The sequence below is a fragment of the Podarcis liolepis genome (genome assembly GCF_965112155.1).
Source record: "Podarcis liolepis genome assembly, chromosome: 16".
Classification (NCBI taxonomy): Eukaryota; Metazoa; Chordata; class Lepidosauria; order Squamata; family Lacertidae; genus Podarcis; species Podarcis liolepis.
In genome coordinates this window covers 15,318,558-15,390,646 of record NC_139567.1, presented here as the reverse complement: position 1 = coordinate 15,390,646, position 72,089 = coordinate 15,318,558, and the positions used below count along the sequence as shown (strand labels likewise).

Here is a 72,089-nt window from a genome sequence, read left to right as displayed (position 1 = left end):
TTCACACCATCCCTGGCTGGGGTTGATTGGAGTTCTAGTTCAACATATTGAGGGCATCACATTGGCTGACACTGGTGCAGTGGCCTAGATGGAAAACTTATATGCTTTGCACACAGAAATCCCAGGTTTAATCCCAGGTTTAATGTTAAAGAAGTAATTTGGGTAGTAGGGCTGGCTGAGAAAGACTTCTGGTTCTGAATACCAGCCAGACTAGACAATAGGATGAGGACAGGGATGGGGACCTGCTGAAGTTGTTGGACCATAACCCTCATCAGCCTCAGGCAGCTCAGCCAACGTTCATAAAGGATGAGAGCTGGAGTTCTGCATCATTTGGAGGACCACGGGCTCCCCATCCCTTGGCAAGAAGGACCACTGGCCAGTAAGGCAGCTTCAGCAGGGGGCCCGTTGCTCAGTGGAACTGAACTACTCTATGACTAATAAGCAATATAAATGAAAAAAAGTGATCTCCTGACTTCATTACTATGCATTTACCCAGTATGCATTGTGTGTATGGTTCCAATCAACTTATCTTTTCCTTAATTTTTTTCCTGGGTTCTGTCACAACAATGTTCTCATGAGGAACATATATAATGCAATTAAAATATTCCTCAATTAACCTTCATTTGATACTAAATTGCTCGCCATCAGAAGTAAATTTGTGACAGAAACACAGGTGTGCAGTCTGAGAAAGGCTCCGCTCCTTAACAACCCAGGAATCCATATAAGTGCTGAGTTATATGGTAGGCATGCCATTTGCTTTATGCTTGGGAATATAATTTGTGTGAGGGGTGTGGGGGTTTGGTTTTATTATGCGCAATTTACATTGTGCATTTTGTAAAGAAGATATTGCTCAGTTCTGCTGCATTCATAGTTTATTAGGAGGTAGGACTGTGTTGGGGAAATCAGACTATGTATCCTTGTTTTGCAGAGAATACGTGAGGTTATATAAACTGGGATTCCTATTATTTTTTGCTGGTTTACAGGCAGGTTGGTTTTATTTTCTATTGTCGCTGTTATTGTTGTTGCTTGTGTCCTGTTGGCAGAGTAGCAAACCTGAAAAATAAGAAATAGAATAGCTTCCTTAGCTGCAATAGTCAAACACCAGGAGCTACCAGCAAGATGTAGCAGATGAACTGAACTAGAAAAAGGGAGACATGGGTTCAAGTCTGACCTTCCTCCTCCTCATGAAGAATCTCTCTCTATCCACTCCCAATCCTCCCTCGCAGACTCATTGTGAGGGTAAACTGGGTATAGTCTGAAGGTATGTGCATCCAGCATCTTTCTGAAGCGAAGCAGGTCTGCACCTGGTCATTATCTGGATGGGTGACTGCCTAGGAGCCAACCACTTTGTGTGCTGCTTTGTCGTTCATAATGGCAGAATATAAATGGAAAGAACAAACAAAATGTGTGCAGGTGAAGGATCTAGTTTGAAGACAGAGTGTAGGGATCCCCATGCTTTAAGGAGTTGCCACACATATTGCAGATGAAACCCCCGAAAAAACAACACCCCCCACCCCAGGAATCACAATGAGTCCAAAAAATCCTATCAAGTGACATGCTTGTGTATGGATGGTTCCACTCCCTCAGTAGCATCACCAAGAGGTATGGGATAGCTAGTGCAAATGAATCTTAGGCACAGATTTATAATATATATAAAGTAAAACTGAATTTGTTGAAGAAAGATTTAGTTTCCCTGGCATTCAATGCTAAACGGATTTTACTTTGTTTTATTTTAAAAGACACACAATTTGTGTGCTGTGGTTGTCTTAAGAATAGAGATGGGAAGGCCTGGAAAACTACTGGAAAAATTGGGATAAACCCAGTCCCCCCCTTTTTTTCTGGAGAAATTGAAAAAAAAAGAAGTGTTCGGAATATTCAAACTATATCAAACTGGTCCCCCCAACCAAAATTTTTCTGAACAAAAAACGACTTATGGGAAAAAATGGGGAAAACCCCCTGCCCCTCAAATTTCCGGGTTTTTCCCCAGGCCGTCCCATCTCTACTTAAGAACACTATTCTGCATTTGATGTTTAAGTTCTGTAGATCAAATAAACAGAAACTGGAAAAAAGATTCAAAAAAGATATCAAGTAAGCAACTCACTCACCAAAGCATCCCCCTCAACCTCCTTTCCCCGTTCTTTCTTGCTGAGATGCAATTTCAGTTGGTTCAAAGATTTCTTCGGTCCCACTCGTTAGACATCTCTCCCCCCCCCCCGCCAAATATTTCCCTTTTTATAATTGTTCCTTTTTGTTGTCTATGATGCTTGGGTCACACAGTTATGCTTTCTGACTGGATTGCAGTTTCTTTTTAAAGTGCCAGCGTGTACCATCCGAATCATGTTAACCAAGCAATAAATTTGCATAATGTAGATCCACAGTGCCTCATCAAATTCTCTCTTAAATGCTGTTATTGTCCACAAGCCGCTATAAATTCTCAATATTGCATCCATGTTAAATACTAAAGCCACAATGGTGTATATTGTATGCTAATTGCCTGCAGCGCTGTGACTGAAGGAAAGAATTAACACCCCCCCCTTTCACTCTTGTTTATGAATGTGATAATCACAATGTAAAAATATAAGAATGGCCTGTGTTGGTATTCAGAGGCAATCTGCCCCTGATACTGGAGGCAATATAGCCATTTGATAGCCTTATCTTCCATGAGTTTGTCACCCCTGTTTCAAAGCTTGCCAAGTTGGCAGCTGAAGTGTAGGTGGCTTCAGGCATGACCCAAGACTGAGATTCAGCTCAAAAGGATTTATTGGAACATCAGGAACCAGAAGAACTAGAATGACAAACAGGGGCACTTGGTCCAGAATATATACCTTAAGCTGGCCCAGGCAAAACACAAACACCGCCTGTGATAGGTCGCCTTAATGTTGCAATTAGCAAATCACAACACTGGCTCTATCTCAGCAGGGATTGGCTGCCTGCCAGCTACTAACAATGTCAATGGAGGGTTTTAGAATCCTCTCAGTCTTTTGTTATGCAGATGAAGCCCCTGAGCTCCAGGAGGCCTGCAGACCTGGCTTCAGTCTACAATGCCTGCAAACATAACAGCAGCCATCACTACATCTCTTGGTAGTGAATTACATAGTTGAACAATGCCCTGTGGGACAAAGTTCTTCCTTCTGTGTGTTCTGACTCTCTCAACATTCAGTTTCATTGGATGACCCCAATGTCTGGCCTTGTAGAGATCCCTTTTTGCCCCTGACAAGCCCACTCACCTCAGGATTCAGTATCTGGCTGAATCTGATCCACACTGGTGGCAACAGATTCCATGTCATGACATTTATCAGATGAAAATAGGGACATCCTATTTCATAACAGCAACAACAGTAATATTTTTATTTATTTATACCCTGCCCAACTGACTGTGTTGCTCCAGCCACTCTGGGCAGCTTCCAACATATATAAAAACATAATAAAACATTAAACATTAAGAAACTTTCATATATAGCTTCACATGCCTTCTAACTCCATAAAGGTAAAGGGACCCCTGACCATTAGGTCCAGTCGTGACCGACTCTGGGGTTGTGGCACTCATCTCACTTTATTGGCCAAGGGAGCCAGCATACAGCTTCCAGGTCATGTGGCCAGCATGACTAAGCCGCTTCTGGCGAACCAGAGCAGCGCACGGAAACGCTGTTTACCTTCCTGCCGGAGCAGTACCTATTTATCTACTTGCACTTCATGCTTTCGAACTGCTAGGTTGGCAGGAGCAGAGACTGAGCAACGGGAGCTCCCTCCACCGCGGGAATTCGAACCGCCGACCTTCTGATCGGCAAGTCCTAGGCTCTGTGGTTTAACCCAGAGCGCTACCCACGCCCTTGTCTAACTCCATACCCTCCAATATTTCTTCAATGAAAAAAGGGATGTCCTAAGGAGAAATGACCAAACTGCGGAAGGCAGTGGAAGACAGAAGTGCCTGGCGTGCTCTGGTCCATGGGGTCACGAAGAGTCGGACACGACTAAACAACAAGGAGAAATGGGACATTCTGGGATCAAATCAAAAAACATGACAGCTTCTGTATATCCAGGACTGTCCTTGGAAAGTAGGGACACTTGGAGGGGCCGCTCTTGCTGTAACTGATTGATTTTTATATTTTTTCCTAGCAACATTATTCCTGCTTTTCTACTTAGAAACTTGGAACTTTTCCTTGAAGCCCCCCCTCTAATATGCAGTAGAAACACAGGTCATGTTGACACCTTATTACCTCCCACACATTCTTATCTAAGACTCGGAGTAGAAAGAATAAGTGTTATGCCTGGTTAATATATCAGTGGGAAGTCTGATGATGTTATCACCATTTTGTGGATATGCAAATTATTTTAATGGGGTTTTATCTTTTCAGGGTTGTCATAAATTTGGATGCAGACAAAAATCCAGCTCTCATAACACACACACACACACGGCAGAGATTATTTTGATTGCTTGAAATGCATTTTGAGTGAAAAACTGTAGCCCTTTCCAGATGTTCAGTGGGCAAGTATTGTGAATGTATCCTGCATCCAAGTAGCCTCTTGAAATTCTCTGTTTGTGAGTAGATAAATTGGATAATTCAGTTTGTTGAATTTCTCCAGGGGCATCCAACACTAGTCATACCTTTCCACTGAAAAATAATAACTTGGCTAAATTAAATCCATTAATGTAAATGGATCTACTCTAAGTAGACATTACTTGCCTGTAATTCACAACTTATTTTTCCTACATTTTTGATGCTATTGTTGCTGCTGCTGCAAGTGAGAAAATTCTGCAAAGTTCATTTCTTTTTCCATGATGGAGGTGAAGAAAAGGAAAGTCTCAGAAAAAAAATGTCCTCCCTTTCCAATACAGCTTTTCCCAAATGCAGACTAGGACCGCAGAGGGCTGGCAGGTGGAAGTGAGGGTAGTGATTTGCATCAGATTCAGCTGAATCCCCAATTCTGAACCAAAGTGTGCCACTCCAGATAGATTTGGGGCTCCTCCAATTTGAAGCAGGGTCTCTCCAAAGTGTGTTGAACTGAAGCAGGAACCTGTGAAGCAATCCAAAGCACTTTGGAGATTCAGTAATTGAAAACACACGGTAGGCAGCATGTCTGCAAAACTGGAGAAATATTTCTATCCAAACTTGCCATATACCCACCATGATGAGGAAATACTAGTCTGGGATATGCCAGACATTCAAATACTTCGGCCTCTGTTCTACATACACACAAATTCACATTCACTGCTGTTGAAAGACCTCTCTGCCTCTCTCTTTCTCTGGGTGTGTGTTTTGGCACCAGCTGAGTACAGCAACCTCGGGTTAAGAACTTTGCTTCAGGATGAGAACAGAAATTGCGTGGCGGCAGTGTGGCAGCAGCAGGAGGCCCCATTAGCTAAAGTGGTGCTTCAGGTTAAGAACAGTTTCAGGTTAAGTACGGACCTCCGGAATGAATTAAGTACTTAACTCAAGGTACCACTGTAACTATTCCAAGCAGGAACTCCTAGTCATTGATAGATTTATTCTCCATAAATGTGTGTGATCTATATTGCTACCCAAGCTAGAGGCTATCAACACACCTTACAGCAATGAATCCCACAAATTAATTATGTGGTATATGGGGCTAATGTTAAATTACTTTTGTGCATGCACCTACAAAACAGCCTGACAGGCCTTGAACATCAACCATGCACATCAAACAACCTCACTTTGCATTCATAGTCAGAGTAGGACTTGGGAAAATGATGCTTGGGTTCAAACAGTGGCAGAGGAAGCTGCTCGGGCGCCTGGGGTGGCACGCCCAGTGGCGGGGCGAGCTGCCCATAGGGGTGGGGTGAGGGCAGGGTGAATCGCCCATAGGGGTGGGGCGCACTGTGGGGCCTCTGGAGTCTGCCTGCCTCCTTCTACTCAGCCGCCCTACAGCTGGGGGGGGGGGAGGCAGTGGGCGGACCATTTGGGCAGTGCAGAGCTTGCATGCGCCCAAACCACCATGTCTCTCCCAGGAGAGACATGTGGCTTGGGCGTGCTGCAGGCCCCCACGATGAGTGCTGCCCAGCATATTGTCACCCCCCTCGGTGGGGGCGGTCTGCACCCCCTTCCTGCACCCCAGGGTTGAAATACACCCAACCATTATGAAAGGAAGAAATTTGCATGCCAAATCATGTAATTACAAATTTCAGTAACATTCCTGGTTCTTATATCCCATTCCAACCAAGGCTGTCTCAAAAAACACTGCAGATGTTAGGCTGAATCGTCATTGGACAAGCCCTGTTCATTTTAAGCACCTGATTTGTCCTGGTAGTAAGAGTTTTGACTGCTTGCAATCAACTCTAAATCTTATCTGGCTTCATAGAAGTAAATTCCTGGATCCCTCTTGGAATTGACTGCCCTACTTCCATTTATGAAACTGCAAAGATTTGACCTAATTGAATTGCATTCTTTCCCTCACCTTTGGGGATAGGTTTCTACTGCACATCTCAGACGCTCACGAGTAAAATGTGAAGAACAGCAGTAGCCAATCTAATCACATGGATAAAAAAATGTGGGGAACAGAGAATTTGTGCCTGCAAAATATTACTCAATTAACTTTGCACTTTTAATTTCTCTTAAATGAGCTAACCACTGGTCATGGTGGTCAGAGAGGTCATGAAATCAGATCCACAGGGCAAGCTTTAAGAGTGATACGGGGCACTGCAATAATAGTCTCATTATAACTGTATACCCCAGAGCTGTTTTCTTGCTGATACAAAATTTTGCTCTTGTATTGGGAAGAAAATAGAGAGGGAGAGAAATCTCAATGCCCAGTGCATCTATACTGATTCCTGTTGCAATCCCTGGGATCCATCAGTGATGACCTCTTAAAGGCTGTGTTTCAGCTGTTGGTCAACCACTCCTTTGTTAGCCAACCATCCCCTTGCTGGTTTGATTACTATTTAATAGTCTAGGGCAGGGCCAGGGGCAGGGAACCTTTTTCATCCTGGAGACCACACTGCTTTCTAGGCAACCTTCTGAGGGCCATGTGCTAATGGTGGGTACCTAGAGGCAAAAGGAGTGGAGCAATGAATGTGATTTTTACCTTTGTGCAGTAGGCCTGTTTCTATACACACACACCCCTATCCTCCATGCAGACAAGCAAGAGGTGTTATCAGAGTTCAAAGGCACATTTCGTCCAGGCAAAAACTGAAACAGGGTTAGGGAGGGGTTTGGCAGTTCTGAAAAGAGTTCTGAGGGGCAGTTAGAGAGACCTGGAGGTTCCCCGCCTCTGGGGTCTGAGGTTCCTCACCTCTGTCTTAGGGTGACTGGCTGATATTTCATCCATGGGAGCAAATAGATGGAGATCTCTCTGTGTTTTTGAATAGTATGTTGTTTGCTATCCAGTCAGTGGTGTAGCACAGGGGAGGCTGCCTCAGGTTCAAAATTGTTAGGGGGAACAAAATTTCTTTTCTTTTATTCTTACTGAATGTTTTTATTCAGTTTTACAAAAGTAAGCATCAAAATCATGCCACACACCAATAAACACAACAACTACAACACCACTATCTCACCTATGTATGTAACAAAGCACATTGCACAAAATTTCAACACCCAGTGCTGCCTCAATACAGTTGTGTGTGCTTCCATCGCTGGGCTCCATTGAAAATGGCTTCTCCATGTAAACCAGGAAGTGACCTCTCCAGACAACGGAACGACTCTTCGTCTTTTTATCTCTATGGCTGCGATCTCGTGGGTGACACAGACGCCATTAGGCAGTTGAATGTGCATCCGTATGACGTCCATTTTCCAACCCCAACCCCCCTCCACATGGCCCTGGGTACAGGCATCCCACACTATGCCACTGTATCCAGTTCAGGAAATGCTGTGCACCAGAGCTTCAAGGTTGCTGTTGCTTCAGCAATGACTTGGTTTAGACTGAGCTAGAGGCACCACCTCTTTATGGTTGTCATCCAGGCTGTTGCTTACATGAGCTTTCCTTTCCTCCTAAGTAGACACATCTGTAGCCAATTGGGTACTTCTCCAGTGGCCCAAGAGCTCCTGCTTGGTGTGTCATCCCCTCTGATCCTAGAGGTAAGGAATGTGCGTCTAGTGCTGGCTGGGAACCCAGGCAAGTATGTGAAGACTTTAAGTCCTGTAGCTAAAAGGTATGAAGGGTTCCTGCAAAGCTCTCTAGGGTATGTGTTGTCCTGCTCCCCCTGCTCCTCTTCTGAGGAAACTTGAGGTTCCAGGCCTGGATAGGACTGAACCCTGACACATACTCTATCAGTGTTTTGGGGCAGTGACTTTGGGTGCTTTCCAAATGTCACTCTTTTGGGGATAGGGTCCAATCACATACTGACAAATTCAGGTTGCACAGTTAAAGCTGATTTGGTGTTCTTGTGTAACAAGCCTGCTTCCCCTCAAAATCAGACTCTTTTTTTGCAAGGAAAATAATGGAGAAATGCATTGGAAAGGGTGGGATGACAGTTGCTTAAGATTTTGAAATGCAATCCCACAAACAGATCCAGATGAATGTTCAATAAGCAGCTGGTGTGGAAACTTTGTGCAAACAAATCAGTATGAAAGAGCAACAAACAGGTTGACTCAAAGTGACCACTCTCATTTATCTCCTTATTTAGTCTAGGTTTTAGAGGATGGGAATGAAGTAATGAAAGAGCAAGTATATTTATTTGATTTGGAACAAATCTTATTTTGTTTTGCTGATTCGTTTCCTGTTTCGAGCCTTTGAGGCAAAGCTCAAGATCAATCGGATCAATCAATGCATGAGCCAGGGTAATAAATACTTCCCCCTTTCCCCCACAAATATTTACAGCCAAAGTTTGCTCAATCATTCCAAATTCAAAACACCTGAAGGAAACTTATGCAAAACCTTCAGTGGTTTTTTTAAAATGTGGGATAATGTTATAATTAACACTTTTGCCCTTATTCCATAAATAGCAATAACAACAAATAATATCAGCTTCAGAAACATATTCCTCTGTAGTATTGTGCCTTTTCCCTAAAATTATCCTTGTGCAACATCTTTAGAATTGGCTGGAGGGGTCCCCATCTGGGAAGTACAGTTCGTTAAGAGTGCTGAGAGTTGTTAGACCAAGTATTCCCTGGGAAGACCTCCCTGAATTGTTTAACCATTCTGGACATTCAAGCTCTGTTAGGGGAATAGAGGTCTCCTAACAACTCTCAACACCCTTAACAAACTACACATCCCAGAATTCTTTGGAGAAAGCCATGACTATTTAAAGTGGCGTGATACTGCTTTAAATGTATAGTGCAGATGGTATCAGAAAGAATACAACCTGCTGAACACAAAACAGATGATTAAATTTAGATCTTAGAATCATTTGGTAACTTCCTAATGTCTTGTTCTGCCTGTTTGTTTCTGCTTTAAGCCTTGGATGTTTTCTGCATGCTTAGAATCACATTTAATCACACCTTTGTGATCTCCAAGCAGTATAAACAGTAGCTCTTGTGGATGTGTTTCCGCTCCTAAACAGCGCAGCACATTATGGGTTTTGTAATCTTAAGCTAGCACAAATAGCAAAACACTCAATAAGAAGCACTCAATAGATACTGTGCAGTCCATCTGGATTTGGGTGAGCCTCCTCTAATTTTGGAACACAATTGAAAAGCTAATGTAAGCTAAAACTGTGCTGCCAAGTTGTATTTTCGATAGAATTTAGCAGCAACTGTTGATATGCTCATAGCAGATGGAACTTAGATTCTCCACATTTATGTTGGTCCATGCAAAATGAGAATAAGCCCTCAGTTCTGGTTTGTTTTGTTTTCTGTACCAGGCAGTATCAAAGAAGACAATATAGCAAATCATTATAATGTACCTAAGCAATTGTGTAGTGCTCTACAGAGATTAAAAGTGATCCCTTACCCTTTCAATAATGAGTTCATGCCCTGAAGGACGAAGTCTTGTTGTCCTTATCCCTGGCCTCTTTAGCTACAACTGTTATTATCAGCTGTAAATGTTTCCATGAAGCATTAGGTGCTTTGGTCAACTGCAATAAAATAATTCTGCATAAGCAATGATAATGAGTTGTTCCCAGAGCATTTCCATGTCTGAAAAGTCTTACTTTCAGAAAAATGTTTCCAAATGCTCCTGTCAAACTGAGAGTCATGTGGTTATGTAAGTAGAGTGTTAAACATAGAACAGGGATACTACCCTGAACTCCTTGGATAAATAAGGGATAAAAATGTGATACAAAACAAGTACATCTGGGGTTACTTGTGTCAATTCTGACTTTCAAGTACATGATACATCCTCATTATATCTTTAGTCTTGGATTTACTCATTTTATTAATTTATTATGGGTACTTTATATACTGCCATTTACTGTAATAGTATTGTCAAGTTCAAGTTCCACGTTGGATCTTATGGAGGAAGAGGTGAGGCTGGCCAGAAGTTTCAGGACCACGGATAGTTCCAAGTGAGCAGTTTGCTCTGACAAAGGTTGGGAGCAGACTGTGGTCCAAACTTCTCCAGGGCCAATCGTTTGGGCTGTGGTCCAGACTTCAAGGGTCAACCCTCTGGCTTGAAGACAGGCAGTCCTCCTCTGTTCCATAGCTACCTCCTGGACTGGTGAAATGTGGTGGGAGGCATTTGTTTGCTCAGACTCAGGGGAAAGTGCCTGTGAAGGCTCCAATCCATCAACTGAGGCACAGTGGCCTCCTGACGTCCATCCCTATGCCTGATCCATTTTTTTACACACACACAATTTAGCTAAAGTAGCTATATAATAACTACTCTAATCCTGTAAACTAACTCCCCCCCTTTCATGTCAATCTCCTCAAAGCTCATTGTTTTACCATTTGCTGTGAGATCCATTTTAATTTCTAGTCTATTGTGAACACTGCAAATCTCATGATGCAGTACAGATGTAAGAAGCTCAGAATTTTAAGTTTTTGTGTTCTCATGCTTCTCTTTGAGCAGCACAGCAACTGATTTGACATGCAGGAAATTATCATACGAGCAAGACCTGAGTGTAGTCTGTACTCAGTGAACTCTGTTATAATTTATACTCCTTGCTTCTTTTCCAGTGCTTCGGAGGCCAGAACAAAAACTGAGTTAGGGATCACAGAAGTGATACAAACAGTAATCTCATCGGACGAGAAAATCTGGAGCTCACTCAGCTATCTACAGTGGTACCTCAATTTAAGAACAGTCCAGTTTAAGAACGATTTGGTTTACAAACTCTACAAAACTGGAAATGGTGTCTTGGTTTGAGAACGTTACCTTGGTCTAAGAATGAAATCCGAATGGTGGAAGGGCACTGGTGGCGGGAGGCCTCATTAGGGAAAGCGCGCCTCGGTTTAAGAATGGTTTCGGTTTAAGAACGGACTTCCGGAACGGATTAAGTTTGTAAACCGAGGTACCACTGTATTTAGGAAAGGGTGTGCATTGACGAACTTTTATCCATTCTTGGTGCCACCACTTAGTATTGCCCACACTTAACACACAGGACTACACACCACACTGAAATTACACTGTGCCTTTAACCTCCTGTTGTAACAAAGAAGTGGCATCTGAGTTTACTTTTTTCCTCCTTCCTCCCATTCCCGTTTCCTTTTGTGTCATGTCTTTTAGCTTGCAAACCTGCCTTATCACTGACATTTGAGAGCTACTCTGGGAGCATCTTTATTTCTGAGGAGTGGGTTAAATGCTTATAATGTAATAGAGCACCAAAGGCACATCTCTGTTGGAGCTTCCTACAGTCTTAGCTCAGCACAGAAGTGCACAAGGGAAAAATAATTTCATTTCCCAATTAGTTTTCACTTTAGGCATTTAATTCATTTAGTTTTCCAGTTGTTTCAATTGCATCCATTTCATTTTTTGTTTCCCCCCATTGATTTTCATGGGAGCCCTAGTTAATGTTCTGCTACCAGTAACTTGGTCTTTCTCATCCAAATAGCATGACATTGCTGTGAATTCTCTTATCCCTATAGGGGATCGGATTTCAGATAGACAAAGGATCCTTTTAACTGCCCTCCCCCTGCCCCACATCACATAACATTGTGACCTGTTGCAGTGACTTTCATATTTTTATCCCATATAAACAAATGTATAACAGATTGGAGAAAAAAGAAAGAAAGAAATGATTTTCATTTAGAATGCATTTATTTATTTTCATGAACGAAACAAATGAAATCCATAGGGCTCATTCATTTCATTCTCCTTTCATTTTCAAAATCAATTCATACCATTAATTCAGTAGTGTTACAGCCAAAGTAGAAGTGCAGGAAGTCACTTTATGATCTTAACTCCTCATTCATACTTGTTGGCACAGAACAGAAAGAGAGTTGGGCTGGGCTGGGCAATGTTTGACTACCCAGATATGGCTGGATTAAACTCCCATCATTCTTGGCTATTGGCCATGCTGGCTGGGATGATGGGAACTGGAGTCAAACAAGATCAGGTGGGCAGGTTGCATACCTCTTCTACAGATAGAGTAAAACTATTCCAATAGAAGACTATCTACTGTAGTATTATTTTGGTCCATATCCAAAGGGAATATGCTTGTTTTTTGTTTACTTACTTACTATTATTATTTATGCCACCTTCCTTTCAACATGGAACCAAAGTTGGCATTCATAGTTTTCATAGTTTTCAGGCTGTCAATTCCATCCAGGAATTTACCAAACCCAGACCTGTGTAGCTTCAAAACGTTGCAGCCCATGTTCCTTCATACCAGCCTTCCTCTGTGGGATAACCACCCCCATTTAACCAATACTCTTAAGTCTAATTAATGCATGAAAGGGTTAAGACCATAGAGTAAGCTGTCCTGCCAGGCTTAATTCACTTCAGTATGGACGAGTTAATCAAATGATTGCTCCCCTCCAGTAAACCTGAGCAGCTCAGTGTGTGAAGAGGCTTAGCTGGTTGCTGCTCTTAAAAGCCACTATAATTTAGGAACTTTCACCACTGTTTTACTGCCCGTGTAACATTTTTCTGAATGCTGTATGGAAAAGCACATGAATCTGATCTTTGGAGAATTTGTAAACCATTTTTAACTTGCCAAATGTGTGGTCTTTTTTATGCTAGGTGGAAGTAGGTAACCTTTGAATAAACTTGGAAGGATATATATTATAGGTCTAACAGCCTACATTTCCATGCTTTGCTGAATATTTTGTGATTCTAAATCTCTGCTGGGGTTCTCTCACCAAAGAGTACTTGCCCCAAACCTCGATCTTGGCATCCAGGGAATTCTCCTTTTTATACTCATTTTTTCCTTGCACCAACATCCTCAACCTGGTGCCCTCCAGATGTTTAGGACCACAGCTCCCATCATCCCTAGTTAGTATGGCCAATGTAGGGCATCTGATTAGAAAAGGCTTCTTTAGCTTGGGACCCTGGTTCAGCCCTGGTTTTTCACTTTGGCTTCTCAATGCAGGACCTGGAAGTTCTCAGAGGCTGTGGCAGAGAAAGGAGAGAAAACAGATGGAAGGAAGAGCTTTCCAAGTTTTGAGAATATTTTCTGACTTTCAGATATTCTGTTAGATTAATCAAATCTGGTGTGTGGGGTGTGGAGAAGACAGGGTGGGGGGATAAGAGTTCTACTGAACCTGTGCCTTTCCGTGTGATTAAACAGAACAGACCCGCTACTGTGGAGTGTTTTTGCCATGCAAAATGACACACAAATAATAGCAACTTAAGGGAGCTGACATCTCCAAGCCTCTTACGAGCCTAATTCCGTATATATCTTAATTCAACATAATGCTTCCATGAACAGGGACAGAGCTAATTCTTGCTGAACTTAATTTACATCAGTGTCTAGTCTGGGAGAGCATTATGTGTTCCAGCTTCAATTTGCATGACTGGCAAATGGGCCCCCCCCCATCTCAATGGGAAGCCTGGGCAACCTGATCAGGCGCCAGCTTTTGTTAGCAGCTATTTAGAAGAAATAGGAAGGAGAGGTGGAGGAGGTGACTGCTGGGAATCATTCATATATATATATATATATATATATATATATATATATATGCAGGTTTTGGTGTCTTCGGGTGTCTTCCCGTGTAAGAGTTGGGGTGTCTAGGCGACGTTTCGACGAGGTCTCACTCGTCATCTTCAGGCTGGTGCTTTCGGCTTCTTGTTACTGGAACAGAGCGGGATCTCAGTGTTTGAGTTCCTATAAATACTGTAGAGGGGTGTGTTTATAGGAACTCAAACACTGAGATCCCGCTCTGTTCCAGTAACAAGAAGCCGAAAGCACCAGCCTGAAGATGACGAGTGAGACCTCGTCGAAACGTCGCCTAGACACCCCAACTCTTACACGGGAAGACACCCGAAGACACCAAAACCTGCATTCCTGTACCCGTGAAAATCTACGAAAGCATATATATATATATATATATATATGGGGGTATGTACTCCTGCCTAACTAGGTTCTGTGTCAAGGATTCCGAAAGGAGCGGCAGTTGTATATTTCACATCGACAGGTGCTATTATTATGACATGATGTATGTCGTGCCTTTTGCAAGCCTCAAGGCGTTGTTAGCAAATTACAAGCCATTAGAGCCAGGCAGAGCTCAGCAATTTTCCTTCTCAGGGGGATGTGCAAATATTCACTTTGGTTCAGGTCCAGCTGAGTTTGCCTCCTCTTCTACTTTGGCTTTGATTTCCTTCTTTGAGCTGAAAACAACAACAGCAAACTAGTTGTAACTCAAGAAAATCCATCAGTTTCCATTGAGCTCTGCGTCTTTTGTTCAAAAGCGGAGGCTTGGATTTCACAAAGCCATAATGAAATCTGCATGTTCACTTGAAACTTGCTGGAAAGGAAACAGGAGGTTTGGCCTAGAAGCTGATAGCTATCAACTGCCTAAAGATCACCAGAATCATTTTCAGTGACAGGCTGTGTTCACAATTCTGTTTATTGTGTACTCTCTGTGTTTCCACTTTTCAGGTTTTAATCTGTGTTCGCACTATGGCAGTGGCGTAGCATGGGGGAGGGTGGCTGTGACCCCGGGTGCATTTTTTTGGAGGAGGCACAACCAAGAGCCCTCATGACATACTCCCTCATTGGAGCCTGGCTCCGTTGTGCAAGAGAGCTCAAGAGGTTTGCACCCTGGGGGGGGGGGGTTCAACTCTTACTGTATCTTTCTCAACATGGCTATTTAATGATGTCAGTTTGTTTTGGTACTTGAAGTATATTGGGAGACTGACTGTGTGATTCTCCCTATGCATCCTCCCCATGCCCTTTGCTCCCTACCCCGTCCTTGGAATTTGTTCCTGCCTAATACCTCCAGGGATTGGCGCTGCGGGTGGCGCTGTGGCTTAAACCACAGAGCCTAGGACTTGCTGATCAGATGGTCAGCGGTTTGAATCCCTGCGATGGGGTGAGCTCCCTTTGCTCGGTCACTGCTCCTGCCAACCTAGCCATTTGAAAGCACGTCCAAGTGCGAGTAGATAAATAGGTACCACTCCAGCTGGTTCGCCAGAAGCGGCTTAGTCATGCTGGCCACATGACCCGGAAGCTGTACGCCGGCTCCCTCGGCCAATAAAGCGAGATGAGTGCCGCAACCCCAGAGTCGGTCACGACTGGACCTAATGGTCAGGGGTCCCTTTACCTTTACCTTTAAGACATCCAGGATAACTCTGTTGGAAAGGAAACACTTTGGCAAACTTGGAAGATAAAACAAAAATGAGATTATTATTACTACTACTATTATTATTAATCCAGAATGCGGCAGATAGAGTGGTGACTGGGAGTGGCTATATAACATTGGTCCTAAAAGACCTACATTGGCTCCCAGTACATTTCCGAGCACAAGTGTTGGTGCTGACCTCCCGGATGTTTGACGGTCTATTGATCCCTGTGCCACCACTGTGCTCGCTTCCCCACTCCCACCAACCCGTTTCTCTTGGGTACACACTGAGTCCAGACAGTTGTTAAAATTAAACCAATTAAACAAGTTTATTTTATAAGCATTAACAAGTTTATGGTTTCAGATAATTTTTCTTGTCAGTTTCTTAACCTTAGTTTCTTTACTGGCCTATACCTTCCTAATACCGTCTGTCTGATTATCTCAACTGTCTGACTGACTCCTCTTAACAGATTCTCTCACTCTCTCACATCAGACTAACTCAACTCACAGACTTATCCTCCTTCCCTCTTCTTTAACTCCAGACTGACTTCTTAACAACTCTAACCCTAACTCTAACTCCTCCCCTTGGGTTCCTATAGGTTAGTCATTTTACAATTAGTTAACCCTTTCTTTATGAACCCAGTATGATGTCACACACCAAGAAGGGCAAACGCCACACCCTCCCATCAGATGCCAATGAAATAAACAACTATCCGACTTTTAGAAGACATCTGAAGGCAGCCCTGTTTAGGGAAGTTTTTAATGTTTGATGTTTTATTGTGTTTTTAATATTCTGTTGAAAGCTGCCCAGAGTGGCTGGGGAGGCCCAGCCAGATAGGTGAGGTAATATATAAGTAATAAATGATGATGACTATTTAATTGGACATCCCTATTTTTATCAGAGAAATGTTGAAGGGTTAATTCTCTGGAGCCTCAGATCCTGAGACTTCTGAATTCAGGCAATTCCAAGCTAAACTGGCATGAGCCTTGTCAAGATTGCTCACTGATCTCCCTTCTCCAGTCTCCCCTTTTCCTGTTGTTTCAGATTTGGGGAACTGCCTCTAAATGTGGGTTCCTCCCCGCCCCCGCCCCATGGCACTACACCCTGCTGTATGTAAACTTCTTTGTGCTCCTTAAGTCACGTGAATCTAAGTGGGATGGCAGGTTCCCTGGCTGCAGCCTCCTTTCCCTTCCCTAAATCCTGGCTGCAGAGGACAGCCAAAGAAAAGCGAAGGAGGAAAACCTGACAGCATCCCAAAGTTTGCATCTGTCAGATCATGTCGCAGCAATTCCTTCTCATTTTAAAACCAATTGTTTCGAAAAGTGGTTTGGTTGTTAGAGAATAAATGTGTTAGCATCTGGCGTGTGCATGTACTAGGGAACAAAATTCTTGCCTACCTTTTAAAATGCTAATAAACTCCCCACTTAGTGTAGCTGGGTCTTTTCTTCCTCCACAGTCTTTTAAATGTTTGGAACATTTGTTCCAAAGAAAAGTACATGAAGAGAGACCTTGGGATTTTCTTTTCTGGTTTGTGTGTGCGCTTATTCGTGTGCATATATATGTATGATAGAGGAGATCATTCCTTTCTAGGTACTGGATTCTTATCATTCCCCAAGACTCACAATGGGAACAATATTCTGAACTACCTTTCTGACAAACAATCACATTGAATTATTCATTGGGTGTGTTTTTTACATCCTTTTAACAGCCTCCGCAGAAATGATGCAAGTTGACTCCTGACACAATAAGCAGCAGCCATCTGTTCACACAAGCATCTCCCCTCCCCACAAGTTTGTTAGCAAAATCATTCAACTAGCACTTCTGACCCCCCTCCCCCCCGCCTTGATGTGATGCTGAGGAAGAGCAAGCATGCAGCAACTGGGACTCAGATGCAAATTCTGAGATTCAGTTGCTGGTGCCCAATGAATGGGGATGCACAGGGTGGGGAGAACTTGTTCAAACAGCTGGTCTGTACTTTGCTTTCCAGAGCAGGAATGGAAGGATCTGTCAATTTTAGTTCTCTTAGTTTCTCAGTTTTCCGATCTTAGATTCAGTCCACGTTCTGCAACATTTTGTATTTTGTCTTCAGTGTTTTAGTGCAAACACATTTTCATATGCTGCTTTGACTAATATATACATTTTTTATCTGTTAATTTCACCAATATATTCAGTTTTATGCACACTTTCCCCGAATATATGCACTTCCGTACACATGGTTTGGTAGGTGAACTGTATAGCAAAAGTTGGATGAGTGTGAATGTCAAAGAATAGCTGTGTTTTGGTTCTCATATTGTTTCAGAAAATGTGAATCTGATAGATCTGGCTTCAAATGAGATGTGAATTAAATCCCCTGCAGCCCTACTCAGGATACAAACTCTCTTGTCAATGTCAACAGCCAAAAGGATGTGGAAAAAAGCAGAATTTCTCTGAACTTTGGTAGAAAGATCATGGAGTTGGAGAGAGGGCTTTATAGACCATTTAGTCAAGTTAAGTTCAGCTCCACCCCACCCCCCGATGTTGTTGAACTATAACTCCCATAATCTCAGCAGGCCAATTGCCAGTGTTGATGGGAGTTGTAGTCCAATAACATCTGGGTACCCAGGATTGAAGAACACCATGCCAGTTTGCATTTCTTGGTACAGAAAGTATTGATCTGATGTGTAGAGAGCTTTCTTATTCTACTTAATCCAAGAGGGTTCTGGAAGCTTCTCTGTGTGAAAGAAACAAGCAGAAGGTTCATGATGTTTGGGTTATTCCTTCAGAGAAGCTGAGTACAGCTGGTTTAAACTGGTTCTCTTATCTCTTTCTGTCAAGGTCATGCTGACTATAATAATAAGCCAGAAGGAGCCTGGGTTTCACCTTTCTATCTCTTTTCCTTCTGGTGTGGTGTTCTGTACATAGTATGCTATAGGTTTTAGTCTTATTATAAGTTATTGTAAGTTTAAGTCTGCTGCAACTGGATTTCTTATGGACAGTGCCAATCCTGAATGTATTGGATCTGTAACCATTATGCTCATTTGCCTTCAGTAGCAGTAAAGCTCTGCTGGATGAAATACAGTGGCCTCTGGTCTATTTCTGGGAATCCCGCAAGTGTTTACTCTGCTAATTATACACTGGAATCTGCTCTGGATCAATATTGAGTAGAATTTCAATGACACACTAATCAAGTCCAACCAGAGATAGTGCATCCCCAACAGATGTCTGTGCCACCTCTCTATGAACACCTCCAGCAAGAGAAAAGTCACCACCACCCGCCTATGGTAGTTGGCAGTGCTTATTTTCTGGCGGTGCACAACGATACACTGTACCTCCACCTTTGGGGGGTGGGGTGGCAAGATGGCAGGAAAGCTCTCAGACTCCATCAGAACATTGCTCTTCCTTCCCCGAACCCAGGAAATATTTGCCCAGCTTAGGGAAGGAGGCACGATGCTCTGACAGGGTCCTGGAGACCTGCTGCCTCCTTCTAAAAGCCGGGCGGAAGAGGCCTCTTCACCTGGGCGGCAGTGCCCTGGTAGGTGAGTGGGCAGGTGAGGAAGCATCAAGCGGCTAACCCACCATCACCATCCAGCCTTGGTATCAGGCCATGCTCCTCCTCCATGCGCTGACCCCTCCCCCTGTTTGCTGGTGAGTACCTGCACTTTTTTTTTTACCTAGGAAAAGAGCACCGGTGGCTGGTTTCATTGTCAAACTGTGTGCCACCCATCGAGGCATCTTGCCTAATATCCATCCAAAATTTGCTTTCTTGCAACTTATGCCCAGGTGAATATATGTCCCATTAAACTTTAATTAGTTTAATGGTTAGCACATGTCCAGTGCGCTTCCGATGCCACAATGTCCCATTACAGCAGAGCTTTTCGCACAGCGGCTCAAGAAGGGCTGGAGAGTCAGCATCTTTTCAATAAAGGAATCTTGGAGCAAGCGGTTTGGAACTCAAATAAAAGGTTTATTTACACAAAAACAAAAAACCCTGGTGAAGAATCACACATTTCAGCAAACACGCCCCAAAAGAAAAGGGAAGGGGAAGGAGGGGCAAACACAGGAGTGAGTTGACTATTTATACAAACTCACATTCCTGGAAGGTTAACGACCTCCAGCTGCTCAGTGACTAGAGCGTCTTGATTAGAGCTTCTTAACCCTTTAATACCAACACCCCCTCTCGCTCGTAACACTGAGCTGTACCAACCTTAATTCAAATTTAAACCTGAACAGAAACATTTATGAGATTGCGGACTCAAAGCTTTTGTAAAACCGTCTGCGAGATTTTCTTGGCTTGGACAATACTTTAGTTCAATTAAACCTTGTTTTACACTTTGGCATACATTTTGATAACGGATATCCAAGTGTTTTGTGTGTGCCTTGAATTGACCTGATTTAGCTAGTTTAATACAAGGTTGATTGTCTTCCCACACTCTGATAGGTAGGGAACATTCTCCAAACAATTCTTGTACCAGTTGCTTATAAAATTCCAGTTCTCTACATACATCTGATAATGCATTGAACTCAGATTCAGTTGAACTTAAAGCTATAAGTGATTGTTTTCTTGATCTCCAACCAATTAGTGCATTTCCAAATTTTATCGCCATTCCTGACACTGATTTTCTATCTGGTCCAGCATCAGCCCAACTGCTGTCGGCCCAACATTCAAGTTGTGTGCTGCCCTCTGCTGATAGTTTTAAGCGAAACCTTTTGGTAGTTTGGAGATACCTTAAAACTCTTTTTACTCCTTGCCAAGCATGCATTGATGGTTTTTCAGCTTGTCTACACAGCATGTTGACAGCATATGTTATATCGGGCCGAGTCCACTGTGCAATGTGGAGTAGACTGCCTATCGCTGACTGGTAAACCCCGGGATTACAGAACTCTGCCTGTTGCTCAGTTTGAGCATCCTTTGTGTAACTTAACTCCATTGGGGTTTTAACACCAGCACAGTTGTCCATTTTAAACCTTTCCAGCAACTGCTGGATCTTAGCTTCTTGGCTGAGCCAATAGTTCCCATCTTCATCTTGCTGAATTTTAACTCCTAGATAAACAGATACATTGCCTAGTGATTTTATCTGAAACCTTTCTCCAAGCTTTGTGGCAAATTGTTGTGCAAGTTTATCGTCCTTTCCACTGTATAATAAATCGTCAACAAATATCAAGACTGCTTCTTGTTCACATCCCGAGCCTTTTAGATAAAGACACGCATCTGCTGCGCTCTGTCTGAACCCCATGCTCTCTAGAGCATCGTTTAAGCAGGAATTCCAATTACGGGCGGACTGTTTCAACCCATAAATGGATTTGTGTAGGCGCCAGACCTGGTTTGGCTTGTCTCCTTCAAAACCTGGTGGTGGCGTCATATAGACTTCCTCCTGTAAGTCTGCATTTAAATAAGCCACATTGATATCAAAATGAAACAGCTTATTTCCCTTCTTAGCTGAAGAGGCTAAAAGCATTCTTAATGACTCCGATCTTGAAGTAGGGGCATAAATTTGAGAATAGTGAACACCTTTGCGCTGCGAAAACCCTTTTGCAACTAATCGGGCTTTATATTGCAACTCCTCAGTAGTTGTGGGCTTTAAACGATATACCCATTGACAACCTACAGCTTGTTGCCCTTTTGGAAGCTTTGTACTTGTAAACACACCGAGAGACTTCATTGAAGCCATCTCTTTTTCCATTGCTTCCTGCCACTTTACGGCTTCTGAGCTTGGAAGCTGTTGTACCTCTACATAGCTATCTGGCTCACACTGTGCCATATTTACGTATACACTTGTCACCTTAAACCGCTCTGGCGGCTTGCCCTTTGTGGCACGTTTTGACCTGCGCAATTGCTCCTCTTGTGCCCCCTCTGACCGTTGGCTGTCAGAATCTGTCTCAGACTTTTTGTCTGGACGTGCCTCTAGGGATAAAGACCTCCGTTTAGATACCTCCCTTGGGCTTGGTGTTGCAGGCGACCTGCTTCGCTTTTGCTGTCTGCTAGGCCTACTGACTGGCGATGTTGGAACACTCTTAGATTCTGGCTTTTCTACCTTAGGAGAAGAACCTTGTGCCTGGTCAGAATCTGCATCTGAACCATGTGCATCGTCCCCTTCTGGCTCATCACCCTCTGGACTTTCTTTCTCAGCATAAATGCCTAAATCATCTCTCAAAATGTCAGGGTTAGCATGTAAGTGAGTCCATCCGGATTGCTCACAAAATTCAGCGCTCCTACTGAGGACCACTCTTGTAGTATCCCCATCTGGGTTCACGAACCTCCAAGATTTGGCGTGTGGTTCGTACCCACAAAAGATGAGTTTCCTAGCCCTTGGACTTCCCTTTTTCCTTAACGCTTTTGGGATAAGTACATAGGCTTGAGATCCAAACACCCGAAAGTAATTAACTTTGGGCTTCTTCCCATATAAAGCAAAATATGGCGTAGTACCAATTACCGAATTATATACTCGGTTCAGAACATGAGTAGCCGTCTTCCAGGCTTCCGCCCAGTAACTTTGAGGAAGTTTAGCATCAAACAACATAGAGTTTGCCAACTCTTGCAGAACCCTGTTTTTGCGTTCGGCCACGCCTCCCTCTTGGGGGGAATAAGGTGTAGACAGACGATGCTTAATTCCCTTTTTCTTAAAGAAATTCTGCAACACAGACCCGGTAAATTCTGACCCTCTGTCTGTCTGAAAAGCAAGAACTCTAGTACCGAATTCAAGTTCTACTGCATGAACCCAATTTTTAACTGTTTCTGCAGTATCTGCTTTTGTTTTGAGAGGAAAAAACCATGTAACCTTTGTTTTGTCATCTGAGAGACACAGTGCATACCTCGAACCTCCCATGCTAGCAACAGGCATTGGGCCACATAGGTCCATATGCACAAGTTGGAATACTTTGTCAGATTTCCTATTTGAACTGGGATAGCTGCATCTATGAACCTTCGCCCTTTTGCATGCAGTACAATCCAAATACTTAGTACATTTGTTCAATTTGCACCCTTCTGATAATTCAGGTTGTCTTTTAACATACTGAAAATTAATATGTCCCAAACGGCGATGCAATAAATGAACACAAGAATTATGGGTAGGCGAGTTCACACAACCAGCATGAACCTGTTCAACTTCATCTGGACTTGTCTCAAAATAATATAACCCATCTCTGCATTCCACCTGCAAAAGAGAAACGTTATTCTTTGAAATAGTGCAAACCCCATTTTCAAACACAGTTTTAAACCCATTTCTATCAAGCTCTGACACAGACAAAATACACCCCTTCATTCCCTTTAGCACGTAGGCATCAATTTCTGTTTGCAAACACTTCAAAAACACTGTGCCTACAGTCTCTAAGGAACGTTTAGTTGAATCTGCCATTGTCACAACTTTAAGGGTTTGCAAATGTCTGCAATTCTGCAAACGGACACTAGATGGCGCCACCAGGTGGTGAGATGCACCACTGTCGATCAACCAGCGTAGATTGCTGCCTTGGCCACGCCCTTGAATCAACACCATTGCTGAAGCCATGTGCTGTGTGCTGTGGGAGTAGCCACGACCTCCTCCTCTTCTTCGACGTCCCCTGGAACTCCTTGTCTGGTAACTAGGGGTAACGGCCTTGGTGCTGTCTTGACCAGGTTCACGTGTACAATTCCTGATTAAATGGAAAGAGGAACCACAGCGAAAAACAGTGTCTAGCTGCAAAAGCATTTACTGTGTTCTCAAACTCAGCATCCCCACTCTTAGGCACAGCATAACTCCCCTTTGAAGACAAACCTCTTTCTCTTTGCCTTTTATCCTGTTCATCTGCAAGTCGAGAAGAAATGTATTCAAGGGTTAATTCAGATGAAGGCATAGCTTCCAAAGTTAAAGCTAGAGTCTCATAGCTTTTATCAAGAGAAGACAACAATATGTATGACTGCTGCTCCATAGAGAAAGGAATGCCCAGCTGTCTTAGTTGATTAAAGGCAGACACCATTTTGGCAATATGTTCTTTCACACACGCTCCCGGTTGGAGACGTAAATCAAACAAACATCTTGTAGCATGGATCTTGGCCCCCGCAGTGTTTCTGGAATTTAGCCGCTGCAGAACCGTCCAGACCTCATGCGTGTTCTTTAACTCAGAAACATAAGGCATTTGCTCTGGTCCCACTGCCAAAACTAGTAGACCTTGGGCTTTCCTGTCGCGTTTCTGTGAAGCTGCCGCTGCTGCTTTGTCTTCTGCAGACGCGTCTGCAGCTGCCTGTAAAGGCGGTGCTTCAGTACAAGTCCACAACTCTTTTGCTTGCAACCAAACCCTTACTCTAGCCTTCCAATCTTGCCAATTTTCCCCATTGAGTCGGGTAAATGGGACAGTAAAACTTTCCTGGGACTCTGCCATCCTCCCTGGGGCTTAGGAACGATACTCACAGACCTGTAGACCGTCTCCCAGCTGCTGAGGTGGCTCCTCGAGGAATAAGACGTCTTCCAGCGAGTACAAACTGCGCAGTGCCTCTTTAAAACTTTTCCTAGGCACGTTGCAGGACTCAAGCTGCTTTGAAGGCTTTCGTTGTCGGCAACCGCTTCTGTCTTCGCTCCAGTCCTTGCATAAATCACTCTGAACTGCACTCCTTATCTCCTTCTTGATGTACAAACAACCATAACCTGTCCCATTAAACTTTAATTAGTTTAATGGTTAGCACATGTCCAGTGCGCTTCCGATGCCACAATGTCCCATTACAGCAGAGCTTTTCGCACAGCGGCTCAAGAAGGGCTGGAGAGTCAGCATCTTTTCAATAAAGGAATCTTGGAGCAAGCGGTTTGGAACTCAAATAAAAGGTTTATTTACACAAAAACAAAAAACCCTGGTGAAGAATCACACATTTCAGCAAACACGCCCCAAAAGAAAAGGGAAGGGGAAGGAGGGGCAAACACAGGAGTGAGTTGACTATTTATACAAACTCACATTCCTGGAAGGTTAACGACCTCCAGCTGCTCAGTGACTAGAGCGTCTTGATTAGAGCTTCTTAACCCTTTAATACCAACAATATATATTGAATATAAACTTCATTATGAGATGTGACTAACCATAATTATAAGGAATGTGCAGCAAGCACAAGATTTGGTTCAGACCCCAATATGATGCTTTGGGAGACAGCCTGCCTCAGGCCACCATGCACTGAAAGCAGCGTCCTGCCACTTGAACAGCCATGACTTTCCCAAATAATTCTGGGAACTGTAGTTTGTTAAGGGTGTTGATATGTGTTAAAGTAAAGGTAAAGGGACCCCTGACCATTTGATCCAGTCGTGGCCGACCCTGGGGTTGCGGTGCTCATCTCGCTTTATTGGCCAAGGGAGCCGGTGTACAGCTTCCAGTTCATGTGGCCAGCATGACTAAGCTGCTTCTGGCGAACCAGAGCAGTGCATGGAAGTGCTGTTTACCTTCCCACCGGAGTGGTACCTATTTATCTACTTGCACTTTGATGTGCTTTCGAACTGCTAGGTTGGCAGGAGCAGGCACCGAGCAACGGGAACTCACCCCGTTGTGGGGATTCGAACCGCCGACCTTCTGATTGGCAAGCCCTAGGCTCTGTGGTTTAACCCACAGCGCCACCCGCGTCCCGTTGATATGTGTTAGAATACTCCTGTTTCTCCCACAGAGCTACAAGTCCCAGAGTTCCCTGGGAAGAAGGACTGGGAGAGAAAGGGAGAAAGAGGGTCTCCTAAGGCCTTTCAACTCTTCATTTGTTTTAAACAAAAACCACGAGCTAAAGCCTGGGCAGCCCACCTAACTTTTAAGTTGTCTTCATTTGTAGCTAACCATCTCCTCTCCTTGCACTGAAGTTGGAATAGCTTTCCCCAACTCTAATAAGTATGTTAGTAGCATCATCTGTTGCTATGGAAATGGTGTGCTAAAATAGCCTCTTTGTTGTTACATGTGCCACATTAAATGCATTTTCACAGAGTGATGGGGTCCTTCTCCTTTAGCAGCCACCCCAACCTCCAGCAGGATAGCTATCAAAACAGGCTCAACTGGGGAGCGAGAAATCACCATCCCTTCTTGCAGATGCTTGCTTGAACCAGATACCACATCGAGGATGGAGAGAACTAGATAGGATTTTAGTGGTAGATAAAACCTGTTTTTGTTTTGCTGTGCCTTTCAGAGCTAGTAGTATCGCACTTGTTACTTTTCAGCTATGAGAGGCATTTTGAAACACACCAATTTGTAATTTTAATATGTGTATTGTGCATTTTGATACAGTGGTACCTCGGGTTAAGTACTTAATTCATTCCGGAGGTCCGTTCTTAACCTGAAACTGTTCTTAACCTGAAGCACCACTTTAGCTAATAGGGCCTCCCGCTGCCGCTACGCGATTTCTGTTCTCATCCTGAAGCAAAGTTCTTAACCTGAGGTACTATTTCTGGGTTAGTGGCGTCTGTAACCTGAAGCGTATGTAACCCAAGGTACCACTGTATTACTTACTGTATATTTGGCAAGATATTGTAACCTACCCAGCAGCCTTTTGGTGAAAGGCAGGACATAAATGCTGTACATCCATATATACTGTTGAAGCCTTTCTTCTGTACTCATTTTTTTTAAAGAAGTCTAAATGGAGTGCAGAACACTGTACATTATCCATAAATGAATCAGATTTTGTTCAGTAGTATGTGGCAACTAGAGGTATTTGGCATTGCCAGAATCCGGCTTTAATTGGCACAAGTCTTATGGCTTCCATTGAGCAGCCATTTTAGAAAGATTTCCACAAATCAATTCCAAGTTATGAGGTGGGCACCACTCAAGTCCATTGTGCGATGCTTCCTTGCGCACAGACACACCCAAGTGCAGTGAGTGTGGTCATTTTTGCTTCTAATCTACCCTGCTAGGAAGTGGGCAGCAAAGTAGCACAGGGCAAATGCATGGCTAATAGGCAAGATGGCTATGCTGTACCTTCACTGTCAGAGGCAGTATGCCTTGCTGGAAATGTCAGGTATGGAGAGTGCTGTTGTGCTCAAGTCCTGCTTGTGTGCTTCCTATAGGCACCTGGCTGGTCACTGTGAGAAAAGAGTGCTGGACTAGATGACTCTTTGGTCTGTTCCAGCAGACTGTTCTTATGTTCTGGGGTATAGCTAGGGGTCTTTCCCATCACTTCTCTCCTGAGCCTTTGAATCTGAGGGGCTGGCGATAGGAGCTGGGGCTGTCTGCATGCAAGATATGTGCTAACCACTGAGCTATGAACTCCTTCCACCACTCATAAAGGTAGAGGGACCCCTGACCATTAGGCCCAGTCGTGACCGACTCTGGGGTTGCGGTGCTCATCTCACTTTATTGGCCGAGGGAGCCGGTGTACAGCTTCTGGGTCTTGTGGCCAGCATAACTAAGCCGCTTCTGGCGAACCAGAGCTGTGCACAGAAACGCCATTTACCTTCCCGCCGGAGCGGTACCTATTTATCTACTTGCACTTTGATGTGCTTTCGAACTGCTAGGTTGGCAGGAGCAGGGACCGAGCAACGGGAGCTCACCCCATCGCAGGGATTTGAACCGCTGACCTTCTGATCGGCAAGTCCTAGGCTTTGTGGTTTAACCCACAGCGCCACCTGCATCCCTTTCCACCACTCATGTTTTCTAGCAATTCTCTGCATTGGCACATAGGGGAAGGCTGAGTTAGAATCAGGAGGGGCTGATGCACGTGCTTGTTTTTGAATGTGGAGACTCTTGGCTTTCATTGCCTAGTTTTTGTTTCCCATTTCCCATCCAACAATGAGGAGGACCCTAAGGGGGAGAGTCACCTAGGATACATCTCCACACTCCCATTATGATCCCCGGGCTTCATTAGCTGAGCAGATAAAAGTGCATAGCTGAGCAGAGCTGGCTCACTTCAGGAGGCCCAGAGAACATACAGAATTCAGAAGGCTTCTGGGAAGCCTTTTATACTCTTGGGGTGGTAGCTCTGGGATATGCAAAAAACTTACAGTCGATACAAGCACGGTGAGCTAACAACGTGAACTTTGTGACCCAGGAAGGTTCTGGTTCAAATTTGTTCTATGGCATGTGAACCTATTCTTATAATTACAAACTGTAATGTGGGACATGGACTTAGAGTGATAACCATTATTTTTTTTAGGAGACCCTAAGGAGGGATTCAGGCAGGCAAAAATTCATATCAGATAATTGTGGCTGCCTGCAGGTCATTTTCCTTGCCACCTCTGCTTAAAGGCATTATGACATTCTGTAGCACCCTGCTTGTGGTTAACGCTTAGCTGGAATGAAATATTCAACGCAGCAATAGAGAATTTAAAATAATTATTTATTTGTCAGACAAATAAATGAGAGGCACAGTGGTATATGGTTACCAAGCTCTGGCCTGGCCTCCTGCCATTATGGCCAGCACTTATATTCCCTTAATCCAGCCCCCTTTGCTCCTCCTTGGGCTGCCTCTGTCCAATCAGCCTGGTTGGATTTCCTATTGGCTGATTGCTATAACCAATCACAAAAAGATACACCCATATCCTTCTGTCCTTATAAGGAACACAAACAGCTATATATTGTTACATCTATAAATGACAAATAAGTAGTAATATATCTTACATGTGTCTCAACAAGGAATCTTAATTACCAGCTCACCTCTTGCCCTCCCTGCCCTATTGCCTTCTAAAACAAATGGTTAATCTTAAATTTTTATCTTAAACATATGTCAAGGATCTTGAGTTTCACATCAACATTGAAAGATATCCTTCATTTGAAGGTTTCTAAACAAATGTCTGACAGCTAATATATCAGGACAGCATTTGATGGCGTCTTCTTGTCTGGCAAGAGGCTGGACTGGTGGCTGACTTAATTTCAAGATAAATACAACTCTTCTAGCATTTGTTAAATCCTTTGCATAATTACATTTAAGCCAACATATTTAATACACAACACAGATAGCCTCTTAAAAGGAATAAGGCCTTTTTAAAGTAGAGAGAGAAAGAAAGAAAAGGACTCAGTTTAAAACAGTTTCAGAAGAAGCCTCCCCCCCTTCAGCAAGCTGCTTTTCCCATTATCTGTTTAAGGAAGAAACAGCTTTAAAAAGACTTCCCAGCTAGATGCTTTAAAAAGACTTCCCAGCTAGATGCTTTAAAAAGACTTCCCAAAAAGCCTCTGGCCTTAGAAAATACAGCTCAAGGTTTAAAAGAGGCCCATGGTATCATTTTACTATTTGCCCATTCCTAATTATGTTTATCTCTGCTTTTTTATCTTCTGTAACATGTAGGGTCAATGTCCTGCTTTTAGTCTGTAATTTCAGCTTTTACGACTTTGAGAATTGCTTTCTGCTATCAATCAAAAGGGGCCCCTTGTCTAGGAAAACAGTGCCAGTGTTTTCTTAAGCAGCTAGCCTTCTTGCCTGGCATGAATACTTTTGAAAATCTACTTTTGAAAATCTAAGCCCTCTTTAATATACAAGTCCTGATCAAACATTAATAAAATGCAGGCTTATGCCTGATGCCTCATTCCCCCCTTTCAAGCTCAAGGACCTTCGTCCCAAGTGTCCTTGATAGCTTGACCTTCATCATATTCCTGAGGTAAAGCTCTGTATAGGGCCATGATATGAGGTAGAGTTTCATTTGAAACCATCTTGCTAATTGTACTTCTAAAACATGAAATGATACATGGCATCATACATAAAACCATTACCACTACTGTCAAGAAAAACAAGCAAGACAATAGTATCCCTTTGAGTCCTGTGACATTAGGTAACCAATTGGTGAGCCATCCCATATCCCATCCTTCCCATGTTTGTACTGGGACATGTGCTATATTCTCCATCTTTGTGGCCAACACACGGATTGCCTCACCATTATCTGAAATGTTAAAGCAACAGGCATTCCCTGTCAAGTTCAAGACTCCACATAGGCCTCCCTGCTTGGCAAGTACATAATCCATTCCCATTTTCAGCTGCAAAATGGCGGCTCTACTTTCATCCAATTGTTGTGCAATAAGTCTCAAACTCCGGGCCGTTGCATTGGTTACAAGTTCCACTACTGCTTGCAATCGAATTATTCTGTTTAGATTATAAATAGGATCCCGTGCCCCTTGTATGAGCTCACCAGGATTCCAGGAGGCAGGATCATAATAGGCTATAATGCGCTCTGGTGGCCAATCATCAGTACCGCTCCAACTTTGGGTACTTCCTCCTGCTATATGAGAAATATCAGCGTTTCTTCGTGTACGCTTGGGCAAATTAGTGGGCATAATCCACATTGGTGGCAATACCCATCCCAGGAAACAAGTCCCACTCCATTTGGAGGGGAGTTTCTTGTATGCCCATTCTCCACATATCCACCACAACCATCGTGTCTGAGGTCTTTGGTACGTGGAGTACAGAAGGCGAAATAGCAAAAGAGGTAGAGAGTTCACAGTGCAGTATGTTAGATTGCCTTTTTCTGTCACAGTTATGTTCCATACCACTTTCCATGCATGAATAAAAGGAGGTGCACAGGGCAAGGCATCCCGAGTTCGATAGGTAGTATCGTGTGCCCAGGTATTCTTAATATTATCCCAAGTATAGTGACAATGAGAAGAGCCTATCATGGTAGAATCAGCTGCATCTGATGATTTATGTACACAGAATTCCCCTTGTACAGGTATAACTCGTAATGGTTTAGTTGAGTTCCATCCGGGGAAATTCTGTACTTCTGTCTGGTGTGGTATTTCGCTTACCATACCAATGGCATCTAATGGTATCGGTAATAAGGGCATACCTCCCTCTGAATCATCTGGCCCGAGAGAGCAAACAAGGCAATTGGTCCTATTTGCAACATTGGCTACCATTTCAGCTAAACCTACCCACATATTGTGGTCATGGTGGAATCCATATTTAGTCAATTTGGCCAGATTCAAGGACCCTTCCCCTTCCCAAGGGATCAGGATTAATAATAGAATCATGTTGATGTCTAGCATATGCATTCCTTCCACAAAAGATTACCTTATAGTGATAGCAAATAAATATTAGTCCCAATATAATTCCCCCAGTGACAGAAATGGGGAACCACCAAGACCAAAACATATATCCCGAGGATCCCCAATGAGTAATATCTCTGATAATTGTTCCACAAGGGGGTGGGCAGTCAATTAATTGTATAAGAGAATCTTTCCTTTCACAATCGCTGGTTCAGATGCTCCTCAAGCTTCAGGCGTGCGCAGGTCAGCCAGCTTCCAGGTTGTGGCTGCAGCAGGCCGGTCGTCTAATGTTGCCCGTGACCTAGCCCGTTCCCGGTAGGGCTAGATACAGGGGTTTTTGGAGAGAGTCAGTTTAAGAGGATTAGAGGGGTCACCTTTGCACGTCCAACTGCCTTCGGACTTCTTCAAACGGGAGTGATGAATCCAGGGGGTCACCTCAGCTACCTTCACCGCTGTTGGAGTAGAGAGCAAGACGGTGTAAGGTCCACGCCACTTAGGTGCAAGTGGATCACGTTTCCACTCTTTCACCCATACGCTATCGCCAGCCTGGAACTGATGAATCGGCTCGGCAATGCTGCACGGCGTGCGCTCGAGGACCCACCTGTTAAGAGAAACAAAAACACGGGAGAGAGATTGCACTTGTCCCTGTGTCACATGGTCTCCTATTTGTTTAAGATCAGCTGGAATATCCTGAACAAAGGAGGGCGGTCTCCCATACAGGAGCTCAAAAGGTGACAACTTAAGTCTTTTTGTGGGTGCACACCGAACACGAAACAGTGTTATGGGTAACACATCTACCCATCCCAATCCCGTTTCCTGGGTTAATTTTGCCAATTGGGTTTTCAGAGTCCGATTCATTCTTTCAGTTTTCCCTGAACTCTGAGGCCTATAGGCTGCATGCAGTCTCCATTTCACTTGTAAGACTCGACATACTTCTTGTACTACTTGATCAATGAACGCTGGCCCATTGTCACTTCCAATGCATCTAGGTAATCCAAACCTCGGGATCAATTCAGTGAGGAGTCTCTTAGTTACCTCTCGTGCCTTTTCAGTTCGGGTGGGAAAAGCTTCAACCCATCCGGTAAGAGTATCTACAAACACAAGGAGATACTTGAATCCCTTAGAAGGGACCAGTTCTGTGAAGTCCACAATTAGGCTTTCCATGGGGACATATCCCACATGTTGGATTCCAGGGGGTTGTACCGGTCCCTGCCTGGGATTGTTTTTAGCACAAAGAACACATTTCTGTGAAATGCAAGTTGCTAATTGTGATAGGTTAATAATATACAACTTCCGACTGAGACTCTCTCTGGTTGCAGTACCGCCAAGGTGAGTAGATTCATGATAATTTCTTACAATTGTGCCTGCTAGATGATGAGGTACATAAATCCTATTGTCTGGCAGGATCATCCAACCGTCCTTCACAACTGCTCCTTCCTGTTCAGCCCACTTCCTCTCTTCTGGGGTATAGTGAGGTTTAACTTCTTCTGGAGCTACCTCTGGTATGAGGGCTGCTATAAATCCTCCCACAGGCTTTTGGGCTGCCTCTCGGGCTGCTTTGTCAGCAGCATGATTTCCTCTAGTTATTGGATCCCTTCCTCGTCCATGACGTTTGCAGTGCATTACAGCAATCTGTTCTGGAGCCCATACTGCTTCTAACAGGATTTCTACTTCAGGTCCATATTTCAAGGCCTTCCCGTGGGCTCCTATTAGACCTCTTTCTTTCCATAGAGCACCATGTGCATGCAGGGTTAAGAAGGCATATTTAGAATCAGTATAGATGTTTGCCTTACATCCGGCTGCCAATTGCAGAGCTCTAGTTAAACCTATAAGTTCAGCTTTTTGTGCCGAGGTGCCAGCAGGCAAAGCTTCAGCTTCCACAACTTCCTCATTGGTGACCACAGCATATCCTGCTCGTCTGGCACCTTCATGCAGGTAACTGCTACCATCAGTATAATATACAACATCTGGATTTTTCAATGGTTCATCTTTCAGATCGGGTCTACTGGAATAAACTTCATCCATTATTTGGAGACAATCATGTGATTCTTCATCATCTACCTCTGGTAGGGGCAGCAAAGTCGCTGGATTGAGCATATTCACTACTCGTAGATGAATCCTGGGATTTTCACACAATAGGCCTTGGTACCTAGCCATCCTTGGGTTCGTTAGCCAATAACTACCCTTATATTCCATGAGTGTCAGAACAGCATGAGGTACATTCACATACATTGTCTGGCCGAAGGTAAATTTATCAGCTTCTTTGACAAGGCTGGCAGTGGCCGCTACTGCCCTTAGGCATGGAGGCCATCCTTTTGCTACTGAGTCCAATTGTTTTGACAAATAAGCTACTGGACGGTTCCAACTTCCTAATCTCTGGGTCAGGACTGCCGCTGCAATCCCATTCTGTTCATGTACATACAGCTGAAAGGGTTTTTCCGAATTAGGCAGTCCAAGGGCTGGGGCCTCCATAAGTCGTTGTTTGATAACTAAAAAGGCTTGTTGCTGCTCAGGTCCCCATACGAATGGGTCCTTTTCTGCACCTCGAGTGCTTTCATGTAAGGGCTTGGCCAGACTGCTGAAATCAGGTATCCATAGTCTACAAAACCCTGCTGTTCCCAGGAATCCTCTGAGTTGTTTCCTTGTGGTAGGTTCCTTGATAAGGCAAATAGCTTCTTTCCTCTCTGGCCTCAATGCTCGTTGTTGGTGTGAGATGTCAAAGCCCAAATATTTGACCTTTTCTAAACATAACTGTGCCTTTTTCTGGGAAACTCGGTAGCCAGCTTGCCAGAGCAAGTGGAGCAGTTCCTCTGTACCTTCTTTACAGGTATCAAAATCCTTTGCTGCTAGTATAAGGTCATCTACATATTGCAGAACCACCTTTTCTCCAGGTATTGAGGGGTAACTTGTTAGATCCTTCGCCAAGGCAGTGCCAAATAAAGTTGGGGAATTTTTGAATCCCTGGGGCAATCTCGTCCAAGTTAGCTGGCCTTTTGTTCCTGTTAAAGGGTCTTCCCACTGGAAGGCAAATATAGGTTGGCTCTGTGGTGCCAGCCGGCAACAGAAGAATGCATCTTTCAAGTCCAATACAGTAAAAAATGTTGCTTCTGGTGGGATCAAACTCAGCAGGGTGTATGGGTTTGGTACATTTGGGTGCAAGGTCTCGATAGCCTGGTTTACGAGCCTCAAGTCCTGCACTGGCCTGTATTCATCTGTCCCAGGTTTTCGAACAGGCAAAAGGGGTGTGTGTTTTCCAATTCATCAGATCTGTAGTCGTGAATGGAATATATTGCAGGGTCGAAGTTCGAGGTGGCCTTGGTCCAGGTAGCCCGTTAACCAGCACAGGCTCCTCAAGTGCATCAAATACTCTTCTGAGAGGGGCTACTACGTGATCTTTCTCTTCGCTTTGCTCTAGGGGCCTTAAATCATAGGGGATGGTATTTGTCCCAAGGCGTTCTTTTAGCAGCCTTATACGCCTGGCTGTATTGCTTGCTGACCGATTAAGGTCTCCCTGTAACTTCTGTAATAATTCTCTAGGATTTGGATGTACAGGGGTTTGGGGTAGGCAATCAGTTGTTTCACTAAAAGAGACTGTAGATGGAGTTCTACTGGGACTCACAGATGGAATAACCACTTCTGCTTGGGCTTTATTATAGGCCTCCAATGCCTCCTGAAGATATTTATCATAATCTATCAAGGAATCAAGTTCTGTGACTCCAGCCCCATTATTCATTCCACTTTCTTGCCTTGGGGTTACAACTGGTGGAGGGTTTGGATTAGGCTCCCTTCGATGTGGAGCATAGGGTGGAGGTGGAAGCAGCTCTTCCTCTGGTCCCTCAAAAATGGGTTTGAGTTTATTTGGCAAAATTCCTTTCCTAGCTTCGGCTTTTACAGCCAATAATTTGCATCGTTGGACTTTGCATTCCCTTATCCATGGAGGATTTTTATTTAATGTGCTCAGCCAGGAATCTATATATGAAAATTGTTCTGGGCACCCTCCAATTTCTTTGGCGATGTTAGACCAAAGTTTGCTTACTAAATTTATATCAAAGGTTCCTTGAGATGGCCATTCAGTATTTTGCTTCGGCCACTCTAATTCACATAACGTTCTCAAGCGCTCTGGCGTCATTTTGACTCCATATGCCCCTGAGAAGGCTTTCTTAAAATTATTTAACATACATTCAAGAGGTGTATTTTCCCCTTTTGAACCCCCAACTCCCATTGTATGGCCCTGTGAAGTATCCACTCAGTCACTCACACACACGCTTCGTGGGGTTTCTTGCCCAGATGGAGTCGCCTCACTGGGAACCGAAGTACTACCCACTCCACACTCAGGTCAGCTACAGATTGCTCTGTACTTTCTCACACATACAATGCGCTAGATACTTCACCACACACTCTACCTCCCATTCTTTCCCTTTTCCCCCACCAGACCACCATCTGATATACCCAACCACCTAGCGTACTCAGTTCCCACTTACTGAGACGCAGAAGTTTGATCAAGACTTCTCTTCCTCCCAGTTAATTGGAGGGCCAAAACCCCTTAGTGCACTTACCCCTGGTTGGTTCCGTTTCCCCCCGGTCCGTCGCCGCCAGTGAGCAGGGTATCAGACAGACGAGACTTCTGCGTTCCCCCTGGAAAAATTTACCAGTGCGCGCTTGGGTAAGCAGTTTAGAGATCCTCTCTCTTGTACCCTGCTCAGTAGAGCGAAGGGGCTGCGTTCCAGCAGACCACTTATCCGAGTCACGGCACCATAAAATGTAGCACCCTGCTTGTGGTTAACGCTTAGCTGGAATGAAATATTCAACGCAGCAATAGAGAATTTAAAATAATTATTTATTTGTCAGACAAATAAATGAGAGGCACAGTGGTATATGGTTACCAAGCTCTGGCCTGGCCTCCTGCCATTATGGCCAGCACTTATATTCCCTTAATCCAGCCCCCTTTGCTCCTCCTTGGGCTGCCTCTGTCCAATCAGCCTGGTTGGATTTCCTATTGGCTGATTGCTATAACCAATCACAAAAAGATACACCCATATCCTTCTGTCCTTATAAGGAACACAAACAGCTATATATTGTTACATCTATAAATGACAAATAAGTAGTAATATATCTTACATGTGTCTCAACAAGGAATCTTAATTACCAGCTCACCTCTTGCCCTCCCTGCCCTATTGCCTTCTAAAACAAATGGTTAATCTTAAATTTTTATCTTAAACATATGTCAAGGATCTTGAGTTTCACATCAACATTGAAAGATATCCTTCATTTGAAGGTTTCTAAACAAATGTCTGACAGCTAATATATCAGGACAGCATTTGATGGCGTCTTCTTGTCTGGCAAGAGGCTGGACTGGTGGCTGACTTAATTTCAAGATAAATACAACTCTTCTAGCATTTGTTAAATCCTTTGCATAATTACATTTAAGCCAACATATTTAATACACAACACAGATAGCCTCTTAAAAGGAATAAGGCCTTTTTAAAGTAGAGAGAGAAAGAAAGAAAAGGACTCAGTTTAAAACAGTTTCAGAAGAAGCCTCCCCCCCTTCAGCAAGCTGCTTTTCCCATTATCTGTTTAAGGAAGAAACAGCTTTAAAAAGACTTCCCAGCTAGATGCTTTAAAAAGACTTCCCAGCTAGATGCTTTAAAAAGACTTCCCAAAAAGCCTCTGGCCTTAGAAAATACAGCTCAAGGTTTAAAAGAGGCCCATGGTATCATTTTACTATTTGCCCATTCCTAATTATGTTTATCTCTGCTTTTTTATCTTCTGTAACATGTAGGGTCAATGTCCTGCTTTTAGTCTGTAATTTCAGCTTTTACGACTTTGAGAATTGCTTTCTGCTATCAATCAAAAGGGGCCCCTTGTCTAGGAAAACAGTGCCAGTGTTTTCTTAAGCAGCTAGCCTTCTTGCCTGGCATGAATACTTTTGAAAATCTACTTTTGAAAATCTAAGCCCTCTTTAATATACAAGTCCTGATCAAACATTAATAAAATGCAGGCTTATGCCTGATGCCTCAATTCTCCCTTTGATTTGACTTGCTGAGCTCCCCATTTTTAAGTTTTGTGAAGTTATTGAATGGGTTAGGAGAGGGCACATGCCAAGGCCCACACCTCTGTAGGGGCCCACTGACAACCCCTCAGGTCTCCAAGCCCTCTCCCTCCTTCCTCGTTTTGCTTGTTCACCTGCAGAGACAAGGGAGAGGAGACAGAGAACAGTTTCTGCGTTCCATGTGTAGCTCAGTGGCAGAGCATCTGCTTTGCATGTAGAAGGTACCCAGTTCAATCCTGAGCATCTCCAGGTAGAATCATAGAATTGTAGAATTGGAAGGGACACTGATGATCATCTAATCCAAACGCCTGCAATGCAGGGGTATACACCTGTCTCATACGGGGTTCAAACTTGCAACCTTGGCATTGTCAGCACCGTGCTCTAACCAACTGTGCTATCTAGGCTGACATTCCAGGCTGGGAATGTCCATGTCTGAAATCCTGAAGAGCTGCTACCCATCCGTGTAGACCATGGGTAGGCAAACAAAGGCCCGGGGGCCATATTCGGCCCAATTGCCTTCTAAATCTGGCCAGCGGATGGTCCGGGAATCAGCATGTTTTTACATGAGTAGAATGTGTCCTTTTATTTAAAATGCATCTCTGGGTTATTTGTGGGGCATAGGAATTGGTTCATTCTCCCCCCCCCCCAAAAATATAGTCTGGCCCTCCACAAGGTCTGAGGGACAGTGGACCGGCCCCCTGCTGAAAAAGTTTGCTTACCCCTGGTGCAGACAATACTGAGCTGGGTGGCCCAAATGGGTGAGGCTTAGTATAAGGCAACTTCCTGTGTTCCTTCTTTTTGGGGATCTAATGTAGAGTAGCAGATTAATATTTTTTTTTCCATTTGCCAGTATTTGGGGAGGATATCAAGACTTCAGAGAAGTGTTTTCATTTTTTCAAGTTCATTTCAAAGGGGACTTCCTTTGGAATGCAATTAGCAGCAGTAAGGATGGATCTACATTGATCTGTAAATACATTATTAAATATAACATTATATAACTCTCAATGCAGTTTCCCATTGTCGAAGGCTTGCTGCTCTACAGCACCATTTGGTGTTACATTTTATTAATGCTTTTTTAGCATTATAAATGACCAGTGTAGATCCGTCCTATGTCAGCATTCTGTAGCCACGGAACTTATCATTTGGATTTTTAAACTCTTCCCTGTTGTTGGCATCCATCTGTCTTGAGAGACAATGGAGTGAGCTTCGAGGGGTGAAGTCAAACCGTTGCATTAGTGGTTTTACATCTTATTGTAAAACTACAATACATCTTATTGTAAAAATAATCATCATTATCACCTCATCATGACTGGATTTCTTACTCACCCTTCACTATAACAAACCAAGGCAGGTTGCAACAATATAAAAATACAATTTAAAAATCAGATTTAAATATTACAGTCAGAAGAATGGAGAGTCCTTATCTACCTACCTACCTACCTACCTACCTATTGTCAGACGTCAAAGCCAAGGTGTCTGCAGTATACAACCAAAGCTATACAGTGATGGTTCTAGATGCACCTCTTGGTGATGGAATTCCGCAATGTAGGGGCTGCCACAACCCAGAAAATGCCCTCCGGGGTCAACATTCCCCACATGTCCAAGGCTGGTGGGACTGCCAAGAGGGTCCCTCTGCCAATCTTAGCAATCCAAAGGGTTTTTAAGGAAGGAGTTGTTCTTTAAGATATTTGGGGGTCTAAATCATTCGCGGCTTTAAAAACCAACACAAGCACCTTTGTTTCAAAACAGGGCTTATTTGAGCTTTAAATGGAACCCCAGGCAGTAATCTGGCAGCTGTGTTTTTTGGACCAGATGAAGTTTCCAAGTCATCTTCAAGGACAGCCAAACATAGAATGCATTGCAAAAATCAAATCCAGAAGTTACCAGGGCATGGGAGTGCAGTGGCCAAGTCATCTCTGTCCTAAAAGGGCTAGCAACTGAGGCCACCTGAGCATCCAGCGACAGCACTGAATTTAGGAATATCCCTTAGCTGCAGACCTGCTCTTTCCAGGAGACTGCAGCCCCATCCAAAATAGGCACCTGCCCTCTCAGGTCCAATAACTCAGAATACTTAACACGTCTGTCTTACCAGGATTCAGCTTCAATTTACATGACAGCAACAGGGGCGAGTACTATTGATGACTCCCTTGTTAAGCTTGTTATGTGAACTGATTACGATAATTTGATGTTATGCTACTTATAGTACTACTGATATTAACTCTTCAAAGGAAGTACGTCCACAACCAATTCTCTGATTACTCCCCCTGGTATACCATCAATAGTAATCATACTACTGTGCTTAAGATGGAGTTATAATTTCATCCAATTAGAACTGATTTGCCCAATCATTTTTACACAGTCAATACGTCTTAATTCCCTTCCCCACCCCCTTTCTGTGTGTTTTTGGTATGCTAAATCCTGTTTCAATGTTTGTCAGGATCATAACTTACCATATGAGTCCAGATGAAACATAGGTTCTCTTGGTTGCCTCTCTGAAAGTGTGTGTGTAGGGGGTTATCCTATTCTGAATGGGGTCATATTTTCCCTAAATGATGGGGTCTGCAGTTTGCAGGTACTAATAAATCAAGCATTGTTGATGGATTCACAAGTGTTCTCAGCATCTCCAAGTACCTTTAAGGAGTTTTGAAGGCTGTGCTAGCTGCTCCTTTTTCTGGGGAAGAAAACATGATCTGGCCACAATCATTCATGTTTTCAAAATGAATGCTGTTCCAAATGCCAAACTCCAATTTAGAGAGAAACTTCACAAACACAGAAGGACCCAAAAGAGACAGTGGTTTTCTTTTTTAACCATCTCTTCTTTTTTGGGGAACAACCATGGCTGTATTCAGTAGAACAGTGTTTCCCAACCGGTGTTCCGCGGCACACTAGTGTGCCGCGAGAGGTTGACTGGTGTGCCGTGGGAGGGAGGCGGGCGAGTCGGGCGGCGAGAGGCGGGGCGGCGGCGGCGAGCACACGTGGGGCGGCGAGCAAGCTCCCTCCCACATCCCATTGCTGCTCGCTTCGGCCGGCCTACTGGAGGAAGGCGTGAAAACCTCGCGCATGCGCAGGCCTTCCGCCTGCGACAGCCCAGTAGGCCGGCCGAAGCGAGCGGCGATGGGATGTGGGAGGGAGCTCGCTCGCCGCCCTGCGTGTGCTCGCCGCCCGACTCGCCCGCCTCCCTCCCACGGCACACCAGCCTACCTCCCTGCTTTTTCCAATTAAGGCAACCTCCACTCTCCTGCCCCTCCGCGTTTCTCACCCCAAAGCCTTGTGGGCAGCAGGAAGTGGGGCCGTCCTGCCTCTACCCCACGCCAGGTGGCTGCTGACACGTCCCTTGGGCAGGAGAGGCATCCGGCTGGATGAAGGCAGCGACGCCGGGGGAACGAAACAGTACGGTCTGAGCTGGCGCCTGGAAGGACACAGATTGCTTCATGTCGCTGCATTCCACAGCTCCGAGGCTGGCAGGTGAATGCGTGCACTTCTCTCTCTCGTTTTATTTAATGTGCATTTTAGAAGCATGTGGAAATATCCTGCGTCATCAACCACTTTGGGGAAAGTGTGCGTGTGTGTGTTTGGGGCTAGATTTCATGCATGCCTTTTTTTTAAGTTCTCTTCCTGCTTCATCCACATTCACCCCCCAAAAGGCCATTTTCTGCATGCTGAATAAATTCTGCAACTTACTATTTCATAATAAAGTAATTATAAAATACTTTCTTTGTGTTTATTTGATTCCTATTAAAGAGAGTTACTTTATATATAGTCAATATAGGCACAGAGTTAATTTTTTAAACATTTTCTAATGGTGGTGTGCCGCGAGATGTTTTTCATGAAACAAGTGTGCCTTTGCCCAAAAAAGGTTGGGAAACACTGCAGTAGAAACAGGAAACATTTGCCATATTCTCCCCTCACCCACATAATCAACTGAGGCCTCCTTCAAGCAGCCGCTTGTGCAACCTGTTGGCAGGTAACAAAAGAAACACAACAACAAAGAGCCATTTCCCACATTTCTTCCTCCAACTCCCCCTTTCAAAAAGTCCCTCAAGCAGCTGCCTGTTACATGACTGGCAGGGAGCAAAATGAATGAGAGGAGATTTCCCCCACCTGCACCCCCAGCACACACATTCATTAAAATAGCTGCCTGCCTACTGCTCCATGTAGCTGACAGGCAGCAAAACAAAGAGAAATGCAAATGAGTGGATCCTGCATTCCTTCCTCCACCACTCCATAGTCTCCAATTGCCACAAAAATTCTGGGACCTTCATGAAAATACCTTAAGCCATTACAGCTTCTCACTTTGTCACACAGAGCTCCAAGTTCCAAAATCCAAGCCTTTCCTCCCCCCACCTCAAAAAACCTTAAATTTTTCTCCACCTTTTCATTCATTCATTCATTCATCTCCTGGCCAGGGAAAGAGAGAAGTAGCAACCTATTTTGAGTTCTCATTTGCACGCTCAGCGACATCACACACAACTGGGAGGGTCTGCTTTGCATCCAAAGCTCTTAGGTCCCTGCTCATTGTCTTTGCACTGGGCCTCACCTTTCATTGCCAGTTTCGTTTGGGAACCTGAAGTGTCACTGAGCCATCACCACCTGTGTGTGCCGTGGGTGTTTCCTCTTTGGCTCCTGCTCTTTGAATTTCCCCTGGTTCATTCATTCACACATACAAGTCATCACATGTTTCTAGAGCAGGGGTCAGCAAACTTTTTCAGCAGGGGGCCGGTCCACTGTCCCCCAGACCTTGTGGGAGGCTGGACTATATTTTGGAAAAGAAGAAGAAGAAGGAATTCCTATGCCCCACAAATAATCCAGAGATGCATTTTAAATAAAAGAACACATGTAAAAACACTGATTCCCAGACCGTCCATGTACTGGATTTAGAAGGCGATTGGGCCGGATCCGGCCCCTGGGCCTTAGTTTGCCTACCCATGTGCTAGAGCAGAGGTTGGCAACCTAAGGCCCATGGGCCAGTTCTGGCCCATGAGCTTCCTGGAACTGGCCCACGGTTGTTTCGTGGATCGGCATGGGGATTCTGTGCTTTTTGGGGGGGGGGTGCCATTTTTTTTATTGCCGTGGGGACTGACTTCTGGGTTGGAAGAGTGCCGGAAATAGTGTGTGCACATGCTCCTCCATCCTGACGTGTGCTGGAAATAGCATGTGCACACATGATATTTTTGGCACTCTTCCAACATGGAAGAGTGCCGCAAGAAGCTGGAGTGCGCGCATAGCCCACCGAGAGGTCTGCTGGGGAGTGGACTGGACTGCCCTCAAAAAGCGTTGGCGACCCCAGGGCTAGAGCCACATGGAAGTGAATGAACAAGCAGACAAGAATGAATGCACTCTCAATGCTTTCTCTTATGTGCTGGGACACATCTCTCCCTTGCCTTTCACGTCTGTTTGCAGCTTAGACCTGACCAAAATTATGTAAACTATGTAAACCTATTTGTATTCACATCCACTTTGCCTCCCCTTTGAAAGGGGTGAGTGGGTGGGTGTCGAAACAGGCAGACTGCAATGCAAGGATGGAGTTCATATTGCTTCTGACATTTGGCCTATATGCGTCAGGCTGCAAAGCTCTAATTACTTTTCACACTTAAGCTACAGAGCAATTAAGGATCAATTCAGCTTCTAGGGATGAAATAAACTCCTGTGCTGTTAAAAAGAAAAAAAGAAAACCACCCGACACTGCCGAATTTACTTATCGGTACAGCTTATGGGCGCACTAATAGGCCAGGTTTACTGCTTTCTGGCTCCAGTTTAATCAGAATTATAAAGTTGGAAGGTAAATTGTAGTTCATCTAGTGCAACCTGCTGCTCAATGCAGGAAATGCCAACTCAGAATCCTGTTGGGTATAAGCAACCTTGCATGCCTCTGGTCAGTGGAAGGCAGGGCTGTGACTGATAGGGAAAATACACTTTTATGGTTTCCCACAAAACACCTAAACTCCAACCCTTCCTCCTGCTCTCCCTCTCCCCATCCATGGAACATCCTCCAGTGATGTAGAGTTAGAATCCAAAGCCATTCTTTTAACTACAGTGGTACCTTGGTTGTCAAACGACTTGGCTCCTGAACAAATTGGCTCCCGAATGCTGCAAACCCGGAAGAAAGTGTTCTGGTTTGCGAACATTTTTTGGAAGCCAAACATCTGATGTGGCTTCTGCTTGAGTGCAGGAAGCTCCTGCAGCCAGTCGGAAGCCGCGCCTTGGTTTTCGAACGGTTTCGGGAGTCAAATGGACCCCCGGAAGGGATTAAGTTTGAGAACCAAGGTACCACTGCATAAGTAAAGAATTGTTATTTTTATTTACTTATGGGACTCATGTGTTTTACTTCCCCATTTTAAGCAATGCTAGTGAGATGTGAATGAGACAGAATGGGTGGTGGGTCTAAGCTTTCAAGCTTTTTAAATCTGATATTTATGTGTGACTGTGTGCGCATGTGTATTATAAGCTAACCAATTTTTTATTTAACGTATCAAATCCAGCTACAGCAGATCTGAGAGATGGCTGTACAATCTTTGATTAAATAACCCCAGTGAATGAGAGGCCACCTCCTCCTTCTGAGTGGTGACAGCTGAGAAATGAGACCCCTTAAGAGAGTGTGTTATAACTTTTTTACAACCTCATGTTCCTGTAGTTTAGTTAGACAAACTTTTGCCTAAAAACAAAGGAATGAACTGTCATTTCCACATCTTTTGAAAAAAGGTCACCCCCTCAAAAATCAATACATCAATTTTTGTATATGTAAATGTGTAATGTATCATGTAATTATACATAATAATTGTAATTATGTATTGCAATACAGGAAAAATAGAGCTTGCAATTTTTCAAATACTTGTACAATGTTTTGTACGTTGTATATCACTTCTTATTGCTTAGAATAAATTGAGGTTGGAGTTTGTCTTTGTGGATTTCTGGTCTGTGACCATAATAAATATTGGTTTCTGCTGCGAGCACCATAAAGTTCCTGCATCAAGTTGTGCGTTCTGAACAACAACAACAACAACAACAACAACAACAACAACAACAACAACAACAACAACAACTTTATTATTTATACCCCGTCCATCTGGTTGGGTTTCCCCAACCATTCTGGGCAGCTTTCAGCATATATAAAAACACAGTAAAATATCAAGCATTAAAAACTTTTTGATACAGGGCTGCCTTCAGATGTCTTCTAAAAGTTGTGTGCTTCTTTATCTCCTTGACATCTGAAGGGAGGGTGTTCCACAGAGATTACTTCTTGGTATCTGGAGTACGGATGGCTGCAGTGATTCTCCAATACCCCCAATGCTTTTTTTAAGGTTTCAATATTTTTGACAAGTTCTGGAAGTCATTTTCATTGAGGAGTAATGTTACATATATGGTGATTCACAACTTTTCATTTTGGGGGTGACCTTTTTTCACAACTGAGAAGAATTAGTCCCCTTTTCAGTGTTTCCATCCCTTTATGATACAGGAAATCTTTTTTTTTTTAAGTCAAAAAGTTGTGGATGGAGCAAATTTGTTTCTCCTGCTCTGGAAGGTAGGACTTCAAGTTGCAGGAAAGGAAATTCCGACTAGACTTACAGAAAAACTTTCTGATAGTAAGAGCTGTTTGACAGTGGAACAGTCTCCTTTGAGAGGTTGTGGACTCTCCATCCCTGGAGATGTTTAAGCAGAGGCTGGATAGCCATCTGTCATGGATGCTTTAGCTGAGATTCCTGCATTGTGGGGTGGGGGTGGGCTAGATGACCCTTGAGTCCCTTCCAGTTCTAAGTTTCTAGGCTTCTATGAAGTGTGCACTCCATTTAGGGCTGGGTGAGACCTGCTGACCAGCTCTTGCCTCAAAAGAACCTACTGCCTAGAACTGTAAAGCTGCTTGTTCCATCCTGGGCTAGGTGAGACCAGCCCCACACTTCCCTTGTGGTTAAAGGTAAAGGTCCAGTCGTGACCAACTCTGGGGTTGCGGCACTCATCTCACTTTATTGGCTGAGGGAGCCAACGTACAGCTTCCCGGTCATGTGGCCAGCATGACAAAGCCGCTTCTGGTGAACCAGAGCAGCGCATGGAAACGCCATTTACCTTCCCTCCAGAGCGGTACCTATTCATCTACTTGCACTTTGACGTGCTTTCAAACTGCTATGTTGGCAGTAGCTGGGACCGAGCAATGGGAGCTCACCCCATCGCGGGGATTTGAACAGCCGACCTTCTGATTGGCAAGTCCTAGGCTCTGTGGTTTAACCCGCAGCAACACCCGCCTGCGATTGTGAAAAAGTCTCCCCTGTTTTTATATGAGAGAACCCAATGAAACCATTCCCCTGTCCTCAGATTCTTTGTGTTATTCCTTTCCCCTTTGTTTCAAGAACACTTTCTTTTCACAAATTTATTGGTTGATAACATGATAGAGAGATAACGTCAGGATATGTATAATTTTATAACATGCAGAGAACAATATGTGCTGAGAAATCAGAGAGAGGAGCTGAGGGAAGTCTGGGGGGAGGAGGAGGGTTTGAAAGGGGGAAAGGGAAAAAAATAATGAATATGATATGTTTTGAGAGTTTGTGTGTTGAAATTGTTAATAAAAAATATTTTAAAAAACCACTTTCTTTTCACCTCCACGAATTGCAATTTTTTTTATAAAAAAAAATCTGAACACAAATAGTTTTGCAACAGTTGCTTGCTCAACAGGCGTGAGGCTTGTGTTGAAATAATGCAGCTAGATTCAAAGTTAACAGTGTTCTTCTTAGCTTAATGCAAGGCATAGATAGCATGTTAAAGTGGGCTGAATGCAGTGAAAGACGTATTTCTGACTGAAAACAGTTATATCATCTATCTATCTATCTATCTATCTATCTATCTATCTATCTATCTATCTATCTATCTATCTATCCTATCTATCTATCTATCTATCTATCTATCTATCTATCTATCTATCATCTATCTATCTATCTATCTATCTATCTATCTATCTATCTATCATCTATATCATCTACCTACCTACCATGAATGATAGACCTATGCAAAGCAAGGTTTCTTTCTGTGTAGGTGGACATATTTTGGAGGCCTTCTGCTCTTAATTGTCCTGCCTGGGATCAATGATAAGCTCCACAAGTTTCCAGTCTCCAGGGAAACTGTCAATCACTTACAAAGCCTTCAGGTAAAAAATAAAAAGGTCTGCATACATTTCCAATAGAAGCCGTTGACATCACATGGAAAGCCATTACTAAACCTGTAGGCCAGACTCTTTGCTTTAAAACCAACAAGTTAAGGAATATGCAGAACCCTGAATCTGGAATTCCAGTATCCATTGAAGCTATGACCTAGAAAGAATTTTAATGGGAGCCCTCTTGAGGCATGCCGTAAATGAAGGAAGACGACATGGGGGCAGCCCTGTGGGAATAATTTTGCTAGCTCTGCCCTTGCCCCTCTGCAAGTTGGAGGGTGAGGCTATTCTACTATATTCATGCAGGGTCCCTCTGCAGAACCCTGGAAAATCATACCAAGTCTGACCAAACTGCGGGAGGCAGTGGAAGACAGGAGTGCCAGGTGTGCTCTGGTCCATGGGGTCACGAAGAGTCAGACACGACTAAACGACTAAACAACAAGCTGGTTTGGGTTGCCCTGGGCATGAGAAAAAATGGTTGTTGTTGTTGTTAACTGCACCATCATGATCTCTTCACTGCCTCACCCCTCACTCCCAGTGAGCCACAGTAACCCACCTGCCGGGAAGCTAGATTACTAGCTCCTTCCCACCCTACAAGTAGCTTCTGAGTACAATCCCAACCCAGTTGCTTCATTGCAGTGTTTTGGTAAACTCATGTGCCCATTCATAATCAAGAGGAAGCTTTCTTAAGAAGATGCAAATGAACTGTAAAGGAACTGAAAGTGGTGTCAAACTGCGCAGGTGCCAATTTGAGAACAAATTGCAGAAATTCTCCTGGCTCAGCAGGGATGGGACTCGGAGAAGATCAAGCCAGTGGAACCACAGAGGAATAGAGTGGAGAAATTATTATTATCATCCCTAAGGCCCCCTACCCCATCACACTGTTCTAGACTTCCTTGTCGGCTTCAGCATTACCAGACCACGTACTTCTAAGCTACAGTTGACCTCATTTGATCCCGCAGCATAGCTTTGTCATTCCAGTATTTGATCAAGCCAAAAGGAGGGGAAAGACACACAAACAAAACTGGATTGTTCAGTTACATCTCCAGAATATGAAATTTATTTCCCTTGCAGCATACTTTCCACATCAATATATCTGGATCACTTTTTAATGTGATTGACAGCTGCGTTGGAAAGTTCGGCGCAAATGTTATACAGCATTCCTATCAGTGTCAGTTTGAGAATGGCGAGAGGGAGTATAAAAAAACTTTGTAACAGCTTACAGTCTCACAACTCTGTAGCACACTCTAAACATTTTATTTTATTTATCACATTTATATCCCATATGTCCTCCAAGGAACCCGAGGTGGCATACATGGTTCTATCTTATCCTTGCAACAATCCTGTGAGTTAGGTTAGGTTGAGAGACATTGAGTGGCTCCAGGTCACCCAATGAGTTTCATGGCTGAGCAGGGATCTGAACCCTGGTCTCAGAGGTCCTAGTCTAACACAGAAATCACCACACCACTCTGTCCCACCCCCTTTAAAAAATCTGGCTTTGCTATCCCTTTAGGAAGCAACGATCAATTGGGATAAATTTAGTTTGGTTCATAACTTGACCTAAGCCTACCCAATTCACCTTTCCCCAAACAATGCATAAACCAAAATTCACATATCCTTAGAAATTCAACAAAGGTCTGTATAGTTAAAGCCATGGTTTTCCCAGTAGTGATGTATGGAAGTGAGAGCTGGACCATCAAGAAGGCTGATCGCCGAATAATTGATGCTTTTGAATTATGGTGCTGGAGGAGACTCTTGAGAGTCCCATGGACTGCAAGAAGATCAAACGTATCCATTCTTAAGGAAATCAGCCCTGAGTGCTCACTGGAAGGACAGATCGTGAAACTGAGGCTCCAATACTTTGGCCACCTCATGAGAAGAGAAGACTCCCTGGAAAAGCCCCTGATGTTGGGAAAGATGGAGGGCACAAGGAGAAGGGGACGACAGAGGACGAGATGGTTGGATAGTGTTCTCGAAGCTACAAACATGAGTCTGACCAAACTGCGGGAGGCAGTGGAAGACAGGAGTGCCTGGCGTGCTCTAGTCCATGGGGTCACGAAGAGTCGGACACGACTAAACGACTAAACAAAGAAATTCACACTGCTCTGAATTGTGTGGTACAGTTTTTCAATTGTGTGGTACAGTTTTTCAACTGAATGTGTACAATAATGCTTATATTAAGCAAACTGCATATACGTATAGATAACAAAAAATGACATGTACACTTGCAAAAATGCATATATTAAGTGAAATTGCATACAAAATTTGTGTACTGTATATCAGAAGAAATGCACACTAAAATGCAGATGAATTTAAATCAGAACTTTTTTAAAAATTGCAAAGCAGAAATGTGCCAAACTGGATTTAAGATTGGAAAAATTAGAAGCTGAAAAAAACTGAAAATGTCAGATTTATCCATTTCTAGTTGCAGGTTCTAGGAGTCTATTTGAAGTGAAAGTCAATGTTCTCTTACATGATGGAGGTTCAGTTGACATCCTTTGCCACTGACACACAGCTCTGTGCTACCAGGGCTGTGTCCTCTAATCCAAGTCCCACTCGCCCCATACCCAGTCATTTTTTGTAGCCAGTGGAGGCTGGCCCACTAGGGTGAACTGGGCACTGCCCCACCAACCTCTGTCTGCACTCAACCAGATCCCAGTTCCCTGTCTCCTCCTGGATTAGCTGTAAGTATGGTGGCACTGCTTGTGAACTTAGTCTTAGTGTTGCTCTTGTAGAACTTAGCAGGAGGACAATGCTAGAATTAGTTGACTCTGCCTGACATTGGCTCTGGTGCCACCTGCTGTTGAGCTCCTTGCCTCCCACCCTACCAGTCCTGATGAGCACCAGGCACCATTGATTGTAGCCAGAAGTCACAGTGGCCCTTTAAAAGCCAGACACAGCACTAGAAATGAATCCAAGCTAAACAAAATGAACCAGCAAGCTTCACAGTGGGTACAGTTTTGAAGCCAGCATCCCACCCACCTTCAGCCAGTGGTTTCCCACATACAGTTCCCAACATTTAAACCCACCAGTCATCCTCACTTTAAGTCATCCTTGCACTGAAGTTTGAATATTTATCTCTCAGTGCCATTAGATGGATAATTATTTCTGGCACCCTTTTCTCATCTTGCAATGCTGGCGGGTGAGTTGCAGAAAGGTTCGTGGCAGGAGAAAACTCCACCACCTTTCATTACCATGTGAGAAACCAGATAATGCCAGAGGCAAAACACTTAGTGGCAATTGGCGGGTCAGGCTGGCGCCAACACGGCTCATCTTGGGATGGCCCTGAAGTTTTAAATGCCTCAAAAGTTACAATAGTAAAATGTGTGGGTTTATTACACTGAGTAACCTTTAAAACTTGTCTCATTAAGCTTCATCTTCGCACCCTTCGGGCTCTCTGTGCTTCTGAAGATGAGGTTGGGGAGCTCAAAGGGAAGTGGGGAAATGGTTGGAAATGTCACCATTTTACCATCTTATCACATCATCACTACTGATAATTTCTTAAGACTGTAGTCCTATTTAGGCATTCTGCTTGTGTCTAAATCCTGCACGGAAACAAACAAGCAGGGATAAACATGTTAAGCTCTGCCACCCACTCCTATATTACTATCTCCTATGCAATTTAGAGGGATGCGGGTGGCACTGTGGGTTAAACCACACAGCCTAGGACTTGCCGATCAGAAGGTCGGCGGTTCGAATCCCCACAACGGGGTGAGGTCCCATTGCTTGGTCCCTGCTCCTGCCAACCTAGCAGTTCGAAAGCATGTCAAACTGCAAGTAGATAAATAGGTACCACTCCGGCGGGAAGGTAAACGGCGTTTCTGTGCGCTGCTCTGGTTCACCAGAAGCGGCTTTGTCATGCTGGCCACATGACCTGGAAGCTGTAAACCGGCTCCCTCGGCCAATAAAGCGAGATGAGCACTGCAACCCCAGAATCCTGATCTCGCAGGGTTTGAAAATGTGCAGGGACCTCTGTGAGTACGGCAACAGGCTCCTCCTTTCCGACTTTGCTCTCCATGAGTTGGAGTGCAATGCAGGTAGCAATGTATGAGGGAGGAGCTAGGGATACTGGAAAGTTCTTATCAGAACAGAAACAGGAGTGGAAATTGCAGGTATTTGCTTATGTATGCCATGTCTCGAACAGAAATCAATCCAGCGAATGCAATCAGTAGTAGTTGCTTTCAGTCCTCAAATGACGCATAATGACTCCCTCACCTATTTGCATTGCATTTCCTTTGCACTGAAATGAACGGGGTGGAATAACATAATTATAATGAAATGAAATGTGTAAAACTCCACTACAGATGACAGGAAGACAAATAGTGTATTTTTGTGTGTGTCAGAAGCTGAACTGCAGTGGAAGGGAAACGCCGCTCCAAGCGATGATCACAGGTCAGAAAAGAAATTTACGCCCTGTTGCAAGCCCAGGTGGAGCTTATAACACCGATTCCCATGTGAGCAGAATGGGGGGTTCCCAAATGGGCTTGTAATAACAGCGGGTTAGGGCCAAACCACATGCGACTCAGGATTTTGTTGTGGAGGTTGTGTGCAACTAAAAATCAGTCCTCCTGTCAGGGAAATATATCCTTACTCACCCAGTGTAAGATATTCCACTTTCTCCTTCTTCAGCAGAGTTTGTCTTTTCATCCAGTGAAGTAAACAGCTCAAGTATATATATGAAACAAAGCTTTAATAGTAGAAAAATACTGACTGAGAGAAACAGAAAATCTTGAGGCAAGTGACAGTTAGCCTCTTTTTAACTGACAACCTGAAGGGAGGGGCCAATTCTAGAGTACAGCAAAAAAGCTCCGCCCACTAGAGGCCATCTATCAGCATTAGGCTTCAGTGCTTCTCCTGCAGTTTTGTCCCCAAGTGTAGGGTTTACTTCACTCCCCACCACCACCACATGTTGCCAGCATGAGGGCACCGATCTGGATTGGAACCCTAGTATGGGGAGACCAGGGTATTTTTAACGTAGATGCAGATCAGGGCAAGGTCCCATTCATTTTTATGGGACAAATTGGGCAATACCATTTGTAGATACAGGAAGATGAGCAATCTGGAGAGAGATCACAGAAAGGGCAAATGATTAAATCCTCCTTATCCCCCCTTGGTATTAGAACCAATTAGTAATTTGTGTGTATGGGGGGTGGAGGGGAGGGAGAAAATATGCCCTTAAGTACAGAACTGTATGAGAACTATGGAGAGTCTGGCTTTCAATTATTGAGCAGAAAGTGTCTTATACCAAAGGTGTGTGAAGAAGCTCTCCTGTCCTGATCTGCTCAATTAATTTGAGGAGCAGGGCTAATGTTTAATTAGGGCTCTTAAAATGTATGGTGTGGATGTAACCCGGCACAGTAGTGGTGGCTAGAAACAATGGTCCATAGAAGGTATGGAGGGAAACCTACACATTACACACACATGTGTGTAACCAAGCTTGATGTTTCCTCTGCCCCCTTGTAACATTTAATTTGGGTTTTCAGACATTTTTTCCTCCTACCCACTCACCACCACTACCACCCAATGGCAAATGGTCAACTTTGAGCAGAATGACAATCAAAACCAAGTCCAGATCCAACCTACTCCCAAGCAGTAGAATGCCACCACCAGCTCAGAAACCAAGTATGGGGGGTTGGCAAGTCATGGATGGAACCATCAGTCATGGATGGAGAGAACCAGACCCAGTGATGTCATTGGAACACAGCATGCACTATTTTCTGGTTGGTGGGCACTGAGTTTGCCCAGGTGAATGGAATGCACGGGGTTGCCCATCCTTAGGAGAGAGACCCTGACACCAATACTGCTCTGAATATTTGGTTAAATTTGCCTCTCCTAACAAATCCATTCCCGAAGTTACCTAAGAAAGAAGAGACAGGAGGAGATGTGTGTCTTGTTCAAAAACAGTGTAGGTGTGTGTGCAGTAAAAATGATGGAGCTGTTCATCTGGGAGATCTGGGGATGGCGAGCGTAAAGCAAAGGAAAACCCCATTGTCTCGTGTTCGGTGCATGCCCATTACTAACACAACGAGAAGGGCGATATTGAATCAGAGGTATGGACAGACAAAGTGAAGAGATCTGCAAGTCCTGGAGGCTGGAGGAATCAGGAGGGGGGATTCGCACATCTGTGAATGCCACCTACGCTTGCCCATTCTGTAGGTTTTGCGTTTCCTCCAAACTAATTTGAACCAAGCACCGTGTCATCTTGAATTATTCATGAGCCCAAGGGCTTTGACGAGCTTTTCTGGGGAGAGAGAGAGAGGGAGAGAAAGAAAAAGAGGGAGGGAGGGAGGAGGACTGTGTGTGTTGATATAAGATGTCAGTAACAGAGCAACCAGAGTTTAACATTACAAGGAGAGGCATGTGTTGGGAGGAGGAAGGCAGGGGACAAAGCAATCGCCCACTCAACCAATGTGATCTTGGAGTTTCCTAAAGATATCACAAGCCTTTAATTATTTCTCATCATGTTCTAGAAAAAATTGACAGCTTACAATAATTTTAAAAAAATGTGTTGTACAATGGGAGGCAGAGACATTTTCTTTTTTTGCTTTGCATTGCATTATTTTTTTTAGTGGGGAAGGGAACAGAGCTCTTCTTTCTTAGATCGGTGAATCACACCAATCCTTCATCTACCGCAGGATTGTCTTTCGAAAAGTGGATAGAAAGATGCCTTGTTTCTTCCTCCCAGCATCCATGAAACAGAGACACATTGCCTCTGATGATGGGGGCTCAATTTGGATAGCTATGGTTAATATTCAGGGGTAGGTCTACCTTCCACTAATGTCTCCTAAACAAACTAGCTAGTGGTCCTCACCATGTGATGCTGTCAAGCTAGTGAGTCTGCTGTTGGACTCCAACTTCCAGATGTTGTTTAATTCCAGCTCCCATCTGCCCCAGCCAGCATGGCCAAAGGTCAGGGATGGTGTGACTTGTAGTCCAACAGCATCTGGAGGACCATAGGTTCTCCATCCCTTCTTTACAGCAACGAGTAGGGCTGCTGTGTATATTTCTATGGCTCTCACTCTGGATCCCTCCCAAGCAGACAAAGGCTGCATCAAGGGCTTCTCCTCTGGGCTTGTCCAGCTCATTGCTCAGTATCGTGCAGAACTCATGCAGGGTGTCAGTGAGGGAAGCGAGCCAACTGGACTGGGACTGTCTTGCTGCCGTGTCTCCTCTTAGACTCCTCTTACTCTTACTCTTACTCCTCTGACTCCTCTTAGAGTCTGTGCTCACACTGTGACTCTTAGCCTCTGTCCTGGATGGCTCTCCTTCTCCTGACACCCCTTGATCATTCAGACCCCTTCCTTCTCAGACCTCTCAGCTTGTCGCTTCTGCAGACTGCTCTTCAGTCTTCAGCCAGTGTGGTGTGGTGGTGTAGCGTGGTGTAGTGGTTAAGAGCGGTAGACTTGTAATCTGATGAACTGGGTTCGCGTCTCCGCTCCTCCACATGCAGCTGCTGGGTGACCTTGGGCTGCTAGTCACACTTCTTTGAAATCTCTCAGCCCCACTCACCTCACAGAGTGTTTGTTGTGGGGGAGGAAGGGAAAGGAGAATGTTAGCCGCTTTGAGACTCCTTAGGGTAGTGATAAAATGGGATATCAAAGCCAAACTCTTCTTCTTCTTCATGGTCCCACCACCAGGATCCAGGATCTAAGTCATCTTCTTCTGTGCCCTAGGGGGCTCTTGGGCAGGCAGCCCCCACCACTCTTCCTCATCCAGCCAGTCCCTGACATCTGATCAATCATTGCAAAGATCAATAGGTAAAGGCTGTATTGCACTCAGCACGCAAACCCAAATTCCACTGGATTTATAGAATTATAATATTAATAAATAGACATAACTGGGGTGTGCCGAGTCAAACTCTGCCTTTTTCTTCTTGAGCAAGAAGCCCTGGAAGGAAGTGGATACAAAAGAGGAATTTAATAAAACAATGTGATTACTTTTCCCCAAAGCAATTTGCTGCCCTTCTTCCCCATTAAATCAACCTAATTACAGGCACACACATTAAATGAATATCACAATCATGTCAAACGCACCTGCGCTTGGACTTAAAAGTAATGTAACTGCTTTGAAATATTGCAAGTTACATCTTCATTACTCTTGAGCGTGGAGAATCCCAAATGGTTACAGGGGCTTTGTGTGTGTGTGTGTGCAGGAAATGCTTAGGCAGCATCAGAAGCACACAGAAGGCATTCTGGCGGTGGAAGGATGTTCTCTGGTGGTGGTGGATCTGCTAATGACAGCACAACTGCTGTGCACTTCAAGCAAGACATCCCCAAGTGTAGTTTGGACTTTTTCTGGCTATTTTAAAACTGACCATCACATATCTTTGGGCTCCCTGGTTTGATGTGGCAACCTAAGCTGATGTTAACTGCATGAGAACCCAACTGTGCTTCACCACTGACTGGTTCATACATGCATATTCCTCAATGGATGACTGCATCATCTGATGACTTGAATTTGGCGGTAAGACCGCTTCTGCACTATACATTTAAAGGAGTCCCCATATCGTTCTGAACAGTCATGACTTCTGTCAAAGCATCCTGGAAACTGTAGCTTGTTAAGGATAAGAGCCTTTAAGAGACTCCTATCCCCTTGCCTCACAGAGCTATAATTCTCATTAACAATCGATCCCTCTGGGAATTGTAGCTTTGGGAGGGGACTAGGGACCTCCTAACAATTCTCAGCACCTTTAACAAACTGCAGTTCCCAGGGTTCTTTGGGAAAGCCATAACCATATAAGCAGTATGAGACTGCTTTAAAAGGATAGGGCAGATAGAACCTAAGCTTTAGAGCTTAAAGAGTTTTTTTCCAAGCCTCCAGAATCAGTAAGTGAATTAGAAAAACATTATAAAGCAGACGTTGGGCTTTAAAATTCCATTGGCTCCCTGTGTGATGCCAGAATTCAGTGCCCCCTGCTTCTTGCCTTCCATTGTTTGTCATTGTGGCTGTGCCCTCTGTGGTGCCCCCTTGGTTTGGTGCCCAGTGTGGGTGAACTGGTTGCACTCCCCTAAATCTGCCTCTGCAGTTATACTTTGGATTCTACACTTCCTGCCTCCTCATCCTGAAAATATATATTTTTATATGATAAAGGAAAATGCAAGTACATACTATCTGAAATATAACAACAACAGCAGCAACAAATTATAATTACACACACACGCATGAGAGAGAGCGAGAGAGAAGCAGATTACTACAAAGTTCTCTGAACAAATGCGTATTTATAGGGTCTAAGAAATTGAACAGGTTGATTATTCATATGTAGCATAAATTTCCACCACACTTCTGGTTCTGTTTGCCCTCTTATGGTGCACAAATAGTGAATACATTTCTCAGAAACTGCTATAAATACAGCTTTTTATACCCGTTCTCTAAAGTAATTGATGAAGTATCCTTCCATCCCTGTGAAATAATTAGGCATGCTGCCACCATCCCCAAATTTTGTCATGTATTTGTGATTCAGAAATGAAAGTACCAAAATGCATGTTGAAAAGAACAAAACACATCTTTTAAGGATAATATATATTTATAAATGCAGACTTGAAGAGAAAAAGACATTTATAAATGCATATTTTGTGAGAAAACACATATTCAAATATTAACCATTAAAATACCTTTTTTAAAAAAGTTTCTTAGGGGAGAAATAGCAGATTAAGGCAGAAATGGAAAATTGACTTTATAATGAACACACACAAACTAAAACAACCCAATTAATCTCTAGAATAAGCCACCACAGCTCATAAACCACAGAATGGGCAGTATCCAACTTTCTATGTCTAAGAGCCCTTCAGCAAGCAGATGGCAGAGTTTAAAGGCTGCACAACATGGGAATTCAATGCAATGGTTGTGCTAGTGGAAGCTTGGGTGCAACAGCTGATTCTGTTGCCCAACCATATTTGATAATGTACTTTTTATTTTGCAACAGTTGCACGACAATCTTTGGTAACATACTGGAGTTTGTTCCTTGTTTGTTTGTTTATTAAATTTATATACCGCCCTTCATCGAGAGATCCCTTTCACAACAACATTCCGCACATGGACTTTAACTTAGTGCTACATTGGAAACACTTCAATATTTGTATCACTGCACATCACCTTTAACCAAACTTTGCAATGGAGTCCGTTCACATATTAATTGCTTTGGGATGGTTCATGAGCAGCAATTCATAAATGAAATGAAATGAGATAAAATATTAAGCTGTGAATCATCAGGTGCTAAATAATTGAGTGATATGTATCAAAGTATGCGTGAACCAGTTCTATGACTTCAGCCAGCTTTTAGAGAATTTGTGCCGTTACTGCGAGGGATGATCCGACAACCTGTGGAACTTGATGCCTATGTAGACCTGCATTCTGTTCTCAACTTATGGGAATCCCACAAATAGGACACTAGCACAACCATGCTCTCTTTCTCATGTTTTGCAGCAGTGCAGGAAGAATGATACTGGGTGAAACTGATATTTGCTGACCACTTAAAAATTTATCACCAGAAATCACAGGAATTAACTCTGATATGCTGGAGGCTATTTCATTCTAAACCAGACAGGAGAACCTGTCCAAACACACTGTTGGACTACAACTCCCATCATCCATGAGCATCAACCAGGCTGGATAGGACTGATGAGAGTTGGAGTCCAACAACATCTGGAGGGCGACATGTTCCCCACCCTTGTTCTAAATGATTCTGCTTTTGGAAGGCCAGACCAAGGGTGAATTCTGATTATTAGGAATGGTTGCTTAAAGTTCACAAAGTGGAAGTTGTGTAATCAGTTTGTCTATAGTTTTCAGCCATGTTACGAGGTCCATTACCAGTTCCAGTTGCTGAATGGCTTCAGATGGGCTTAATCCTATAGTCAAAGGTTACTGTTTGTTACTTTCTTATGTAATGCAAGTACCAGATGATAACAGTTATTGCCTGACTCTATGTTAAGGTTACAAGATTTTTTTCAATGACTCCAGGGACTCTTTTCAACTTCAATGGATTTTGTAAATCTGGGGACTGTCCCTGGGAAACGAGGATGTCTGGTAACCTTAGTAAAGGGTACAGGGATACCTGAACATTATGTCCAGTCGCAAATGACTCTGGGGTTGCGGTGCTCAACTCGCTTTATTGGCCGAGGGAGCCGGCGTACAGCTTCTGGGTCATGTGGCCAGCATGACTAAGCCGCTTCTGGCAAACCAGAACAGTGCACAGAAACATCGTTTACCTTTCCACTGGAGCGGTACCTATTTATCTACTTTCACTTTGATGTGCTTTCGAACTGCTAGGTTGGCAGGAGCAGGGAGCAGGCAACGGGAGCTTATCCCATCGCGAGGATTCGAACCACCGACCTTCTGATCAGCAAGCCCTAGGCTCAGTGGTTTAGACCACAGTGCCACCCTGGTCCCCCTAGTAACCTTACTCTATGTCTATTATTATGTTATGTTCATTATTACATCTAAATGTCTAAAAACATCTAAAAGTCTAAAAACCAAGTACACAAGCATCATTGTATAAAACTTCCATGATTAAAACATGCAATAATTCCACTAAAATAACAGTAATTAAAACAGAAGATTTAGGTTGAGAGATCAAGAGAATGCCTGTATAAACTGGTGCAACCTCAAATGGGGCCTCTTATATTTCAGCTGGTAATGCATTCCATAACAGCAGTGCCACCAGGGAAAAGACCACCTCTGTGGCATCACCCCAAGCCAATAATCATTAGGCTCTTGCAAGACTAACTGGCCCATTAGTGAGGGTAATGCTCCTTTGAGATGGGAAGAGAGAGATTACAAAGGAAGGGTTGTAGAGAGCTGCAGAACATGGGAGTGGGAGAGAGAAGTTGGGGTACTCTCCTGACAAAGAAGAGCAGGGGAACCTGTGGCTTTGACGTGTTGTTGGATTCCATCTCCCATCAGCCTCAGCTAGCATGGTCAATAGTCAGGGAAGATGGGATTTGCCACCCAACAGTATCTGCAGGGCCACGTTTTCTGTATCCCTGTACTAAAGCACAATAAAGTGTTACTAGCATACAACTGTTTCCAACTGTGGTCATAAAACAGGGAGCACTGCCTCAGTCTCAATCTCCTCACAGGAGTCTTTTTGGTGGTGACCCCACATCTGTGGAATTTCCTCTCATGAGATGAACATTTGGCTCAATATTAACTTTTTAATGGCCTTGAAAACCTATCTATTCTACGATGACTTTAGCTGAGACACTGAGCTGAATTTCTGGGTGTAAATGGTTTTATATTACTTGCTGTCGTTAAATTGTTTCTTCTTCAAGTATTTAAGCTACTTTTATATCAGTCGGTTGCTGGGTTGTGAAATGTTTTAAACTGCTGGTTCTTAAAATGACTTTGCACTTTATTGGAATGGGATATTATAGTTTTATGCTTTTTTGTTTGTATGCAAGTCACCTTGGGAGAGTTTTTTTCCCCTTTTACTCTCGAAGGCTGAATAGACATATTTAAAAGAGACGAATGAAGCATATTTCAATCATTTTGTGATGGAGCCAATCCTATGAGCAGGATCATGTTCCCAGTGAGGAAATAGCATTGTGTTGTTCCTAGTTCTTGGGGAACAGCAGGAAGCCACCTGCACAATACATTTAAAGGCATATCTTACAACTTTAAGCAGTCATGGATTCCTCCATGGGATCTGTAGTTTGTTAAAGGTGCTGCGAGCTGTTGGGAGGCTCCTATTCACCATACAGAACTACAATTCCTAATTTCCTGGGAAGAGGAATCCCCGCCAGGTAGAGGGGAACAGAAGCTCTCCTAACAACTTGCAGCAATCTTTCCTACAGTTCCCAGGAAGGAACTGCGAAATTCTTTGTGGGAAGCCATGGCTGTTGAAAGTGGTATGAGACTACCACTTTAAATGCATAGTGAATATGGTGACTAATATAACAGAAGCAAAATAACTAACTTAGAACATTGGTCACAAATTTACCCAAACTGGAAAAAAAGTGTGGTGAACTCTTTGATTTGAAGATGGATGGTTACTCGCTGTTTCTGGATCTGGAGAAAAACCTCAAGGGATGGGGTTCACTTGGAAGACTTCTATCACAGCAGAACTCCAGGATTTGGAGATATTATAATATTTCCTTCCTTGGAGGTTTTTAAGCAGAGGTTGGATGGCCATCTGTCATGGATACTTTGGCTGAGATCCCTGCATTGCAGGGGATTGGACTATGATTCTATTATTTTACTGCCCTACTACCACCCTAGCTGGTATGGGCTGCAAAGTGGCTCTTTTGCTCTGTTAAGCTCTGCTGCTGCCCACCGGGGGCGGGGGCGGTGTTGCATCGCTCAGTCACTAGGTACTTAGGCATGTAGGATTTCATTTTCTCTCAATGCTTTGATAAGTCCAGGATACCTCCAGACTGTCCCTATTGCCCAGTCAGCAAAGAGGACTGCCAGAAGAGTCAACAAGCTGAATTACATCTTTGTAAAATATCCCAATCAATTAGCTTCATAGCTTAATGGAATATTTTCTGTGTCTAGTCAGTTATGTCTCCTCCTATTGATGACTAACTATTGCTTAAACAGGGATATGTGATTGCGACTATTTCCCCAGAGATGCAAAAAATATGATTTTCTCTGCTGATTGAGTTTATCTTGAGGTTTTTTTTGGGGGGGGGCGGGGCGGCTGTATAATATTATGTGAATGATTTTTAAAAATGTTGTTGATGTCAGCTGCCTTGGATGTTTCACACTTGAAAAGGAAAGTCAGCATTAATAAAATAAAAATACATTCAACAGAATCCAGAGACCTTACCTGAGTTATTCTCCATAAGGGCTATTGTATGAGTGCTATTGACTGAGAACAGAAGTTCTGGGCATATTACTCTGATTCTGGCCTAACTGCAATGGCTGCCAATTAATTTTCCAGCTTGATTCAAGTGCTGGTATTGACCTATAAAGCCTTAAATAGCCTAGTTTCCCCAATACCTCAAGGACCACCTCTCCTCACATGAACCACCCCAAACTCTATGACCTTCACCAGAGGTCCTTCTCTGTGTCCCTCACTCACATAAGAATGAGCCTTTTCATTTGAGGAATGTTTCCCCCAGTGAAGCACCAGACACCATCATTGTCATTCTTTTAGATGCCCTGTTAAGACATCTTTTAATTATTATACACAGGCTTTTGGTAGTTAAGTTAGCCTCTAGTGTGGTGTTCATCTTTTGTGGGGCAGGATAGACGTTGCCCTCCTTATTGTGCTGTTGGAAGAGCATTTTATGAATTTTGCATTTATTTTTTAAAATGCTCTGGTGTTTAATGGCTCTTTATCTGTTTGTATTTTATCTAATTACATCAATTCATACTCTCTATCTCTGTGTGTGTGTATAGACTAACAAATGTAACAAATAATAACAATAATAATAGATCACAGCCCACCCACTCAGTTTAGGGTCCCCTGCAGGTTTATTCTAGATTTTCCCATGCCATATGTACCATATCTCTGCAAGGGGGGAACAGTAATATAATCAGGGCTTTTTTTTTTTCTGCCAGAACCTGCCAGAACTCAGTTCCAGCACCTCTCAGGTGGGCATCATTGTCTTTCTAAGAGAATGAGGGGGGTGTTGATGGTGAGTTCCGGCACCTCTTTTTCCAGAAAAATAGAACTGAATATAATAGTAGCTGATCCTTCTCCTCTTCCAGGATCTCTAGATTGAACCATCAGTCATACAAGCTCTGATCAGCTGCCTCTTCTGTTGCTGTCAAACTAATTTATTATTATTATTAGCCATTTTTATTGGACCTTTTAACTCTCACAATTTGCTGAAGGTTACTGACTGGGTTCATGGCTGAATGGGAATTGGAAAATGGATCCTCCACATTCAAAACCAACATGCTTTTTTCTTCATCCTGCAATGCAATTCCTTCCGAAGGATATGAAGCCGAAAGAAATTGTCAGGACCATCCAAAGACATTTTACTGCTGGTGGTGAAGGACAAGGTGACACTGACACACACACACACACACACACACACACACACACACACAGCACCACCACCATTCTAGACACATAAGCCAACCAGACTGGCAGCTGCATCTCACTTCAACATTCACAATGTGACAGCATCCGCTATCAAACTTCAGGATACTATATGTGGTTCACAAGTTTGGGGCTAGCATCAAGGGATAGCATGGTTGAGCATTTGTCAAGGTCCTACATACCTACATGGGGCCCACTGTTAAGAGCCGTTCCCCCTGAGCCTGCACTTCCTCATCAGCATTGTAACCTGCATGATCACCTGTGGCAAAGGCAACACATTCTGCTTTGCCTGTTTATTGGCTTCGAAGGACCACCACTCAGCAGCAGCAGACCATCTGCTTTGCATGCAGAATTTCTCAGGTTCAATCCCCAGCATCTTCAGATAGGGCTGTGAGTGACCCTTGCCTGAAGCTGCCAGTCAGCAATAGGGAGTTAGAGGGACCAGGGTTTCCCTGAGTTTCTGTCTGACTGGCAAGGAAGCAGGTAGGAATAACGATGAGGAACAGCAACAGCAACACCTGGTAAGGAGGGTGGTTCAGTTGACTCATTGAGAGGGGCATAGAGAGTGTCTTGCCCATGCGTCTTCCAAACCCTGGAACCACCAGGGGTCCTTTGACACCTCACCACCAGCCTCCAGAATCTGCTGCCTGAGGCTGTCACCTCACTCCACCTAATGATAATCTGGCCTTGAATAGTGCAGTGTTGGATTAGACCAAAGGGTCTTTCTCAGGGTTCCCCAAACTTGGGTCTCCAGCTGTTTTTGGACTACAGTTCCCATCATCCCTGGCTAGCTAGGGATGATGGGAGTTGTAGCTCAAAAACAGCTGGAGATCCAAGTTTGGGAAACCCTGGCCTATCTGGTTGAGTGCTGTACCAATTCCCACATCAATCCATCCTGGGAAGATCTTCACTCGCCACAAAATAATCATCCTTTCCCCCCTGCTTCTTCCATGAGGAGCAAGGAATTCCAGCCACCACCACAAATTGTTCAACCCAATAGGAGTAGGAGTAACAAGGTGACCAAGGGGTAGAGACGGGGAGAAATTCAATTTGCATTGGAAAGTGAACTTACTGAATTCGCACTTTCCGAAATAGAAGAGTTGAAGGACAGCCACCCTTCAAAATTTGCACTTCTCCATATTTTCCAGTGCAGTTCTCAGAGCTAAGTAATGTGTACAAAAATGCACATACATAACATAGAGATGCATTATGTTAGGGAGAATTGCTTTCCAAAAATGTGTATATCAGGCAAAATTGCATACGAAAATATGCACGTTAGGAAAAATTCATTCTGATATACTGATGAATTTTCACGAGGGTTTAAAAATTGGAAATTGATGTGGAAATGTGGAGAACTTAACTAAATTTCTATTTTATTTTACGATAAACAGAGAGAACAAATTTGTCCATCCCCACTAGGGGGCCTTTCTCCATCCTCAAAGCATGTAGAAAAGCTCTGTGTTTGCTCACAAAGGCCGCAGAGCTCTTTGCAGCCAGCTTCTAGCTGGGGAGCTATTCTGGGAACGGTCATGTGAACACACAATACCACGAAGCTCTGAAAAGCGTAGGATAATGCTGGCTAGAGCCACTCATTCTTGTTTGCCCACATATTCTGATAATGAAAGGTCTGCTGCTTTCGGGGAAGGGAACATTGTTCAGTGACAGAACCCAGGCTTTGGCTGCTTGTCCATGGTGCTTGCCTTAATCCATGATTTCACTGTTCAGAAACATCTTGAGTAGAAAGGATGGAGAGCTGCTGCCAGTTAAAACAAACAACACACGGCTAGATGGACCAATGGTCTGACTCAGTTTAAGGAGCGCTGTGGTCCTATTTATTTACGCACATACCTCCCTCTCATAAAATATCAGGGCTGTGTGCAGTGACGGAAAAGCATTAAAGAGCCATTAAAAATTGTGCAAAACAATCATTAAAATGGATCGCTACGCAAGAGAATTTTAAACAGCTGCATGGGCTTGTTGGCATTAACAAGACATCACTGAAAGTCAGAAGCAAGAATGTTTTTTGAATTTCAGCTGGAAGAATGCTTCCATGGCATTGAACCAGCAACACTAAATGGCTCTCTTTTGGTTGAGGACAATTAGGTCTCTGTAACAAAGGATGATACTGGGATGATATCGGTGTTTGAGGTGGGGTATAAAGGCTCACCTTAAGGCAGGCATCCCCAACCTTCGGCCCTCCAGATGTTTTGGACTACAATTCCCATCATCCCTGACCACTGGGTCCTGTTAGCCAGGGATCATGGGAGTTGCAGGTCAAAACATCTGGAGGACCGAAGGTTGGGGATACCTGCCTTAAGGTATTGTGGACCCAAGGATCCTTGGCTTGGCAGCAAATGGGCAGCCAGATGTTTCAACAGAGGTATCATATGCTATCCAACCATCTACCCCCATTAGCAGTCCAGCCACTATATATTCTGCACTAGCTGAAGCTTCAGGGCCAGGCTTAAGAGAAGCTCAACACAGATTACATTGCAGCAATTTAGCTGCTTTACAATTGATAGGGTTTTTCTCCATGAACCATGGAGGTCCATGACCATCACTCACCAGGTCATGACCTGGACTTGATGGCTTTTATTACTGTACATGCTAGATAGCAGCCTTGTATACTCAATTGCTTGCAGATATCCACTGTGCATTCAATTATCCAGTGTGCATTCAGTAAAATTTCTTCTTTGGTTTGCTCAGGGTTTTCCCCTCACATGTGGTTACAAGCAAAGAGCAAATGCATGAGATTTGGATGAGAGAAGACAGGGGAAAGCAACAAGGTGCCAACAATTGATTAATGTAATGATATATTGCCACTCAAAGGCCATTTGTTTAAAGTCCCAGCCCCATCTTTCCATTGCAGAATTACCTTTGCTGTTACTTCAAATGACTACATTGCTGATTAGGTATTGAAAAATCTTGATGTGTATTATACCACTTTAAAATCTTATTTGCAAAATGACTTTCCTTAATATGGCAAGTTGTATTGATGTGGGCTTTGTGTTTCCTGGCAATACACGCCATCCATATTTATCAGAGCCAAACAACAAGCTTTCTGGTCTGCTCAGCCTAATGTTGCTACTTGTTTATGCCAGTGAGACTTTTGTATGGAAGAGGGGGGTGGGAAATCTGAATTAGGCACCAAGATTAATTTGATTCTGTGTTCAAAATAATTCATGCAAACTGGAGGAAATTCATATTTACATATTGCATAAGTGATTCTGGTTCAAATGCTTTCTTTAGCCTGAGATAAAACTGTCTGTTCAAACACTGAGCTCTGCTACTACTTACCTGACCACAGAACTTGTTTCACCCTTTAGCTAAGCATATCACCCAAGCAGCAGTGTGGCTATGTAGGTAGGAGGCACAGTACTTGGAGGTTAACTGGGAGCAGGTTTTGTTGGGCATGCAACAATGTGGAACTCCTGATACACATTTGGGGCGCACAGCAGAACCTGGTTTGGGTGTGGAATAAGCTGAACCATTTCCTGAAGTTTGAGGAGGACAGATCTGCTCCCCTAAACAGATTTGCATCTGCTTGGGGGAATTTCCCCCATCATTTCAACAGGGATTATAAAAGAGGCATCAGATATCATGTCATATATTAGCTGTGAAAATAATTACGTAGTGCTTTCTTGTAAGTATAACAGAGCATGCTTTCAAGGCAATAAAACACTCAATAACAGCTTGCTCAGGGGCTTAGCAAGGGCAGTAGGTCAAGCCGAGTGGCACTTCAATTTCCTCTTGCCTCTGTGGAATTATCAACCATTGTTTCCCATGCCAAACGCAGTTGGCCCTCAGAGAAGCTTAACGCTGACAAGGAAACTTCACTCACCGCATGGTTCCTGTCTTTGTCACTGCAGTTGTGCTAACATGTAGGACGTGCCCCCCCCAATGTTGCTTGCATGCTGGCATCCGTAATGTATAAATCAGGTCTCTGTTTGGAGTATTTCTATGCAAATATATTCAAAGTTCAATTTAGAAGTGATAACAAAGCTGTTTTCCTTTTTATCTGTTTTTTATGATATGGACTCTACAACCAATGTGCATAAAAGAAAGGAACACACTCTCAGTTTGCTTAACATGCTCCCCCCTCCCGCTTCTAATTTTCACAGAAAATTTGCTGAAGGAAAAAAAAAGGGGGGGATCACTTCTCCAGTTGTCAAAAGCCTTAAAAGCTATCGGCTTTGGTTACCTTTTGATTTGCTGCATATAACATCGTATCACCAATAGGATATCTCCACCACCAGTCACAAATATGGGTTTCTAACCCCCCCGTCTACTTCTTATAAATAAATAAATAAATAAATAAATAAATAAATAAATAAACCAACCAACCAACCAACCAACCAACCAACCAACCAACCAACTAACATACATTTAAAATGAATGCTTTAACATTAACTGAAATACACTTATGTTCCTGGATCTGCCCCAGAAATATCATCAAATCTACTAGAGCTTTTTTTTTTTTTTGAGTACTAGAGCTAATCATCATGATCATTTCAAAACACGAGAACTTGGGAGAATCCCAATGAAACCGATTATGCATTATTATGCCCAAACCACTTATGAAATTCATAATTATACTGTTTTCAGCTTCCCACTTCTCTCCCCAGGGGTTGGACATCTTTTTGGGGTGCCCAGCATTCTACAGGGCCACATTACTAGTGAGGAATGCATTGACACTCTATTCCATCTTTCTTTCATCATGGAACCCAAGCTAGCATGCATGCGGTTTCCAGGTGATTGAGGCGTCAACCAGATCCAGACCAGCTCAGCTTGAGCTAAGTGAAGGCCTCACATGCCTCCAGACCAGCCTTCCCCAGCCTGGTGTCCTCTAGATGTTTTATACTGCAACTCCCATCAGTCTCAGCCAGCATGGTTGATGGTCAAGAATGATGGGAGCTGAAGTCCAAGAACATCTAGAACATCATCAGCTTGGAGAAGGCTGCTTCAGAAGAATGGAACCACAATGCTGAAAGGTGGTATACCTTCAATTGTCAGATGCTGGAGACAAACATCAAGTGACAAAGGCTGCCTGCATTATGCATTGTGAGCTTCTTGTGTATCAGCGACAGGACGCTCTTCAAAGTTAGATGGATCTTTGATCCAGCAAGTTCTGATGACATTATTATTATTTTTTAATATTTTTTATTACATTTTCAGATGCACAGTCAGAAATATAAACATAGAAAAGAAGAAAAGAAACAAAGAAAGAGAGAAAAAAAAATTCCAACTTTCAGATCCATTTTTACATATCCAACTGGACTTCCCCACATCTCCCGAACCCTGCGTTCTTTACAATAAAATTATCAGCAAATTAATACCTTGTTTCATACCTTACTTGTATCTTTCAAATATTATATTTCTGGATTTAAAGTACTTTTTATCAATTACTTATACCTTTAAATAAACATATTAATATTACTTTAATTTTCCACCTTGTCTTACTTATAACTTAATTTCCGGTTCACCAAATCTAGTTGCTGAAGCTGAAATTTCCAAATCATGCAAATTCTTAACATTCATACAACTTATAATGTTTTTGTAAATAGTCCTTAAATTTTTTCCAGTCCTCTTCCATTGATTCTTCTTCCAAATCTCGGATTCTGCCCGTCATTTCAGCAAGTTCCATATAGTCCATCAATTGCGTCTGCCACTCTTCCAGTGTGGGAAGATCTTGTGTCTTCCAATGTTTGGCAATGAGTATTCTTGCTGCTGTAGTCGCATACATGAAAAAAGTTCTATCCTTCTTTAGCACCTTCTGGTCGACAATGCCCAGGAGGAAGGCCTCTGGTTTCTTAGGAAAGGTGTACTTAAACACCTTTTTTAGCTCATTATAGATCATTTCCCAGAAGAATGATGACATTAGATTCTCTTTGTTATTGGTAGACTATCCCATGAATTCCATCCACCCAGCATCTTATTTCATTGGTTATCTGTACACAAACATGCACAGCAGATTTTATTTTTTTACTGTAACAAAAGCCTGAACAGGAGAAGTAGGGAGTACATGGTGGCTGGCTGGGTATTTGACAACCCTCTCCAGTTTTTTGTTGTTTTTTTTTGCAAACTGTAATGGTCAATCACCTAACAGGCTATCTGATGTTGCCCACCACTCATTAAATTCTGCACTTCATTTCTCAAGCTAGCAATGAAAAGGAGGGAAGGGGTAGTTACTGAGTAATTATCTCCCAATCATTAAGTATAAACAGAGGAACACAGGAAACTGCCTTACCAGACCATTGGTCCATCTATTGCAGTGCCTCGCAGGGTTTGTTTGTTTGTTTTATTTCATAAATTTTATGCACCACTTCATTGTAAAAAAAGCAAACCCCACCTCAAAGCGGTTTACAAAAATATAAAATCCTAAAAGCAGGAAAATTTCACAATAAGTAAAACATAGTAAAGGTAAAGGGACCCCTGACCATTAGGTCCAGTCATGACCGACTCTGGGGTTGCGGCACTCATCTTTCTTTATTGGCCGAGGGAACCAGCATACAGCTTCCGGGTCATGTGGCCAGCATGACTAAGCCGCTTCTGGCAAACCAGAGCAGTGCACGGAAATGCCGTTTACCTTCCCGCCAGAGCGGTACCTATTTATCTACTTGCACTTTGACATGCTTTCAAACTGCTAGGTTGGCAGGAGCAGGGACCGAGCAACGGGAGCTCACCCCATCGCGGGGATTTGAACTGCCGACCTTCTGATCGGCAAGTCCTAGGCTCTGTGGTTTAACCCACGGCGCCACCCGCGTCCCCAAGTAAAACATACGGGAAGCTAAAATACTAAAACAGATTAGAATTCACACAAGCATTTCTAAGCATCTAGGTAGGATCATCTAGACAAGAGCATTTTTAGCAGGAAAATACAGTGAAAGCGCCTGCTTGATATCAACAGGCAGGGAGTTCCAAAGTGCAGGTGCTGCCACACCAATGACTGAGTTCTTACAAATGTGGATCAGGTATTAGGTGGCACCTGCAGTAGTTTCAATTCCACCAGTTAAGGTGGTTGAGTGGGCACATGTGGGGTAAGGTGATTTTGCAGGTAAAATGGTCCCAAGTTACTGTATAGTATTAGCAACACCTTGAACATGGCCCAACAGCAGATCGGCAACCAGCGCAGATCTCTGAGCATAGGTGTTATCTGCTGACAAGGCCTCATTCCTGACAGCAGGATTGAAGCAGGCTTCTCTCCCGGTCCTGCTCAGAGACGCCAGGGTTCAATAACCAGGGACCTTTTGCCTGCATAACAGATGCTCTTCCCCTGAGCTACAGCCCTTCCTTGGAATACTCAGTAACTACTGTAAAGCCATGTGAGATTAATATGTTTGGAGATCTGTCAAACCCTGAATCTGAACATCTTCCTGTAGCTATGTTAGCCATGTGTACGTTGGCCAGCTTTTAATGGATGGAGTTCAACTGATGTGGCAAGAGGGCCGAGAGTGCAACAGGACCTTTTTAAATCTCGTTTAAATCTCCTTTTTATGTCTGCTTCCGCTGCTGACATTAATATTTTTTATTTGTGACCCACTCCAAGTCTGCGGAGAAGGGCAGAAAAATGGCTGAAGTAAATAAAATGATTGGTGCCACTTTTAGTTAATTTCTTTTCGAGAAGGAGGTTTCCATGCCTCATTGCTTCAGTTGCTCTTTTCAGTGCAATTTATGAGTATTGGCCCCAGATCATCACCCAAAGTACTGCCAGATTTCTGCACATTTTTAAGGATGCAAATAGTTCTCAAAACCCACTAAGTTCTACTCAGAGTAGACACATGGAAATTAATGAGCCTAAGTTATTACCTTAAATTGTTGTTAGATTAGCATTGTTTGACCAATGAGATGCTGGAAGCTAGTGTAATGACTTGCATACCTTAGAAAGGGTGAGCCTGATAGATTTGTAGGGGATTAAAGGAACAGGGGTAGGAACGAGAGGTGGTTTTCAGAACTCCCTATTCTGGGACTGGATTCCCATAGCCCATAGATGCTATGTTGCTATGTTGTTGGTTGTAACTATAATGCATTTGATTTGATAGAATACAGGTAAAAAAGGTAAAGATAAAGGGGCCCTAGAAAAGTCCAGTCAAAGATGACTATCTCTCCATTTCCATCCCATCCAACATTTCTCTGATGAAAATAGGGACGTCCTATTCAATAATAATAATAATTTCATTATTTATACCCTGCCCATCTGACTGGGTTGCCTCAGCCACTCTGGGCAGCTTCCAACATATATAAAAACATAATAAAACATTAAACATTAAAAAACCCATTCCCTATACAGGGCTGCCTTCACATGTCTTCTAAAGGTTGTACAGTGGTACCCCTGGATATGCACATCACTGGTTGCGTATCCTTTAAGATGCGAACGTGGCAAACCGAGAAGTATTTTTCTGGGTTTCGCCATGTGTGCATGTGCAGAAGCACTCTACGGCACCGTGCGCACGCGCACCAGCAGTCTACCATGTTGCACGCATGCGCAGAAGCGGTCCCTCTGGTTGTGGAAACCTCAGGATCTGACTGGAGTTCCAGAATGGATCCCATCCACAACGGAGGTACCACTGTATAGTTATTTATCTCCTTGGCTTGATGGTCACATAACTCCATACCCTCCAACATTTCTCCAATGAAAATAGGGACTTCCTAAGGAGAAATGGGATATTCTGGGATCAAATCAGAAATCGGGATAGCTTCTGTAAATCTGGGACTATCCCTGGAAAACAGAGGCATTTGGAGGGTCTGCATTCCGCATTTTTCAGTCTTCAATTCCATTCTCCCATATTTCCACATCAATCTTCAATTCTTCTTTTTAAAAAGGTCCTTATGAATTTTCACCAGTCTTTTAGTGCAAATTTCTCCTAACAATCACATTTTAAAATGCAGTTTTGCCTAATACACACACTTTTGCTAAGCAATTTCCCCTAATATAATAAATATTTTTATTATGTTCTCTCTCTCTCTCTCTCTCTCTCTCTCTCTCTCTCTCTCTCTCTCTCTCTCTCTAATTTTCACTGATGTAGGCTTTTTAAAATGCACAACTATCAAAGTATATGTACTTTTGTACACACTACTTGGCTGGGCAAGCTACTTTGAAAAATTGGGCGAAATGTGGTTTTGAAGGCTGGCTGTGTCTCTGTTTGCATGTTGTTATGGGAAGTGAGAATTAAAGAGGTTTCCCTTTAAATGCAAAGTGAAGTGAATTTCTGTCCCATCCTCAGCACAGTTCCCTACCCTTGCATGCCCTTGCAGCAACCTTCCTCTTAGATATGGGGGAAAAAATAACTTGCTTCTTCCAGCCCTCCCACCCATCCAAAAGTCTAGCTGGAGCTGGAAGTGGCAGCAAAGAAAGCCAGAAGGGGTCTGCTATGACTGCCGAACACCCAGATGACGGCTAAAAACAAACCATGTTTCCATGGCAACCCTGACTCAGGCCTCTTTAATTGTTACATTTAATTTCTATCAAAAACTGACCTGAAAATGGAAAGCATTTTTGCCTGCAATTACAAGGTCTGAGGGTGGCGGAACCACTAAGCTGGAATAGAAGGGCCTTCTTGATTATCCTCGGATTATAAAGTAACTTTTGACATACTCCACCAGAGATTTTATTATCTCCCCATCCACCACCCACCCCCAGGAAGGAATACACATAAGAAGGAAGCTGTTACTTCAAGAAAGAAAAAGGGAAAATCCATGCATTGATACCAGATCCTCTTTTCTCCCGCTGTCAAATTCTACATCATCCCCCCCTTCCCAATTCAACATCTGACGTGGTGCCCCCAAACACACATTTCTGGGAGCTGTGAGAGCATGGCTCTGAAAAATCATGTCTTTTGGGCTCTGTGGTGTCAGTGAGTGCCAGTGTGCTGTAGTGGTTAAGAGCGGTAGATTCATAATCTGGGGAACCGGGTTCGCATCTCCACTCCTCCACATGCAGCTGCTGGGTAACCTTGGGCTAGTCACACCTCTCTGAAGTCTCTCAGCCCCACTCACCTCACAGAGTGTTTGTTGTGGGGGGGGGGGAAGGGAAAGGAGAATGTTAGCTGCTTTGAGACTTGTTAAGGAAGTGATAAAGCAGGATATCAAATCCAAACTCTTCTTCTGTGATTTTGTGCAGGTCATGTGATTTGCATGGGAACATGGAAGGGAAGATGTGTGTCCTGCTTTTGAGACTCAACATGTTGGAGAGTATGCTCTAAGTGACATCACCATCATAATTATTTATTGAATTTGTATAGCTCTCTTTATCTGAAGATCCCAGGGCGGTTCACAAAAGGAAAATACAAAATGAGAATACGAAATACGTAATAAAACAAAAACAAAACAATAACCCCACCCCCCTGCACACACACATTTTAAAAAACCAAATAATGTTACCTGGTTGAAGAGAAATGTTTTTGCCTGGTGATATATATATATATATATATATATAGCCAGGCAAGCTGCCCTGGGGAAGGCATTCCACAAATGGGGAGCCACCACAGAACAGGCCCGTTCTTGTGTTGCCATGGAGAAGCCACCTGAAGAAGGTCCTCAGCTGATGATCACAGGGTTTGGGTCCATTCATATAGGGAGAGATGATTATAGGTCTAAACAGTGGCAGGCAGCCTTTCAAGTAACGTCGTCCTGAGTGGTTCACTGCACAAGCTGCTGATAGATTCTGGAAAGCCTTGATTCCATTTTTTGCTGGCTTTTGTCAAAACTGAGCACCAAATTCAGGTGGTCCTAAATTTGGAGGCATCCCTAATCCAGGTCAATAGTTATACACTACAAAGGAGAATCCCTTGCACTATACATTTTGAGGCAGTATCATAACACTTTGCTGGTTTCCCTCCAAAGAATCTTGGAAACTGCAGCTTGTTAAGGGTGATGAGAGAAGTTAGGAGGCACTCTTTCCCCTCACAGAGCTACAGTTCCCAAAATGTCCTTGGACAAGGGATTGATTGTTAAACTGCTCTGTGAATTGTATCTCTGTGATAAGGATTGGGGGTCTCTTCTTAACACCCTTCATAAAGTACAGCTTTAGTGAGGCATAGTGGATTGTTAAACTACTCTGTGAATTGTATCTCTGTGATGAGGATTGGGGGTCTCTTCTTAACACCCTTCATAAAGTACAGCTCCCAGGAATATATGGGGAAAACCATGTGCCATGGGCAACACTGGCCTCTGTCCCTCTTTCCTTCCCTCCATCCTCTGATGCCCTCTTGCATCTCTGCCTCCCAAAGGCATGCACAGCTGTTTGTTGCAGCAGCCCTGGCTACAAGCTCCCCAGGTGAATGGTGCCTCTAGGACTGGCCAGGGGGTGCTTCCCAGGCCCCTGTGGGGCACTGAGAGGAGGCATCTTTCTTTGGGGAGGGGGGCAGCTCAGATCAGGTGTAGCAGCTGCGGCTGCCCAGAGGACTCCCAAGAAGAGGGGAGAAGAGATAAGGCTGAGGGAATACTCCAAAAGGGAGGGATGAGGGGCTGTCAGCTCTGCAGGCAAGGGGTGACATAAC

At 43.6% G+C, this 72,089-nt stretch overlaps 1 long non-coding RNA gene across 1 annotated transcript; it reads right to left on the bottom strand.

Annotated features, from left to right (window-relative positions):
- Positions 1-14,368: 14,368 nt before the first annotated feature.
- Positions 14,369-50,347, bottom strand: LOC310695878. The gene is made up of 3 exons (XR_014520327.1): positions 50,204-50,347; positions 37,189-37,433; positions 14,369-14,595 (listed from the first exon to the last, which is right to left on the bottom strand). It is a non-coding gene; the product is annotated as an uncharacterized lncRNA (long non-coding RNA).
- Positions 50,348-72,089: the final 21,742 nt, after the last annotated feature.